Here is a 72,089-nt window from a genome sequence, read left to right on the forward strand (position 1 = left end):
GGGGTGGGGTGCTGGTGTGGTGGTCCTGTGGCGGGGCGTCCTGTCCACTAGCGCCGGCGGAGGTGGTGGGCAGTTCATCGTCCATGCTAGTGTCAGGGGCCCCTTGGAGTGCCACGGTGTCCCTCAGGGTCTGCTGTATGTCCTTCAGCACCCCTACGATGGTGCCCAAGGCGGAGCTGATGGTCCTGAGCTCCTCCCTGAACCCCAAATACTGGTCCTCCTGCAGGCGCTGGGTCTCCTGAAACTTGACCAGGACCGTCGCCATCGTCTCCTGGGAGTGGTGGTATGCTCCCATGATGGAGGATAGGGTCTCGTGGAGAGTGGGTTCCCTTGGCCTGTCCGCCCCCTGTCGCACAGCAGCCCTCCCAGTTCCCCTGTGTTCCTGTGCCTCCGTCCCCTGGACCGTGTGCCCACTACCACTGCCCTCAGGTCCCTGTTGTTGTTGGGGTGGTGGGTTACCCTGGGTTCCCTGTAGTGGTGGACACACCGCTGAATGACCTGTCCTGGGTATGGAGGTTTGGGCCCGCTGGGTGGGTGCTGTGCTGGTGTTACCAGAGGGTGGAAGGTCAGTGTTGGGCTGTGCCTGTGCAAGGGGAACCGACTGTCCCAATGCCCACGATGGTCCGGGCTGGTCATCAGGCTCCAGTAGGGCAGAGCTGCTATTGTCACTGTGGGCCTCTTCTGTGGGTGGAGTGGAGTTGTCTGGACCCTCTGGTGTGGTGACGGTCCTTCGTGATCCTGCAGGGGCATAAGAGCATGATTATTACATGTGTGTGTGTGATGGTGTGCAATGGGTGGGTGTTTGTGTACCCCAGTGCAAGCATTCCTGTGTGGGCGCTTGTGTGATGATGGTTAGGGGGTTGTTCTGGGTATGTGCAGTGGGCATGCTTAGGTGATGGGTGTCCATGCTTAGTTGTGTCATGCAGGGCTTGGTGTTGGGATGTGTAGTTTGTGTTATTAGTACATTAGTGAGGAATTGGGGTGATAGGGGAGGGTGTGAGGGTGGGGGTGTGTGATAGCATGCAGGTAGGGTGGGAGATATGATAGTTAAGATTTGACTTACCAGTGTCCCATCCTCCACCGACTCCTCCGAGGCCCTCAGGATGCATGATGGTCAAGACTTGCTCCTCCCATGTTGTTAGTTGTGGGGGAGGAGGTTGGGGTCCGCCGCCAGTCCGCTGAACCGCGATGTTGTGACTGGAGACCGTTGAACGCACCTTCCCCCGTATGTCGTTCCACCTCTTCCTGATGTCCTCCCGATTTCCTGGGTGCTGTCCCACAGCGTTGACCCTGTGCACTATACTTCGCCATAGCTCCATCTTCCTGGCAATGGATGTGTGCTGCACCTGTGAGCCAAATAGCTGTGGCTCTACCCGGACAATTTCCTCCACCATGACCCGTAGCTCCTCCTCGGAAAAGCGGGGGTGTCTTTGGCGTGCCATGGGGTGGTGTGTGTGATGTGTGGGGCAGTTTGAGTGTTGATGTGTGTGGTGATGTGTAGTGGTGTGTGGTGTTTTGTGCATGGATGTTGTGTGGGTTATGGTGTTGTGTGCCTCTGTATGGTGGGGTTGTCTTTGCTGTGCTGTCTCTCTGGCCTTCGTCTTAATTTATGGTCGTAGGGGTTTGTGGGTGATGTGGGTGTGTGTTTTATATTGGATTGGGTGTGTGGGAGTGTTGTTTGTATGTGTATCAGGTGTGTGTATTTTGAATTGTCCAATGTGGCGGTGTTTTGGAGATGTGTGTGTATTTTGAGCGCGGCGGTGTGTACCGCCAATGGAATACTGCGGTTGAAAGACCGCCGCGTGGATTCGTGGGTCATAATAGCATGGGCGTGTTTCTGTTGGCGTGGAGTCGGAGGATTTGTTTTTGCCAGTTTATCACTGACCTTTGGTGTGGCGGAGTTGTGTGGGTGTCTGAATTTCGGCGGATTCCGAGATGTGTGTCATAATAGCTGTGGCGGAATTCCGTGGGCTTGGCGGTGTATTGGCGGTCTTCTGCACGGCGGTAAGCGCCTTTTACCGCCAATGTTCTAATGACCCCCAAAGTGTCTTAAGTCTTTTAAAAGCAAAGTCTCTTTCAAGCACAAAGTACCTGGTTTGGGTGCAAATTCTCTGCAAAGAACCGCAGAGGAGGAGAAGTGTGGAAACAAAGGGGGTGTGCGTTGATTTCTCGGGCTGCGCACGGTGATGCGTCATTTAGTTTTCATACAGGGACAGCTGTGTGTCAATTTCCGGTGCTCGGTCGTGGATCCTCTTAGGGATGCAGTATTTTCTGATGCCCAAGGGATGATGCATGGATTTCCTGTACCTGCAGGATGAAGTCACAGGAGCTGAGTCAATTCGGTGGGTGTTGTGTTGAATTTTCTTCCATGAGGCAGGTGGTGCGTCGATTCCTCTCTAGAAGTTGGGCTGTGTCATTTCGGGTCAGATGTGTGTTGTTACGGTGGGCCGTGTGTTGAATTTCCAGTCGCTAAGCTGGCGCTGCGTCTATCTTCTCCATGCGAAGTCGGGCAGCATCGTTCCGGTTCGGCGTGCGGTGCAATTTTCACCTCAGTGCAGGCTGTGCGTCATTTCTGGCAGACTGTGCCTCGAATTTTGCGGCACAAGGAGTCCTTCTTGTAGAGATGAAGTAATTTTGGTCCTGAGACTTCAGGGGACAGGGAACAAGCTCTATCCAAGTCCTTGGAGAGCACTTCTTCACCACAGCCAGAGAGCAGCAAGACAGCAGGGCAACAGCAAAGCAGCAGTCCTTCACAGAAAGCATACAGGTGAGTCCTTTTGGCAGCCAGGCAGTTCTTCTTGGCAGGATGCAGGTTCTGGTTCCAGTTTCTTCTCCAGGAAGTGACTGAATTAGTAGGGGCAGAAGCCCTGTTTGAATACCCAAATATGCCTTTGAAGTGGGGGAGACTTCAAATAGTGGCTTAGAAGTGCACAAGGTCCCCTTTCAGGGGGGTTTGGCAGTCCTTTGTGTGAGGGCAGGCTACTGTCCTTTGACATGCAAGTGTCAGGCCCTCCACCCTCCCAGCTCAGGAAGACCCATTCAAAATGCAGATGTATGCAAGTGAGGCTGAGTATCCTGTGTTTGGGGTGTGTCTGAGTGAATGCACAAGGAGCTGTCAACTAAACCCAGCCAGATGTGGATTGTAAGGCACAGAAACATTTAAGTGCAGAGAAATGCTCACTTTCTAAAAGTGGCCTTTCCAAAATAGTAATATTAAATCCAACTTCACCAGTCAGCAGGATTTTGTATCACCAATCTGGCCATACTAAATATGACCTTCCTACTCCTTTCAGATCAGCAGCTACCACTCAAACAGTGTATGAGGGCAACCCCAATGTTAGCCTATGAAGGGAGCAGGCCTCACAGTAGTGTAAAAATATATTTAGGAGTTTTGCACTACCAGGACATGTACACTACACAGGTACATGTCCTGCCTTTTGCCTACACAGCACCCTTCCCTATGGGTTACCTAGGGCAAACCTTAGGGGTGTCATGTGTAAAAAAAGGGGATTTTTAGGCTTGGGAAGTACTCTTAAATGCCAAGTCGAATTGGCAGTGAAACTGCACACATAGGCCTTGCAATGGCAGGCTTGAGACAAGGTTAAGGGGCTACTTAAGTGGTTAGCACAATCAGTGCTGCAGCCCCAGTAGTAACATTTAATCTATAGGCCCTGGGGACATATAGTGCACTCTACTATGAACTTATAAGTAAATTAAATAGTCCTATTGGGTCCAAAGACCAGCAAAAACAACATCTAAAAAGTGGAGGGAGGCAGGAAAAAAGTTAGGGGTGACGACCCTAAGGCTGTCAGGTCTAACAATGGACATCCACCACACTTTTACATCTTTTATTTTTAGAAACAAACTTTCAAAGCAGGATTTTGTTTCAGAAAAAAAAAACTAATGATAACCACCCCGTAGCATCGTGTAGGGAAAGACATTTCAATGTCTGTCCTATTTAGGGTCGATGTTGTAGTGTCTTTTTTCCATGTCTATGACTACCAAGAAAAACCTGGTGGTGCGGGACAGAAAAGAATCAAAATAAAATGACTGCCATACCCTAACAGTTTTCTCCCAGAGTCTGGGATTACTGTTGCTTTTTGCTGTCCCTCATTGTCAGGTTTTTCTTGGAGGTGGCTGACAAAAAAAGACTTTTCACTGCCTACTCTAAATAGAACAAGTGGTCTAATGTCCTTCCTCCAATGGCTCGACTCCATCAGACTGTGGGAGGAAGTATTCGGTGGACAGAGGGGTCTGTTGATGGAATACTTAAGATCCACTTGCCTCTAAAAGAAGCAGGCGAGCTGAGGGATTGGTGCTATAGTAGGTACACTGTTGCATTTGTGACGGAGTATCCTGTCTGCCAAATTGTAAATCAGTCCTATGTTCCTTATTTGCAGAGCCTGACAGAGTCTTTCTCTCTTGCAGCTGGATTCAGTTCTCTGAAAAACACTTGGCACCCTCTCAAGTAGGCAACAATGCCTGACATCACTGTCCATTTACAAGGCATTCCACTCATCCTTCCCACCAGTGTAAACATAGGAGATTGTCGAGTCATCCTCCCCCACACATTTGCACAAGGAAAATGGACTTGCACCTTTTAGAGCAAGAACTTCATTATCCCTAAGTGCACCTTGTGCTTCACGTAGCGCTTAGTAATGACACAATCACTACCTCCCTCCACCAGATCTCACATGCTCACATGCTGGTGTTCTTTCCTTGTGTGGTACATTATGCACTCCAGCCAAACTGAGCCACTTTATGAATGTGGATCACTGAGTTGAGTCAAGGAGGTTTCTCCTTGTATGGAGCTGCATCATTACGTTTCAACCCAGCACCATCTTGGGGGAGGGGAAATCCTCTGTACCAGTAATATGACAGAATAAGGGAGGATTTTCCATTAATTTGGCACTTTGCCATTATGTTTAAACATGGTAACGTCCACAAGCCAACAGGAGTGAAGTACATCATTCTTTTAGTGGAGGGGGACAACTGCTGCTCAATGCAATCCTGTACTCATATCCACCAATATGTGTATGAAGCCAAAGCCCCTCTCTGTGGAACTCCTAAAAGCTCTTTTTTAGGTTGATCACATTACATTTGGTGACAGCTGCTAGACAACTAGATCTAAAAAAAACTGGCTTGTAGATGCACTTGGTCTGAAATTTATGTAACTAATTTTGATAGCACATTGGCTCATGCTGCACCTATTGAAAGTCTTTACAAATACAACTTGCACACTCACAAACACCACTCCCAGTAAACAGCCCTGCAATGGACACACATCACCCACATTGCAACACAATGGAAGGACAATGGGATCCACAATAGACACAGAGACAAATATACAAAGATCACTATGCAAACAATAACTGAACAACAGGGCCATCAGGAGCACTCACTGGGACACATATCAGTTTGCACATGCCCCTTAAACTGCAGTTGTACATGCAAAATGGCATGTTATGATTCATGAGAGTATATGTAAGCCAATAAACAATGGTGAGACACTCATGCATACGTCACAACATGAAATGTACCCCCCTTGTAAATGGCTTATTCCACACACAGGTTGCCATGCACATATATGTGAGGGAATACAGTCATCATCCTACCAACACAGGTAGACCATGCATGAATCAGCAGCTTACAAATGTTTTGCTAATGAAAAAGGGACCCATACTGACATGAAGGCACAAGGAATGTTGGCAACAGTGATAGCACATAAATGAGGCCAGTGGACATTCCCCACTTACGAAGGGAAAGTATTGATTGATAGCTGCACCCAAAGTACAATGTATGCTATGTCACATTACAGACTGTAGTGAGGCACCAGCACCCATTATACACTGAAGAAAAATAGTCTCTGGGTGTAAAATACTCATCTACCCAGACACATGACTGAAGAAAGTGAACTACCAGTTCCTTACTTTTGGCCTGTAACATTGAGGAGTAGTGGTCTGTTGCATAGAATTTATACACACTACAACAACAATCGGTACTTGATTGATCACTGTGAGCAGTCATATGTCATCCCTGGAGTGCAAGTTGTTTGTGAATTCTACACAGTTGAGTTGTAGGTCCCTGGGCCATTAGGCAGGTCACATCAGTATACAACACATAACATGTCTACACAGATAGTCACTCATCTACTGTGTGACAGATGGTTAAAACCCTGGTTGTCAGGGGAAGCTGTCAGAACCTAACACAATCACTTGGCAACTTGACAGGCAGGAATATGCCCCCTACCGCCTTGTGGCTGCTGTGCTGTCCTCAAACACCCATCACGGTCTGGGTAGGACACTGCCAGAAAGCAGGCCATTACGGGTCCCCACCCACGTTGGGAGGACAGCTCCAGTTGGACCTCTGTGATTTTCTGGGCGTCTCAGGTCCTCCCATATTTTCTTGCAGTGGGCCCTCCAATACCTGTAGGAACAACAGGGTCCGCACCTTCTTTGCAATGGCTCTCCATAATTCCTTTTTTTTATGGGTATTGACCTGCATGGATACCAAAGACAAATCAAGAGATTATAAACATGAGTTTCATCACAAATGGTTGAGTCACAAACGTTAGTAACACCAAGCTAGGACTCTTCTATTTGTCAATACTCCCCAAGTGTGAAACACACAAACCCATAACTACAGGGACATGACTACAGACATATGTGCTTGCATCTGCAGACTAACCCCCTACACTGCTCATGGCCTACAATGACTAAACAAGCTTACTGACATCAGGTAGCACATGCTCTAGCAACCAGTACTGTGATGTGAGCCACTAAGAAACACTTCACACCTATGTGACTTCTGACGGGTACATTTCTTATACATGAATGGACCAACACATTCACATTCTGTGAGAATGACTTACTTCTTGCAGTCCCTACAGGTAACTGCCAGAGTGCAAACTTCTACGTTACACATGAGTAACAATCAAGGGGCTGAACTGGTAGGTGCAGAAAGTGTCTTCCTTGTCATGTGTGGACATTTTACCTACCAATTTAAGGGGCTATTGTATTGCACATATTTGAGTTTGGTCTATATACATGTTTTGGACATATCTGTGGAAAACCAAAGGGGTCACATGTCACCATTGTGTTATTTGCAGCTGTGATGTGTACTGGTTGCCATGTCTATCCATTCAGAAATGCCTTGTCACATGAGATCAGCATGCATGATGTATGTTGCTGGGAACACACTGACTAATGTTAGAATTCATGTCTTGTCATACATAGGTACCCAGGGAGAGGGAGGATGTGACAACCTCTTGTCTACCATCCTCTGCCAGACCTTCAGACTATGGAGTAAGACCTCATAATAGTCTATTATTTTGCTGGATAAGCAAACAGTAGTGGACTTACATCGTCAGTTGGAGCTAGATTGGATTCCAGCTATTTAGTTATCCATCCAGCATACCACCCAGTCGTAGCCGTAGGGTCCTTCCAACATACAGTGGCCTTATCTGCTGGTAAGTCCCAACCGAAATTCAGTCTAGTGTTCAAGGATGTCCATTCAGCAATGTTGAGACGCCTTGAGAGTTATATACGGTTTACCCAACATGAGGATTAAGCCCATGTGAAGGCTGACTTTTATGGTTTTGTAGGTATCACACATTTGCTGGAGGCCATTGGTGACACACATGTTGGCTTTGTCCCTTCACAGACCAATAAACAAGTATATTGCAACAGAAGGAACTTCCATTTCATTAACATGCAAGTTGTTTGTTTGGCAGATCTTTACATTTCACATGTCTGTGCCCATTATCCGGGTTCAGCCCATGATTCCTTCAGAATGCCAAACAGCACCATACCACAGCTTATGCCACAACTGTATCCAGAGAGGGCCTGGCTGGTTGGTATGTCATATCTGTCCTGTTTGTGTATGTGCTATGTCTGGTGCTACAATCATGAAGTGAGTGACCCAATGTTGTACATGTGTTCCATTACTCCACATATCAAAACCTTCCTTGGTTGTTGATCCCAATAAGGAATCCAACTATGCCAGGGGAAGTCCGCTTCAATGAGGCCCATGGAAGAACAAGGTGGGCAGTAAAGTGGGCTTTTGAGCCCCTAAAGGCCAGATTTAGGGGTTTTTGAATGGACTGGTAGAGCTCTCCTCTACTCACCTGGAAAACTGTGTCAGATCACTGTGCTACATGCCCCACAACATCGCCCTGCAGCAGAATATCCTGGTCATCCCAGAGGAGGGGGAGCCTGCAGTGCCACCGAGTGAGAATCCTGAAATGCCAAGTGAGGATGACAGTGGTGAAGAGGAAGGAACTGACTTGTGAGAAGATCTCATCAACAAATACTTTTTAAGAGTGCTAGAATGTCATGTGATCTAATGACTGTGACTGTACAATGAACTGTAGTTGTGAGATTGTGTGGAGGTCAGTGTTTTAACAACAACTATGGAGCTGATACTCTGCAATATTCAGCAAAAGGCTACTTGAAGAGTTAGTCTTTGACATACCCCAGCTTGATGATGTTGCTATGTTTGTCTCAATTTCATTGCAATGTAATTACATTTACAATACCTTACTATGTGATTTGTATAATAGGTATGTTTTCAAGCCTATAGCCCTCATTATGACCCTGGAGGTCGGCCGTAATATGGTGGAAAATACTGCCAACAGGCTGACGGTACTTTCCACAATATTGTGACATTGGCGGTTTTGCTGAAGCCAAACCGCCAATTTACCACACCGACCCCCGCGGCGGTAATGGCCGCCGGGCTGGAGATGACAATCTCCAGCCCGACGGCTGTTACTGTACCGCCTGCGGGATAGTGACCCCGCCTACCGGCATGGTTTTCATGGCTTCCTTACCGCCACGAAAACCATGGCGGTAGGCACTATCAGTGACAGGGAATCCCTTCCCTGTCACTGATAGAGGTCTTCCCCACACCCATCCCACTCCCCAGATTCACCCCAGTCCCCCTTCCTCTCCAAACCCCCCTTCAGTCACACCCCTCCTTTCACAAACTTACCTGTGTTTAGGGGGTCCCCCGGCAGAAGATGGGACGGGGCGCTGCTACCAGCAGCAGCGTCCGCCAGCAGAACACCACCAGGCCATATTATTTCTCATAATACGCCTGGCGGCGGCCTACTGGCGAGGTGCTGCTGCTGGCAGCAGCACCACCTGATCGCCATCTGCCGGCATGGCCACAGCTGGATTTCCGCCATCCTTCTGGCGGAAATCCAGATGTGGTCATAATACTGCAGACGACTGGTAGCCATGGCAACGTTCTTTTGGCAGCTGTCACCATGGCGGTTAGCGGTTTTTACCGCAAATATCATAATGAGGGCCTATATTCCTTGTTTTGTCTTTGTACAGGTACCTTCACCATGACATCCTCATGTGGGAATTTTTAAGTTGTGACATTGGCAGGTATATGATGTTGTTCTGACATACGAAGTGGACATTGATTGTTCTAGGTAATGCAAGTCACAGATTTGAGGTGTATGATACCTGTCCCAAGGCAGCTTGCACAGTGTTTTTGTTTGGAAGGTCAGAAGTGCACATTGGACTTGTTTTGTGAGCTGTATTGGGCAAAATGCATCCTGTGTATCATCATGTGGCCATGAAATATGTAGTCATCGAAATAGAGCAAGTCAGTTACCCTTCACATTGGCTAAGCACTATTCTTGTATGACCTGTATGCAACTGTGTTTCATTATTGCAGGCTACAGTTCCTGTGCCACAACAGTGACATATGTTTGTGTTATACTGCCAGATACATGGTCATTGAATTATGATGGACCTGTGATCAGTGACACTTGTTTGTGTGTAACAGTTGTAATCCTGAGTAGGAAACTCTGTACCTGTAATATATCCCTCCTTGCACAAGTAAGTTATGTCTTCATCATATGTTTCACATGGTCTTACAACGCTACATAGCAAAATATTGAAATTAAGCATGCAAACAATGAGTTTGTGGTAGGTGAATTTATTAAAGTGCTGTTGCAGTAAATACAATGTTGTCATAAAATAAAAAGAAATAAGAAAGTGAAGGTGTCAGTCATGGTGAATGAAATCATTGAGGTAGATGCCACACCATTGGGAGTCTAAAGTCCAGAGTCCAAAGTTCAGAGTAGTCCTCCCTTTGGAACAGGTGGGTAGTTCAGGATCAGTCAACAGAGTGAACGTGTGGCACACAAAGGAGTTCATTTAGGAAGAGATCACTTGCTGGCAGTGGTGGGTGTCTTGCCATCCGCACTTCCTGGATTCTTTGCCAGATGTTCCTGCTTGCATGGTGGAGAGGATCTGCTGCTACAGAGGCAGGGGAGTCTGGGGTTAATCCTCTGGCAGGACCTCCCTTCCAGCATCTGACATCAATTAACAAGAGCCTGGTGTTGATATGCCAAAGGAAGGGGTAGAATGGTATCGTAGAGCCTTGCTCAGGGTAGTGTTAATGTACCTCATCACCCCAGTTAGGAAACCATGTTGGTATTGTGAGCTTTCCACTGTTCATGCATTTCCCGGAGCAAGTCCTTCTGTAGCTGCTTTATTTCCCAGAGTTTGGTTACTACCTGGTCTATCATGCCTTGGGACTCCAGATAGACCCCCAAGACATGGCTGATGGTGTCCTGGATAGGAGAAGCCTCTATGGTCTCACCCTGCTGGCTCATAGCCTCCCTCCAATGCACCCTACCCCCACAGGCCTCTGCCCTTGCCACAGGGTACCCTCTTCCACTGGGTGCTGGACCCTCATTGTCAGAAGTGTTGAGCTGCAACTCAAGATCCAGGACTAGGGGGCCCAAGATGGAAGACACTCTACTCGTGAATGTGTCCGCTGCTAACGCTATTCTGGTAATGCATCTTGAGGCCTTTGCAATCATTGTTTTGCACACTGGTAAGCTGTCCTTCCTGTCCTCAATAGTTTAATCTTCAGTTAGTCGGTCAAGATGGATCTAGGTGACCAGATACATCTCTGAGTTGAGCATTGTCTATACCTCGGTCACTCCCAGATGAGTAAACTTCAATTGAGAGTTAGCAGGCAAGGGTATTTGGACAAGTGAGCACTGTCCTTGTGTTCATAGTTACTGAAACAGTGCCTCCTGCGAGTTGCAGTCATGTAACTCTCCATACTAGACACACTTGATAAATGGTATCCTCTAGGTGAGTAAATTTCAATTGAGAATTCATAAATAGATAGATTTGGGCAAGATAATTTTGTTTTGTGTTTGAAGCTAGATACTCGGCCTATTGGACTTAGCTTTCCGGTCACTCCCTCTACTTCCCGCCACCATACAAATGTTATCTTCCCAGATGACTAGACCTCATTTGAGAGTTAAGACATAGGGGTATTTGGGCATGAGAACATTGGGCTTGTGTTTGGATTTGGAGAGAGAGAGAGCAATCAATCACACAGTTGATAAATGTCATTCCTACAGGTGAGTACACTTCACTTGTGAATTTAGAAAGAAGGGTGTTTAGAGAACTGAACACTGTACTGGTGTTTTGAGACAGTAAAACAGTGCCTTTTGGCTGTAGCAGTCATGTAACTCCCTGTTCTACACACCCTATACAATGTCAACCTCCCAGGTGAGTACACTTCAATTGAGAGTTAAGACACAGGGGTCTTTGGAAAAGAGAACACCGAGCTGGTGGTTGGAGTTACAGAAACAGTGCCTGCTGGGAGTTGCAGTCTTGTCACTTTCTATAGTGCACACACATGACTAATGTTCTCCCCTCAGATCAGTAAACATCATTTGAGAGTTCACCAACAGATGTATTGGGACATGTGACCACTGTGCTTGTGGTTAGAGTTACGGAAACAGTGGCTCCAGGGAGTTGCAGTTAGGTCACTCTCAGTACTCCCCAATCCTTGATAGATGATATCCCTCCAGGTGAGTAAACTTCATTTGGAAATGAGTTGCCAAAAAGGGACCTTTGGAGAAGAGAACGCTGGGTTGGTGTTTGGAGTCACAGAAACAAGGCCTGCTGGGAGTTGTAGTCATGTCACTCTCTCTAGTACAGGGGTTCCCAACCTTTTCATTTCTGTGGACCCGTTTTTTATTATTACTGGAACCCCGGGACCCCCACCGAATCATTATTGGAATCCAGGGACCTCCAACTGACCCATTACTAAAAGATGGGGACCTAATTTGTTAATAATATTAAATTTTCTTAGCAGTTGCGGACCCCCTGAGGAGGCATCTTGGACCTCCAGGGGTCCCCGGACCACATGTTGGGAACCACTGCTCTAGTACAAACACTATCCAAATGTTATCTCCCTAGGTGAGTGCACTTCAATTGAGGGTTAAGACACAGGGGTCTTTAGACAAGAGAGCACTGTGCCAGTCTTTAGAGTTACAGAAACAGGGCACCTTCGCCTTAGCAGTCAGGTCAGTCCCTATACTATGCACACTATACAAATATTATCCCCGAAGGTGAGTTACCAGACAGGAGTCTTTGGAGGAGAAGACACAGGATTAGTGGTTTGAGTGAGTGAAACAGTACCTCTTGGGAGTTGGAGTCAGGTTATTCCATCTACTTCACACACTTGACCAATGTTCTCCCCCCAGGTGAGTATACTTTATTTGTGAGTTGACAGATAGGGGTATGAGGGTAAGTGACCACTGTGCTGGTGTTTGGAGTTAGAGAAACAGGACCTGCTGGGAGTTGGGGTCATCAACCCAGAACGGGGCACTGAATAATCCCTTGAACAAGGGTAACCAAGTCATTCAAAAAAAAAAAAATCATGGAAAAACAATAACTCATATAAAGCAAGTCATGAATATAACATGAATCAATCATAGAAAGCAAAATTCACATTTCAGGGTAAACATTAAATAACACTCTCATTTGTAAAAATTGGTATATTCCAAAAATGAGATACACAAAGATACATAGATAGATGCTCCAAGTGACGGTGCAGTGAAAAGGTGATGTAAAGGTGAATAATTACACAAAATGACTTTATTCACAAATTTGTACAATATTATACAAAGTATACATACTATAAACCCATTCCTCCACAGATTACAGGATTTAAGACTTGAAACCTACAGTGTTCAAATGATCCAGTATTCTAGAAACTACAGTCCCGGAAGGGCAAAACATTTATTTGACGTTTCGACCCCCTACTCAGAATTAATCCACCGGGGTCATCATTAGGACAAACAAAGGTAGACATCTCCAAAAGAAGAAGAAAAAAGAAAGGGAAAAAAGAAGAACCAAAGAGGTCAAACCAAGCCCACTTTCAAACTATACCAGTCCTTTTTACAACATCTGATTAAACACTTCTCACCAATCCAGACAAGATCATGGACGCAAAGAGTTGTAGTCAAGTCAATCCCTATATTACACACACTATACAAATATTATCCCCTCAGGTGAGTACACTTCATGTGTGAGTTACCAGACAGGAGTTTTAGGAGGAGAGGACACCTGACTGGTGTTTTGAGTTAGTGAAACAGTGCTTCCAGGGAGTTGCAGTCATGTAACTCCCTGTACTACACATACTATACAAATATCATACTCACAGGTGAGAACACTTCAATTAAGAGTTAAGACACAGGCGTCTTTGGACTAGAAAACATTGGTCTGGTATTTGAAGTTAGAGATACAGGGCCCGCTGGGAGTGGAGTCATATCACTCCCTCTGGTTCCCAACACTTGACAAATTGTATACTCCCACATGAGTAAAGTGCATTGGAGGGACTTCAAACAAGCATACTTGGGCAAGTGAACCCTGTGTTGGTGTTTAGAATTACAGACACAAGGGCTACTGGGAGTTGCAGTTACATAACTCCTTGTACTACACATACTATATACATGTTAACCTCCCAGGCAAGTCCATTTCAATTGAGGGATCACAAAGAATGGTATTTGGACAAGAGAACACTGGGCTGATGGTTGGTTTTACAGACATGGGGCCTTCCTGGACTTAGTAGTCAGGTCACTCCCTCTACTTCCCACATTTGACAAATGGTATCCTCCCAGCTGAGTAAACTTAAATTGTGAGTTGCCAGACAGTGGTCTTTGGACAACTGTTCTGGTTTTTAGAGTGCTGAAACAGTGCCTCCTGTGGGTTGCAGTAAGGTCACTATCTCTGGAACACACACTTGACCAATGTTCTCCCCCAGGTGAGTACACTTCAATTGAGAGTTCACTAACAGATGAATTGTAGCATGTGACCACTGTGCAGGTGTTTGTAGTTACAGGACTAGTTCCTCCTGGAAGCACTAGGAGGCACACTTGACAAATGTTATCTCCCCAGGTGTGTACCCTTAAATTGATAGGTACCAAATATGGGTATTTGGAGAAGTGGTCACAGGTCTGGTGTTTGGAGTTATAGAACAGTGCCTGCTGGGAGTTGTAGTCATGTCAGTTCCTGTACTACACACACTATACAAATGTCATCCCCCCAAGTGAGTGCACTTCAAATGTGAGTTGCCAAATAGAGGTCTTTGGACAGTTGGATACTGGGCTGGTGAGTGAAGTGACAGTTAAAGAGGTAAAAGGTGAGCTGTGGGCATGCATGACATACCATTTTGGTGACACATTTTTGTGTTGTATCTTACAAGACTCCTTTCCCCCAGGTATTCCTGTCAAGCCCTCAGGATGGAGGCTGGCCAAAGCCTTCTCCACCCAGGGAAAGAGATGTAATGGAGCACTGGGAGGGCCACCTACAGCCTTTTTGGCCTGTAGCAGGTGCCTGGAGACCAGGGAACGAACCTTGCCCCTATGATCGTTCTCTTCCTAATGTCCTCCCTTGTGGACAGGGTGGTGCCTACAGCACTGGCTCTGTCAATGATCCTGTCCCACATTTCCATTTTCCTACTGAGATGAGTATGTTGGACTTGTGTTCCAAACAATTGTGGCTCTACTCTTATGATTTCGCCTAACATGATTCTTATCTCATCTTCTGAAACAAGGTTTTTAAACATGCCATGGTGGGAAAAATGGGTGACAGCGACTTACTAAAGATGGGAAGTGCAAATGGGTGTGACTGGACAAAGGTGTGTGCAAGGTGTTGTATGGGATGGTGAAACAAGTGGTGCCTAGTATCTGCACTGTGTGGAAAACATTTGCTCTGGCTCCTGTGTGTTGCTGTGTAAATGCAAAGGACTGTGGTCTATGAAGGGTGTGCTTTATAGTGTTCTTTTCATATTTGCCCAGTGTGGCAATGTGTGTCAGCTGTGCTGTTTTCAAATGCATTCAATGTGCAGTTGTGTATTACTCTGGTGACCGCTGACCGCCCTGGTTCAGACCGCCATTGGCTGACCACCACTGGGGTATGCCATGGCAACAGTGTGCTTGCAATAAAGTCAGTGGTTGGTAGCGGTGCTGTCGTCGCTGGAGGTCAGACTGCCTATTTCCAGGCCGCTGCCTGTGTGCCTTTTTTAGTTTAAGGTCAGCAGTCCTGCCTGTATGAATTATAATAGAGTGTCTAGAAGACCGCCAACATGGCAGTCTTTTTGGGACTGCCAACATGGCAGTCTGGCAGTCTAGCTGCCAAAACTCGTAATGAGGCCCCTAGTTGCTTTCCTTTAAACTAACGAAAATGCTTGTATTCTGCGTTATTTTTCCTCCTTCCCAGTGACATAACAAATCTTGAGAGGCCTCCCTGCAAAATACATGAAGGGAATCTCTCCTGACCAGGTCTGGAGCTCTCAAGCGAGGGGCCTGTGCATAGTGTACTGTGCTAAGGGGGGTGCTGGGGCTATTGTTACACTAGTGTTCCTTTCATGCTCATATTTCTCCCTGTCATGCTGAGTTGCACTGTACACCTTTCTAAGTGCAGTGGAAAGTTTGCTTTCTGTGCATTGTTTCCAAACATTTTCATACCCTGATGCTGCCTTCCAGTTCTGTAAGATCACTCCTTCATTCCTTTCTCATGACATTCTGTCACCACAAGCCCTTGCATGTCCCATATTGACAGGTGCAATGCTCTATTCACTGTCCTTTGTAATTCCACACTTATCCCACACAAAGTCCATTAATTACTGGAGAATTACTAGACCTCTTCCGGATTTCAGGACCAATGCCCATCCAATGTGCATCCTTGTGCATCCATTAAAAGCCAATACCCACACAAAAACCTAAATACCTAGCAGAAAAATGCACTGGATATGCCTGTAACCCCCTAGTGTCAAATAATTAATGGTGGAAGTACCAAAGAACACAGTAATTGATCTTACTATGTTTTCCCACTCTGAAACAGCCTCCTCCCACCTATGACTTGCACCATCAGTCAAAGTCTTCAGAAAAGAACCAATATCCTAATCTTCTCTTTACATCTGCCCCCATTTGACCCCCCTCTGAATATAATGTAAATTATGTAATCTCACTGATGTGTGATTCCTTGTAAATAGTGGCTAACTATGATTGTGGCCTAAACTGTAAATGCTGCTTATACTCCTTTAATAAGCACTGGGAGACCGATAGTGCTTAGTTTTCCGTAAGGCATTCTAATAATTGCTGATATATCAGTATTAAAGAAATACTGCTCCCCCCCAAAAAAAATAGCTGAATTGCTTACTGCCAGTCATTATCAGATTTTTATTGCCCTACCACTCATCATTTTGTGTTGCCGTTAGAGCAGCCTCGTAAATGCATGGTGGGCAATTAACAGTGGTTAATACACTCTACAGAAGGTGGTAACTCCTATTAACATTCTTGAGAAGAGGAAAATAATGCTTAAATGATTAGTATATTACAGTTCACTGAGTGGTTTGCTTACTTTACGTTTCTGAATACTCTGGATTTTCTGGAAGCTACTAAACTGAAACAGGCATCTTGACATTAATAAACGCCCATGAATGTACAGCGTGGAAGTGAAGCTTAAGAAATCAAAAGTAAATGAACCAATTGTCTAGTTTGTTTCTGACAGATCCTTAGGGATATATTTATAGAATTTTATGCCTTGTTTATGTCAAAAAAGTGACGCAAATCAACGCAAAATCTTTTTTTACCAATTTACTGTCCAGCGCAATATATGTTTTGCCCTGAAAGTACCCTAAAAGTAACACAAAGTAGTGTAAAAGCATCAAGGAGGCATTACATTGGTGGTATGTGTGTTCCCCATGCAACCATCCATGCCTTTTGATGCAAAACCCTATCTACAAATAACAGTAGACAGGGTTTTGCCCCAAAAGTTAATGCCATGTGAAAGCAGGCGTTAAAAGGAGAAATGCTTTCATTTCTCCCTCCTTTTCAAATTTTGCATGCCTGCTGCACTGCGCAACACACATACAATGTAGGAAAAGTTTTAAAGTGTGTCTTCACGTAGTATTTTGTACTAGAAGGGTACCTTTCCAGTACAAAACCTATGCCTGACTCGCACTCACACCCTTGCTCTATACAGCAGCTAAAATCAGCGAAGGCGCTAGCGAGAGAGGAGAGAGAGACATATTTCTGTAACTATGGCGCTTTCTTGCTCTCTCCTTCTCATTCAGTGCAGCATTTTTTTACTGCTTCACTGCGCTGCGTGAATATTTAGTGAATCTGGGCCTTAATCTATAGGTCAGTGTGATTATGTGCAACTTTCTCAGATTAAAGAATAACCTGCTTTCCTGACTCTGAGACATTTATTTTAGTTAGTATCACGATCAGGATGTGACTGACGGAATATAGGTCCCTCTTAAACATCAAGCTGTAAAGTGGGGCGCTTTATATCCAATAAATACCCTTCTGCAATATATCGGTCAGCCATGTGACCGCTTTAAAGTACTTTTTGAGGGGAGCAACAATATAGCATTAACATCAGCTACAAACTGAAAGTGACAACATTGTAGTGTCACTGATCAGTGACGTAACCGATCAGCCGACACCTCTAGTTAGGAGGGGTAACCCAAGCGAGTGAGACTTGGGTGATCCCCGGATGTTGGAGACGGGTCCCCCCCTCCAGAGTTGTAGAATTTGGTTTACCCCGCTGCCTCCGGCCCGGGGGTATAAAAATAAAAGGGCGTGGTCGGCGTGGCATTGCGGCAGCAGCACCACGGTCCGATAGCGAGACGCCGGACCATTGGTGCATGGAGCAGGGCCGCAGCCGACCACACGGCTGTAAAACCGAAACTGGTGTCCGCGTCATTCATTATTCAAGCGCGCCTTGCGCTACTGTGTCGGGAACGGCCGTACGCCGCCCGACACTACAAACATGTTCCTTCATTGTGGATACGCATGGGTAATTTATTTACGCAGCTCTTATTTATGCAAAACAATACATGGCATCTAGAAGAAACAAACATGCAGGCAGTCATGTTTTTGTAATTTAATAACTCGAAGGAGAAACAACAACTGAAAAGATGATGCTGTCTTTATCAAGTGCAAACGGAGGAGCCCGTAGTGATTGACGAGAAGTACGCAAATTCTGTTGCTCATCTTAAGAGAAAAAATACACACCTCTAAAATGCATTTTAATCATGTTTAGAGATAGCACAACTGTGCTTTTTCTTTTTTGTGTTAGTGAAGGCAAAGGGCTAGTGACAGAATGAGATGACTGCCTGCTGTGTCCTAAATGCAGCTGTATCAGATCATTATTAGACTATGCACTTAAAGAACTAGATCCTAAGTGCTCATCTTGGAATTTTACCCTACTACGAAATTCGTATATAGATCTCACCATTGCTGCCACCATAATTACTGGGCAGTAACCCTAACCTGGCCTTCTTTTTGTCCAAAAACTAGGATCTAAAATAATGTGCCAATTAAAAATCAAAAATAATTTTTTGCCTTCGATTTAGTTTGAGGGTTTTTAATTTATAGCCTATTGAATGTGTTGCATTGATAAATACAAGCTATTGCTCCAAGTGTTGGACACCAATGAGAAAGTGGATTATCAGTTAGGTTAGATGGTGGTCCACCACAAGTAATAATGTCTCTATCCTTATTGGGTTCAGTAAGGGTTTCAGTAATTTAAAGCTGAGCTCACCCACTGATAGCTATGGCAGAAGCAGACAGGCTTACTCTAAGTAAATGTGTAAAGCATTTAGATGTTCAAACAGAACCAGTCAAAAACAGCACAATAAAAATTCCATGTCAGTCTATAAAACTAATGAACAAAATTACACCAAAATAACAAAAAGCCTATTAGGGGAAAGGGAGATATGAATTTTTGAAGTTTAAATACAATTTTAGCACCATAAAATGCCAAGAGTCAGACGCGGGCACTGGCAGACAACGATGGAGCGCAGGTTGGAAAGGAGGCCCACTTAGGTTCTGGTTAGTTACCTTTGGATGTAGACATTTTCTTTAAAAAAAGGTGATTGTTGGTGAGTCTTCAGCAAGGCAAGCTTGAATCTGAGTCACGGTTTGACTGTGGTGGATTGTTGAAGAGAAGGGTCCTGGTACGGACATCGACAAAGGCAGGGAAGCTCCAAGTTTGCAATTTCCGGTGTCCATGCACAGCAAGGTCTCGACATTGATTGCTTTGACTCAATGGTCGGTGAAGCCTTTTGATTTCAGACTTAGAAACTTTTCAGGAAGTCTGATCTCCTTCAGCAGGACAAACTCAATGGAAGTTCCAGTCTCCTGTCGAGTCTTCAGTGAAAAAGTTGGTAAAAAGATTCTATGTCTCAGCTTTTGCAATTTTGGGAGGAAGGAGTAATCATTAACACCAGCCAAGGGTTCCAGGACCCCAGGAACAACACTTGAGGGTCAGGACTCACTCCAGCAAATGCCACCAGGAGGGTCCAGGGCAGGTCCAGTAGGAATTGGTCAAGTAGACTGTCTGAAGAAGGTGGTCTTCCTTCAGCTTTTGTAGTTTATGAGTAGGTCTGCTAATTGAGCCTTGGAGCTCTCTTCTGTCTCCTGGGTACAAACAAGAACAGGTCCAACCCTTAGGGTTCTCCTCACCAGTCACAAAAAGAAATGCAGTCCTTCTTCTGTCTTCCATAGGCCCAGCAGTGTTCAGAAGAAAGTACTAGGGTGCTACATTTATCAGAAGAGTAAACATGCCCATGGTTGGCCCAATCCACTTTTGTAGCATTTCCTGTGTGTAGTACTGTAAAATATACAGCAGTGAACTTCTCTAATTAAACCATGACAGACCCTTTCATCCATTGTGCAGTGCTCCTGTACCTACCCTAGAGGTGTGACCAGGGAAATTATCAAATCCTCCCCTGTGGTCACTCAAAATCAGTTCTGGAGGAAGTTCTTACTTCACTTGCTGTGATTCCTGGCTGACTAGCAGTGAATAGGAAGGCAGGCCTATGTGTGAGCTACATCTGCCAATGAGAGTGTTGATACCTGTCAGATGAAGGTCATTTACATTCCATTTGTCTCAGCTCCACTCTTAAACAAAGAACCATTTGGCTCCTGGATGACATTGAAACTGGCAGAGAGGAACATTTTGCTCTAGCAGGAAATTGACAAACCTGAAAGAGTGTCATTTTCTAAATAGTAATATAAAGTGAGACTTGACCATTATGTTTTTGAATTATTATTTTTAATGAGTCCTTGAATCATTTTTCTAGCTACTCCTAAACTGAAGTTTAGCATAATAAGGTGTTATACTGTAACCTAGTGTTTCCCTTTGGAAGAGCCAGCCTTGTGACAGGGAAAAATTACTTAGAAGATTTTTCATTGCCAGAACATGCAAGACATGACATATACGTTATACCTTTTAAATCCCATGAACTTTTGGCATTGAGGACCTTCCTTAGGCATGCATTATAAGTATCAGAAAGAAAGGTTTAGACCTGGCAAAAGGTTTATCTTGTCTGGTCAAATTGGCAGTCTTAAAACTGCACTCCTAGTCTGCAGGGACAGGCCTGGAGACAAAGTTTGGATTGTCACTTTAGTGGTAGCACACTATTTCCTGAAGTCCACTAGTGACTTTTAACTTAGAGGGCATAGGTACCATATACTAGGGACATATATGTTAAATATGCCAGTCAGTAAGATAGCCAATTTTGACATGTTTGAGGTGAACAGAGCACATGCTCTAGCTACTAGTTAGCAGAACCCCAGTGCACAGAGTCAAAAAAATAGCAGCATCAGTTAAAAAACCTGATTGGGATGACCATACAAAATGAGCAAAAAGAGGCATTCTTTTTGAACTCAAGCAACCAAAGAGATTCCCCAGTTACAGTTAGCAGAGCTAACTATAACTTGCACTCTTGCCCTGCACTGCTTATGACCTCACATATGGCATCACTCATGATATGTTCTATGACATCATTATTGGCAGCATTGATGGCATCTCAAATGACATCATTGATGACATCACTGACATCATACAAGCTTCTTTTGCACACATTACTCTATTAACAAGAATGACATTAGAGGTCAGAAAGTATGAACAAAAATAGATCAGAATAATATGAAGCATCATTAATGCCATCATATATACAAACCCTTTAGGAGAACCAAGCATGTGTTATGTGCAAGATTGACCCTAAACCATAAACGGGGAGCTGTGTTCATATTGACTATCAATAACAGAAAGAAACGTAACTCCAACAGCACACAGTGTTCAATCTGTATACAACTGTTCAGAGAAAACCAAGTTTCCTCCAAATACTCAACTTCTGTTACATAACAAATGTCCTACTATGAACAGCCTTTATCTGTATCAAACCATGCAATTCACCAAACCTTCATTGGTAAATTAAGTTGATGTGACTAGAAAAGTGGGTGCTATAAACTGTGTTACCTCTATGGAGAGAGTTTACTCTACATCACACAGTCTGCAGACAGCAAAACTCTCATGGGAAATACATTTAAAAGTATTAAAGTATCTGCTAAGAACAGTGTACACTCACTACCAGGCTGGAGATCTCCACTACATCCCTCCAGATCTTAGGCTGGAACAGCCACCCAGACCAGAGATGAGGAAAGGGGAGGGCAGCATAGCGGACTGGAGGGCCAGATATCGGCTTGTTGGTGGGAAAGGGCCCCCAAACCTCTTGTGTGCTGTGCAGACTGCAGTGGATTCCCCCCTCATCCCTTAAACACTCAGCGAATCGGCTTGCTCCAGAGAGGGGGACCACTGCCCCTGCTGGGGCGGTGAGTGGACACCCCAGTGAAATATTTAAAAGTAACTGAGTTCGTTTTTTGAGGAAACTACATTTATCATGATGCAGTGGGGCTGATTATTTGCTGGGATGTTAGGCAGGTGTGCTCCTAACTGTTTGTGACCCCAGTGAGGACCCCCCAGCAGGGGGAGGGGAGTCTCACACTGGCTCTCCATGTACTCCCCATCAGGACCCATGTTTTCCCCACCAAACTCTGCCCCCTGCTCAGGATACTATCTGCCCCCGGTGGCTAGGCCCAGTGGAGTGTCCTGACCCACAGAGAGCCTCTTCCTTCAACAAGCCCTGACTTGTCTTCCTCGCTTTGTACTTATCAATGCCCTGCTGCCTCTACTCTAGGGCAGCTTACATACCAGTCAACCTTACAGCAGAGCTACTTTCTACCAAATGCCTCACCCACAAACTATATCATCTCCTGAAGGCTAAGTTAACACTGCATCCCCTCCCTGCAGAACATTATTGGGGGGGCTCTCCCTCTGCCCCCTCAGCAGTCGCAATGGGCAGTGTTAGACCTGACAGCCTTAGGGTGGTCATCCCCCAACTGTTTGCCTACCTCCCTCCATTTTTATGACACTGCTTGTGCTGGTTTTAGGAATCTGCACATTTTACCAGTGCTAACCAGTGCTAAAGTGCATATGCTCTCTCCCTTAACCACACTCACCCACAAACTATGCTATTACCTGAAGGCTAAGTTACTACTGCATCCCCTCCCTGCAGAACATTATTGGGGGTCTCTCCCTCTGCCCCCGACAGTCACAATGGGCAGTGATAGACCCGAAAGCCTTAGGGTGGGCACCCCACCCCCTGACGTTTTGCCTGCCTCTCCACTTTTCTGACACTGTTTTTGCTGGTTTTAGAAATCTGCACATTTTACCAGTGCTAACCAGTGCTAAAGTGCATATGCTCTCCCTTAAACACCCTCACTACTGCATCCCATCCCTGCAGAACCTTGTTAGGCGGGGCTCTCCCTCTGCCCCCCCAACAGTCACAATGGGCAATGTTAAATCTGACAGCCTTAGGGTGGTCATCCCGCAGCTTTTTGCCTGCCTTGCTGCACCTTTCTGACACTGTTTTTGGTGGTTTTATAAATCTGCACATTTCAGCAGTGCTAACCAGTGTTAAGGTGCATATTATCTCTCTCTTAAACATGGTAGCATTGGTTCATCCCCAAATGGCATATTTGATTTACTTATAAGTCCCTAGTAAAGTGTACTACATGTACCCAAGGCTGGTAAATTAAATGTTACTAGTAGGCCTACAGCACTGATTGTGCCACCCACCCAAGAAGCCCCTTAACCATGTCTGAGAACTGCCATTGCAAGGCCTGTGTGTGCAGATTCACTGGCATTTTGACTTGGCATTTAAAAGTACTTGCCAAGCCTTAGACTCCCCTTTTTCTACATATAGGTTACCCCTAAGGAGGGCCCTAGGTAACCCATAGGGCAGGGTGCAATGTAGGTAAAAGGCAGGATATGTACCTATGTGTTTCATATGTCCTGGTAGTGAAAACCTTCTAAACCTGTTTTCCACTAATGTGAGGCCTGCTCCTCTCATAGACTAGCATTAGGGCTTCCCTCATCTACTTTTTGAGTGGTAGATTCTGATCTGAAAGGGGTAACCAGGTCATGTTTAGTATGGCCAGAATGGTAATAGAAAATTCTGCTTATTGGTGAGGTTGGATTTTATATTACTATTTTAGAAATGCCACTTTTAGAAAGTGAGCATTTCTCTGCACTTAAAAAACATCTGTGCCTTGCAGCCTGTCTCCAATCAATGTCAGGGCTGTGCTGGGTGACAGATTCCTTGTGCATTTCATCCAGACAACCTCAAACACAGGACTCTCAGTAACACCTGCACTCATCTGCGTATTGAATGGGTCTTCCTGGGCTGACCAATGGTCTGATTTAAGGTTGGTTGATGAGCAATACTCCACAAAATATAGACACCAGTGTCAAGAGCGTTTAGACATATATGAGACTGCTGTACATCATTCCCAAATCCAGAGTCCGATTAGGTTGGTTGATTTTGGTTTTCCCAGTGGAAAGGCTCACCAGACCACTGTCCCCTCTCCCCCCCTGCTGTTTGCTCTCACACTAAAGGTCCTGGCCACCTGCCTTTGGTCGGGAGAGGAGGCCTGGGGGATCCCTCTAGATAGCATGACCCATACAGTTTCCCTCTATTTAGACAACCTACTCCCTTTATTCAAGACAGCCACATGGACCATTCCTCCATATACACCACACTACATTAATTTTCACACAAATCCTGTGCGTTCCCCTGGAGGAGTCCTTTGACCCCTTATCAAGGTTCGGCTGGGTGGGAGGCAACTGGAGTGAAGAGGCTACACCGTTCAGTATCTGGAGGTGCAATTATACCATTCCCCCATAGATCTCTTTGAAGGTAAACTCCATATGACCTTTATGGCCCTGAAATCCTACGTACAATTTTGAAAAACACTCCCGCTGCCCACAAGGGGCAAAATAGCTAACTCAAAAATGATCATGCTTCTCCACCTTCTTTATTATTTTGCCAACCTTCCTGTTGTCCCCCACTTGCAGTTTTTTTCATGATCTGGACACACTGCTCAGGGAGCTTATCTGGAGCAACAAACACCAACGAATAACCCTACAGCTGCTTGTAGAAAGGGGTGATCTAGTTGCACCCTCATTTGAGGATTACTTTCCAGGCAGCCATCTTCAATGGGTCTGGTTGTAGCTGTTTCAGTGCAATCTGGCTCAAGTGCACGTGGACATGGGCTCCTTCACTCTCTCTCACAGAACTCCAAGGCTTTTTCTACCCAGGGTGGCCCCCCCAGGATGACAACGCTTGATGGCCATTGCATACAACCATATTCAGAAGGTGCTAGCCCTTACTCTCCGAGAGGTCCCAGACAGCCTGGCCTTCCCCCTGCGGGATCTCCAGCACCCCCTAACTCTCACTCATCCAGAGAACTTACGTCCTGGTACAATTGATCTTTCACTACTGTGGACGATCTATTCTTCAGTGGCCAACTCGTCACTATTGTCATAGTATGAACTTTGCTCTCTCCAGGGGAAAATACCTGCAGTTTCACCAGATGCGATACACTCTCTACACCCAATGGCACACACTCAGTCATAGAGACCCTGCTGCCATGGGAATGAGACATCATCTCATCACATGACTTTACAAACCATAAGAGAGAATACTGCAAACCGACTTACATCACCTAGGGGCAAAAAAGCCACAGATTTTGAGTGTGCACTTCATGACTTTGAATGGGATAAGGCTTTTGCATTTCTACATCAAGTCTCTTGCAATGCCCAATTTCAGAGTATACAATTCACCGTACTCCATAGGGCATACCTCATGTTGAAACTTCAACTGCTTCATGTCCACGGCTCACCTTGGCTGTCCGTGTTGCCATGAATTTTCAACTGACCTACAGCACATGGTATTGTCTTGTTCTACCCTTTTCCCATACTGGCAGGCAATCCATGAGACACTTTTCGAGGTGATGGAGCTCCTGGACTTAGGCACCCAGGCGGCCTGCACCCTGGACATATCCAAACATGGGAAGCAAGTAGTCCCACAGTGCTATCACCCTTAACAGGTGTATGCTCCAGCCCTCTGAGCTGGAGGCTTGACATGGATCAGTGCAGTAGTTGAGAGGGCTCAGGGTGAGGCCTTATGCTTTGAGTAGTTCCGGCATATCGGCAGGTGCCCTATCTCCCCTGCATGGGTCGCCCTCCTTGACCATTTCCTTTGACTCACCCGAGATGACACTCTGCCTCCATTAATCCGGTGACACAGCCATTCAGAATATGACCCCCTCTTCTCTATCTAGACTTCAATGACACACCCCTCCTGGGGTCCCTCTCCTCCCCAGCCCTGCCACTGTCAACATGGCTAAGCCCTATCAGATCCCCATGCCCAAGCACCATCTACACCCCGCATCGAGCAGCAATCTCGTCTCCGACCCTCTACCCAGGCCTCTCCTGACTTTTTTACCACTACTGTTTAGCCACCCATGTGACCAGGGGGCATTCCTGGCTCCCCTGCTGCACACAGAGGACCACATCCTGGACCCTAATCCTCCTGCATGCTACAGCTTTCACATGGGCACTCAAGCCATGTCCTGTGGCCACACCCCTGCCATGCATGACCATAGGCTGTGCGCAACGTGGGGTTGGCTGCATGTGAGAAGTTGGCATCAGATTGGTAGTATGGTAATTAAATATTACTTTAGATTAAAACAAAACCTGAGAAATTCACTGAAAAACCAAAGGTTACAGAGATGTTAAATTTAGAAAATACAAACACAAAACATTAGAAATTCACTAAAAATCCCAAAGGCTACAAGGATGTTATAGTTAGGTTCAGATTTTACACACAAAACCAAAGAAATTCAGCATTTATAGATTTTCAAATACTTAGCTCATGCCGTATGGAAACTATAGCTTGCACCCTTGCAATGCACTGATAATTACCCCACATATTACATCAGTCATAACATCTTTTATCGCATAATTAAAAATTTCACTGCAACATTTGTAATGTAATTATTGGTGAGAAAACTGTGGGTGGCAGGGGCGTGAGTTATAGTTGTCCTAGAGCGTGGGGGTTCCAAACATGTTTTCAACATGCAATCTCCCATGGGGATTTTAGACACAACTACAGCCCGAACCTCTGAATGGGATTACATTGAATTTGGCAGAAAGCAAGGCCTTGGGCCAGAAAACTTACTTTTGTAATTCAGTGTAAATCTGTTCAGTAGTGTTGGTGTTACTGAAGTAAAAAGATTTATGTATATCTAGAGACATGGATCCACAATGGCAGATTCACAGATCCATGCAGCAACAGCAATGCTGTGACTTTCTCTGGCCGCAGCCTTAAAGGAAAATTGTGGCCACTATTTTGTGCATTGGGACTTGGTTCCCATGGGGGAACATAATTCTTAAAAGTGATTGAAGGTTCAGAGTAGAGGTACCCTGATTCTCTGGAAATGATGGAGGTGTCTGGAAGGGACCTCTCATGTGCAGGAAAATGTCCCAAAACATTTGTTTTCGCACACGGGGATCCATGGATCCTCTACAGTATTTAGCACAGACCCAACAGCGTGCTCTGAAGCAGATCTGCTGATTTAGACCTCAATAAAAAAACACATAAACCCACACACCTACTCACATACTCACACACCCACTCTACCACCAACAAACCCACTCACACACCCATTCAGCCACTCACACACCCACTCACAGACCAACAAAACGACTCACACAGCCAATCACAGACCCACACAGCCACTTACACACCCACACACACACTCACTCACACACCCACTTACACACCCAAGCAACCACTCACACAGCCACTCACACACCCAGTCACTCACACACCCACTCACAGACCTGCAAAACTACTCCCATACCTAATTATAGTCCCATACAACCACTCACACGGTCACTCATACACTTAAACACCCTCTTACACACCCACACATGACATCTTCTTCAATATCATTGATGATATCATTTGTAAAAAAAATTATTGATGAGAATACTGTGCATGGCTGGGGCTTGAGTTATAGTTAGCTTAGGACACGAGTTATAGCTACTTGACATAACTGTCCATGCTGAATTTCTGCTGAATTTCTATGTTTTGAGGGTCTAAAATATGAACCTAACTAGAACGTAAACACATGCATGTCTATCTATCTATCTATCTATATCGATATCTATATCTATATCTATATATATATATATATATATATATATATATATATATATATATATATAATATATATGTATATATAACCTATGTATAAATCACCTTAAACTCACATGTGATGTAAATGTATAAATCACCTTAAACTCACATGTGATGTAAATACAGCCTCTTTCAAGGGAATAAATATAAAATTAAAAACATTTAAACCTTACTTACCTGTCCCTGACACCTCAATGCACGATTGCAACATAAATTGAGTACAATTACTGAAACCTGGAAAATGTAACTTTTCAGTGGACGATGAACTTGAGTTCTGCGAAGAAAAGAAGCCTCCTCTGCTTGTGCAGTGCCATTACCATAATCTTTTGCAATGAATATACATTTGTCCTAATGTAGGAGCTGCCAGGCTCCTAGATTGAATATCCGTGTGCCTCCGTCCTTTCTCTTGAAAGCAATCAATTGCTTGTTCGCTCTTTCTTGTACGATGCCTGCTTAATTCCCAAACCGTGCTCTTCTCCGAACATAAATTCTATCCCTTGATTTGATTTCATCTACTGTGTTTTATTTTTTAGTAACAAAATTGCATATGATTTAATTTACCTAATTTCATACATTGGCCTCAAACTGATTTTGTTTTATTAATTTAATCTAATAGATTAAAACTGATTTCATGTAAAAGACCGGTGCTCGGTGCTGGTGAATAATTAATTAAATCGAGTACACAGACTAATTCCAGAGTGCCTTATTAGTTTTAACTTAAATGATTTGTGTGGCTGGTCCTTTCATGCTTGTTTGGATTTTGTCCCTTTCTTTTTCATGTGATTTATCCTTCACTTTGGGCATCTGTTTATAATGCTACATCTACCTGTATACCACAGAGTGTCAAAGTCTTTAATCACATGACTGTATAAACATTGTCATTTAGGTAATGCATGCCATGTATTTGTCCATCTTTCATTGATGTTATCCCCTTTTCATTGAAAAGTATTAAAACCATGATCTTAATCTATAGTTTTATTAGGCCAGTGTTTAATTTAGCATAAACCCCTAGTACTGGGCTTTGCTTATCACATACTATTTCTCTCCTTCCCATGCATTTTCTGATTGCTTAATTTTTGTTTGCTGGAGACCTGGTTCTCCAGCAAACAAATCAGGGGCTGATTTAAGGATGGTTGACGAGCAATACTCCACAAAATATGAATAGCAGAGGGCATTGCCTCCAACATCCTGAGAGACCCCAGCTCCCTATACCTTTAATTGTGCCTTTTTCTCTAATTTTACGTTTTTCAGTATTCACAAAACTGCATCTCAATAGTAAGTTTATGAGTGCAGAGACTCTGCAATCGGGACAGAGAACTCCGCACACATAAAAGATTGGCCTTACTATGAAAATGCAATGTTGTGACCTAAACAAACAGGTAAGCTTACCTTTGTTACTCAGACTATGGGGGTCATTCTGACCCCGACGGTCTGAGACCGCCGGGGCCAGGGTCGGCGGGAGCACCGCCGACAGACCGGCGGTGCCCCGCAGGGCATTCTGACTGCGGCGGTTCGGCCGCGGTCAGATGCGGGAAACCGGCGGTCTCCCGCCGGTTTCCCGCCGCCCTGCAGAATCCCCCATGGCGGCGGAGCGCGCTCCGCCGCCATGGGGATTCTGACACCCCCTACCGCCATCCTGTTCCTGGCGGGTCTCCCGCCAGGAACAGGATGGTGGTAGGGGGTGCCGCGGGGCCCCGTAAGAGGGCCCCACAAAGTATTTCAGTGTCTGCCATGCAGACACTGAAATACGCGACGGGTGCCACTGCACCCGTCGCACGCCTGCAACTCCGCCGGCTCCATTCGGAGCCGGCATCCTCGTTGCAGGGGCATTTCCGCTGGGCCGGCGGGCGCTCTTTTGGAGAGCGCCCGCCGGTCCAGCGGAAATGTAAGAATGGCCACCGCGGTCTTTTGACCGCGGTGCGGTCATTTGTCGGCAGGACTTTGGCGGGCGGCCTCCGCCGCCCGCCATAGTCAGAATCAGGGCCTATGTGTATCGTTAAGAACTTTATGTTCAATATTATGAACTGGTATCACATGTGCCTATTGTGTGTAAAATGCCTCATATGAAATTTTAAACAAACATTCAAGTGTGATTTGCATAAAATGTCATTTTTGTGACATTAAAGCACATCAAAGCACATCGTGCTTGCAGGGAAATTATGTGTATTTATACCAGTCCTCGTTTTCCTTCTCATTTTTTTAAAATTGCATAGCAATATTTTCTGATGCGTTGCCTATTGCAGAGTTGGCTGGTACTTTCTAATCTAATTAAAGCTGTAGGAATGGGAAATTATGAATCGTACAATAAGGGCAGATGTGTATTTAAGTAGTGGACGGGCTTCTCAACTTTTACAAGTTATTTTTATTGCCTTTATTCCAAGGATCTCTTCACTTTTTAATGAGATGACCAATTTTCCTTTGGAAAAACGAACTACTCAGATTTTGAGAAGATCACATTGTTTACATTAAATTGCATTTGAAGATCTATTGACATCCTTGATGATAATAAGTAGATGCGGAGCTTGTTGGTGATGAATTAATATAGCACAATGCAAACGGCCCACCAATCAAACCCTTAGGAAGCATTGACAATATTTATAATGTAAATTAATTAAAACGTAGTAAAGAAGAGGTACTGGAAATAATAAGTGGATATAGGATGTGTCAAAAACATGTGAAATATTGCCTTTTTTTAGCATGAAAGATGGCCATAGTGTTTGAGATCTTCTTATGAGATGGCTTAAGGTATGCCAGTTACACATGTTGTTGACCTTTGGTGCACCAGTCTGTTCATTATTGAATGTCCTGCCAGGGAATCCAGCTGTAGGTGAAGGTGACCTGGCTGTGGTGTTAGACTCAGTCAAAAGATATCTCTGACTTTATTTAAAAATTAGATCTACTCTTTGAAGTGTGGATATAGGCTCCAAAGCTCGGTTACCTGTGAAATAAACCTTAACAAGTAGGCCAGTGTAAGTGCTTCTCATGTCATCCTTGTTGTCAAGAGAAGATCTCGAGCAGAGAAAATTGCACCCTCCTGTTCCTGTAACTAAATCCAGAGATATTAGAGTGCAAAATGACCTTTCTTGGCAATGAAAATAACTGAATGTTTATGACTTTCTCACTTAGTCGGTGAGGCTGAATAGTATTATTATGGTATGGGATATTCTTTTACACAAGTGGAGGCTTCAGAAATGTCTTATTATGGAGTAAAATCTGGGGATCAGCTATAATCATACCACTGTATGCAAAGAAGTGACAAGTTGTGGGTCACTTCGGGAGGGAGGGGCTGCTGTCTATCGTGCTTCATCTTTGGGCCAGGGGATGGGCTTTTTATGTTGTCTACTTTATCAATTATTTACTTTTTACTTTTGATAATTTGTGTTCCTGCTCTTTCTTACTATAGGACTTTGCCCAGCCGATATTTTCAATTGTTTAATAAGGATTAGATTTAGACATAAAAATTGCCTTTCGCTTTTGCTTTACCAGCCTAATTGAATGTGATGGCTGATCAGTGGTGCAAAATCTTCAGTAAATGCAGTAAAACCATAAAACGCAACTATATTCTTAATTAGAACATTGAAATGTTGGGAGCTCCATTGGAGACAATGGAGTGTTCTGGGCTTTTACTGGGTAGTAAAATGCAGGTTATATTGACAAATAAAGTCCCTCTCCCTTGTTAACATCTTAGCTGCTGGGCCTCCCCCCCTCGTGCTAAGCCCTTTTTTGGTTATTTGGGGTAGTTCACGCTTAGGCCTTCATAACTTTTTGTCCACATAAGCTATCCACGCCAAATTTGCGTCCTTTTTTTCCATATGGATTCTAATGGTACCCAGAGTTTGTGGTTTCTCCTGGAGGAGACCAAGAAATTAGCCAAAATACAGTGAAAATTTCGTTTTTCTTTTTAAATGGCAAAAATGGGCTGCCGAAGAAGGCTTGTGGTTTTTTCCCTGAAAATGGCATCAACAAAGGGTTTCTGGTGCTAAAATCACCATCTTCCCACCTTTCAGGAACGTGCAGACTTGAATCAGAAAACCACATTTTTCAACACAATTTTGGCATTTTACTGGGACATACCCAATTTTTACTATTTTTGGTGCTTTCAGCCTCCTTCCAGTTAGTGTCAGGAATGGGTGTGAAACCAATGCTGGATCCCGGACAGCTAAATATTTCGGAAAACTAGACAAAATTCTGAATTCAGCAAGGGGTCATTTGTGTAGATCCTACAAGGTTTTCCTACAGAAAATGACAGCTGAAATAAAAAAATATTGAAAGTGAGCTGAAAAAAACTGCAATTTTTCTCCACGTTTTACTCTGTAACTTTTTCCTACAATGTCAGATTTTTTAAAGCAATATACTGTTACGTGTGCTAGACTCTTCCGGTTGCGAGGATATATAGGGCTTGTAGGTTCAGTAAGATCCCTACGTTCACAGAGCCAATAAATGAGGTGCATCTTGCAATGGGTTTTCATTCTACACCGGGTATACAGCAATTCATTTGCTGAAATACAAAGAGTGAAAAATAGGTATCAAGCAAACCTTTGTATTTCCAAAATGGGCATAAGATAAGGTGTTGAGAAGCGGTGGTTATTTGCACATCTCTGAATTTCCGGCGTGCCCATACTAGCATGTGAATTACAGGCCATTTCTCAAATAGACGTCTTTTTTACACACTGTCTTACATTTGGAAGGAAAAAATGTAGAGAAAGACAAGGGGCAATAACACTTGTTTTGCTATTCTGTGTTCCCCCAAGTCTCCCGATACAAATGGTACCTCACTTGTGTGGGTAGGCCTAATTCTCGCGACAGGAAATGCAACATGGACACATCACATTTTCCCAAAGAAAACTGACGTGTTTTTTGCAAAGTGCCTACCTGTAGATTTTGGCCTCTAGCTCAGCCGGCACCTAGGGAAACCTAGCAAACCTTGGCCTTTTTGAAAACTAGACACCTAGGAGAATCCAAGATGGGGTGACTTGTGGGGCTTTGATCAGGTTCTGTTACCCAGAATCCTTTGCAAACCTCAAACTTTGGCAAAAAAACACATTTTCCTCACATTTTGGCGACAGAAAGTTCTGGAATCTGAGGGGAGCCACAAATTTCCTTCCACCCAGCGGTTCCCCAAGTCTCCCGATAAAATTGGTACCTCACCTTGTGTGGGTAGGCCTAGCGCCCGCGACAGGAAATGCCTCAAAACACAACGTGGACACATCCCATTTTTTGACAGAAAACACAGGTGTTTTTTGCAAAGTGCCTACCTGTAGATTTTGGCCTCTAGCTCAGCCGGCACCTAGAGAAACCTACCAAACCTGTGCATTCATGAAAACTAGAGACCTAGGGGAATCAAAGGTGGGGTGACTTGTGGGCCTTTGACCAGGTTCTGTTACCCAGAATCCTTTTCAAACCTCAAACTTTGGATAAAAAAACACATTTTCCTCACATTTTGGTGACAGAAAGTTCTGGAATCTGAGAGGAGCCACAAATTTCCTTCCACCCAGCGTTCCCCCAAGTCTCCCAATAAAAATGGTACCTCACTTGTGTGGGTAGGCCTGGTGCCGCGAGAGGAATAGATCACACAACGGTCAATGTTGGTCCTTACATGAGGCAGCTGTTGACCCTGGGGTGATCCTTTCCTGATGCAGGCACTATGTATAGGCACTCAAGTGGGGTAGTGTTTTTATCAGGACAGGTGAGGAATCACTGGGTGGTAGGAATTTTGTGGATCCCAGCATATTACTGTAGTTTGTGTGACAGAAATGTGAGAAAAATAGAGTTTTTATTAAACATTTCAGCTTTGCAGGGCATTCTGGGTAAGAAAACTTTGGGGAATCCACACAAGTCACACCTCTGTGGACTCCCCAGAATGTATAGTTTCCAGAAATGTTTGGGTTTAGTATGTTTCTCTATATGGCCGCCGAACCCAGGACCAAAAACACAGGTGCCTGCCTTACAAAACCAATTTGTTTTGTGATAGATAATTTTGATGTCTCCACAATACGATTTGGGTGGTGAAATTTGGGGCTGAACTAAATTGGGGAGCTCCCAAGAGAGCACTCTCTCTCTCTGCTTGCCGCCACATTCACCTGCTCTCTGGTTTGGGCTAACCCACTATTACCTCGTTGCACAGACTGTGCTTGCGAAAGGACAGCAGGACTGTCCTCATCACCTCCCTCATAATTTACTGGAAGAGGAGTTATCAAATGGGACTCCTCCGACTGAAAAATCACTCACAGAGTCTGTGCCATTGTCCTATCCCCCAGATGCTGTCTCTGATGTCTCTGATCCTATGTCAGAGCTGTCCTCTATAACCCGAGTGACGGCAGCAGTTATCCATCAAGATGCCATCTCTGCTATTGGCTAAACTGTTGCTCTAAAACACTAGCCTACGTGGACAGTCACAAAATCGATGGTGTGTGTGAGATACGTGCAACAGTGGAGGCCACCTTACCTGCACTTCTTCCCTCAATCAGCATGTTCTTTCAAGACACTCAAAAAACACCTTGTCCCATACCATTCGTCACAGTCTTTAGCACCTCCTGCGCCCAGTCCAACAATCATTATTGGTGCTCCTACTCCCTCCTCCTCAGATTCCCTCATTACCAACCAGCAAAAGTGCCCTTCATCCCTCCATAGCCGCCCCCCACCCTGCACATACATTTCATTTGTATTATAGCGCAGGTAATGGCTGACTTTACTAATGTACTCAGCTATTGACATAAAATACAGATTTGCTCTTTGCAGTAGGCATATAAACCTTCTGCGCGTCTTTATGGCACTAAAACTGCCACTAGACAAAAGTCTGATCCTTTTGTAGCAGACACATAATTACAATACTTACTTGACTTTTTTTATTGCTGCCTAAAAGCTACAGGTGAAATGCGTCAGTTGAAGTATGTGCATTGCTTTGAAGACGCAAGCTGCAACTGCAAGACAACTGGTGGCAAATATATATATATATATATCACTTTTATATGTGGGTCTGGTTTTCCTGGGGGCTGATCGCAGCCCCCAGGGAAACCACACATGTATTGACAAAAGTGATATATATATATATATATATATATATATATATATAGATCTATCTCTATACAGATATATCTATCTACATAGATATCTATAGATAGAGATATATATATATACAGTATATATATATATATATAGATCTATCAATAGATCTATCCATGTAGATATATCTACATATGTATATATATATTTATATATATATATATATATATATATATATATATATATATAGATCTATATTTTTTTTAGTAGTTGTATGGTTTCCTTGGGGGCCAAAATGGCCCCCAGGGACACCCTACAACTACTACAAAACTTTTTGCCCCCATAGGGGGTCGCCCTGCACAGGGGCGACCCCCTGCCCATTTCTTTTTTATAAAATTTAGTCCTGGGGGGGGGCTCGATCGAAAGAGATCACGCCCCCCCAGGGGGCACCTACCTTCTTTAAAAAAAGCATGCCCCCCCAAATGAAATCCGTGGTGTCTAGTGGTGTTTCCTGGCCCCTGATCGCAGCTGTGCTGTGATCGAGGGTCAGGAAACACTTTCAGGAAGGCCTCGTAAGAAAGGGGAGAGTCTCCCCTTTCTTATGAGGCCTTCCCGAACGTGGGGAAGGCCGTTTGGGGCCGTTTTGCTTCCTGCTCCGATGGGGAAATCAACAAAGTGACGTCAGCGCGCCGTCACAAAGGGGCGGGTGGGGGTAGACACAGAAAAGCTTCTGTGTCTCCCGGGAACAAAGATTTTTTACAAATCCTCGGGTGCAACGCACCCGAGGATTTATTAACTCCCTCCCTGGTGTCGCCACTGGTCGTGACCCGCACCAGGGAGGTAGTGCGGCCGTCGCCCGCACCCAAGGGGTTAAAGTCCCTCACCTTCTGCTAGGTCCTTTAACACTGGAGCAGAACATTAAAGGCTGGTATGGACTGCTACAGCAGTCTCTAAGGCTATAATGAACTACTCTACAAGCTGTGCAGCAATTACCCATTCACATGAAGAATTATGGAGGAACAAGTGTATACAAAAGGCTTGTTGTCCAATTATATTACAAAAATAATAAAATGTGCCAGTACATCCATACACTCATATGGCAATTTATTCAGCCAAATCAGTTAGAGGGATACATTGATGAAACATTTGTCAAGATTATTCTTATTCTTATTCTTATTCTTATTCTTATTATTATTACTGCTACTACTACTATTACTACTACAATCTTTATGGTGTTACCTTGTACATAACAAAAGCATTGAATACATTGGTATTTATAATTTATGAACACATGAGTAAAAGAAGGACTTAAATGCCAAAATATTTAATACTGCATTGGATATAAGAAACATACTACCAGTACTGAATTATATTTTAGAGAACAAAGTAACCACAAGACATATATTTGCTTTATGCTCTGCACATGGGTTGCAGAGTTAATGATGTTTATGGTGCCCAAATCATGTCTCCAGAAACTGTTGAAGAAATCAAAAGGAAGAACTGGAACAACCTTTTGATCTGAAGTGTACAGTGCAGAGTTCTGGGCCGTACAGTAACAGCAGAAGAAATATACACTGCGCAGGTCTCCTTGGATGGTGCTCCAAGGTTGACCAAGAAGACTACACAGGCTGTAGAGGGTGATGCACAGTGCTCTATGTGAGAGAAGAGACCTTGGAAACGCGACCCACAGATTTCTACTGAAACATTGCACTGCAGCACACAAAGGGCCCGATTATGAATTTGGCGGACAGGAGCACACATCCTCTAAACCCCTGATGGGGTGCTTACCACCATGCTTCATACCTCCCTGCTGGCCCAATTAAGACTTTCTTGCTGGGCTGACCATAGGAAACCGGTTTCTGCCGGTCAGCCAAGCGGAAAAGTGGTGGCAGCATTGTCTCCAGCTCGTAACGGACCTGGCGGCAATGCTGCCTCCCACAAGGGGCACCAGCATCCTCATAGTGCACACTGTCTGCACTATTGGTGCTGAGCAGGGGGACCCCTGCACTGCCCATGCCACTGCCATGGGCAGTCCAGGGGACCCCTGCCACAACCTGCACCTGTTCTCCGCTAGTCTTTTCATGGCAGTGAAACCACCATGAAAAGGCTGGTGGAGAACCAGGTTGTAATTAGCAGGGCAACACAGAGTTTAGCGCTGCCTTGGCTGATTCCAACCTGCATCACCATCAGCTCATTGGAATCTCTGATCTTGGCGAAGATGTCAGTAGGTTGGCAGGGCTGCCGACCAAGCTCGTAATGTTGCAGTTGGACAGTCCCACAGCCACAGCGATTGCCGCCCCACTCGTAATTAGGCCACAAGTCTTTTACATGGAATTTTGGTGGGGATTCTTGAAAAACTGTGGCATATTGTGACTTGGCTTGAGATGGGGCTATATGGGATTGCAATGCAGAGTCTATCCCTGGGTGGCAGTAATAAATGTAAGTGTTTTTTGAAAATTATAAATTGATGCTTTGGCATCAAGCATATATTTACTGAAAATCAAAATGCAATTTTTAGAAAAAGAAAGGTTTTTTCATGGAAATATGAAGCTTTTGTTTAAAGAAATGTTATTGTATTTTACAAAAAGCAAAATGTGTATTTAATTTGACAATTTGTCTATTGTCATACTGTAACATACTGATGTTTTTGAGGATAACAATATTACAGTCCCAGATACAAGGTTACAGCAGATATGTGATAGATAACATTACTGCTGTCTGAAATCCCCTAGTTGTCAGACAAGTGTACATTTTTTCTGTCCAAAGTTCTAAATCTCCTTAACCTGAGCTGCAACAGCACTGTAGGAGCCTGCAAAATCTGTTTAGCTGAGCCACACTAACTGAGATTACAAGAAGCACGTAACTATTTTAGCACTGTGTCCATTTAAGAGGTTCTCAGTAATACTGTATGATTTAAAATCAACTTAAAATGGAGGTAGGATTGAAAAATGAAAGGAGCTGTAGAAATGTTGATAGATGCTATTGGAAAAAAAATTGAAATTGTATTTCTGGATTGACAAAATCATCTGTGTACTTTTGGATACGTTTTAGGGAAATTTACATCATTTTTTAAAACTTTCTAAAAGGGTGAAATCCGCCAACGCCACTTTCTTGAGGAAGTCAGACATTATTGCTTTGTTGAATGCAGTTTGCTGCAGGGAGTATGCCCTACCACTTTCAAAGATCACCTCTGATCAAGAGCTGCTTCATTTCACAGGAAGTAAACAGTTGAGATTCATACTATACATGTAAGTACTTTTGCCCATTCAACTTTTAACTTTCCCTTTTATTAAAATCCTAGGGACCTATTCACAAACTTCATGTTGTGGTATGTAAAGTAGTACTACAGTACTACTCTTCAAATACAATAAAATGTTGTTCACAAACCTATATGAAGAAATGTATGACTCTCCAGCCATGGTAAAGAGGATCTTGTGCCACATCAGTCTACAATAAGTCTAAATGTGGAGGTACAATGAAAAGTGACTTGAAAATGGGAAATATTTACTAGTAAATCTGAGTGGTTTAGAGAGGAGTAATGAAGGGTTTAGGGAGGGGCAAGAAGAAGATTAGTACTGCAACACACTCCCAAAGAAAATAATAAAGACAGAGACATGATATAACTCTTAATAAGAAATAATGTCAAAATAATCATTACATTATTTGGGCTTTTAATAATACACATATATATTATATGCATGCAGAAATATCCCAAGAACTCCTTGCTGACTGGAGAGTTTCCCAAACAGGTGCAAGAACTTGTTAACAATAACATTGAGGATAAAATAATATTCAGACATGCACTCAAATGGCAAAAGTGTGTTTAGTGGTCAGAAATATGGTAACACCCACACAAACACACACTATTAGAAATAGGGTCTTTGGTTGGCAGTCAGGTTACCCCCAGTCCAAGCAAGGACCCTCACTCTAGTCAGGACAAAGGAGAAACATACCTGGTTAACCCTCACCCACCCCCTTGGTAGCTTGGCACGAGCAGGAAGGCTCATCCCAGAAGCAATGTGTAAAGTATTTTTACCAACACAAACTCAGTAATACAGTGAAAACACTACAAAACGGACAGCACACCAATTTAGAAAAATAGGCAATATTTATCTAAATCAAACAAGACCCAAATGACAAAAATCCAACATACACAAGTGAAGATATGAATTTTCAAAGAATAAGAGTTTTATTCCATAAAAAATAATGGAAGCATTGATTTTACACAAAGTACTTGGTTTGCATAAAAAATAAAGCCACACAGGTGAGCGTGCATTAGAAAAGTCAGCAATGCTTCGATTCCTTACTCTCAAGTGAGGCCGTGCATCATTTTTTCTCTGGTCAGGTTGGCAATGCATAATTTTCCTCCCTTGCAAGAGAGTGATGCGTCGATTTCCGGACGGGGCACTTCAGATCCACACAGGTTCACAATGACTTTGATGCACAGCGATGATGCATGAGAAATCCGATTGCAGGGTGTTAAAAAACCACACAGCAACCACAAGCGGGTGTTAAATCATTTCTCCAACCGCAATGCATTGATCTCCAAGCCACGATGCAGGTGGAGCGACGATTTTAGCCGCAAAGCGGGTGGCGAGTCTTTTATCACCCACATTGCAGATGGTGCATCGAAAATTTCCCCCATGGTGTTCTGTGCGTGGGTTTCAGTCCTTGTTCTGTCACCTTCACCTTTCAAGGGCCCAGGGACTAGATAGGGCACCACTTGGCAGGGCAGGAGTCTCAGCAGAGAGTCCAGGTGCTGGCAAAGGAAGTCTTTTATGGCCCTGAGTCTTCAAAACAGGAGGCAAACTCAGTTAAAGCCCTTAGAGACTTTTCTCAAGCAGGAATGCACAACAAAGTCCAATCTTTGTCCAGTTTCACAGGCAGGATCAGCCACTGCAGTATAGTCCAACAAAGCACAGTCACAAGCAGGGGCAGCACTTCAACTCTTCTCTTTGGCAAAGGTTCCTCTTCGTTCCAGAAGTGAGATCTAAAGTCTGGGGTTTTGGGTCCACTACTTACACCCCTTTTGGCCTTTTAAGTAGGCAAACTTCAAAGAAAAGTCTCTGTTCACAAGATCCTGCCTTGCCCAGGCTAGGCCCCAGACACACACCAGTGGGTTTGAGACTGCATTGTATGAGGGTAAGCACAGTCCATTCAGGTGTAAGTGACCACTACTCCCTCCACTCCAACCCAGATGTCTCATCAGGATATGCAGGCTACACCCCAGCTCCGTTTGTATCACTGTCTAGAGGAGATTCACAAACAGCCCAACTGCCAGTCTGACCCATAAAGGTAATCCACAAACAGGCAGAGTAACAGAATGGTTAAAGCAAGAAAATGCCTACTTTCTAGAAGTGGCATTTTCAAACTAACAATCTAAAAACCAACTTTACTAACAGATGTATTTTTAAATCGTGAGTTCAGAGACCCTATCTTTCTATCTGCTCTCAAAGGGAAACTGCACTTTAAGGATATTTAAAGGCAGCCCCCAAATTAACCTACGAGAGTGTTATGTCTTGCAAAATTGAAAACCGAATTTGTCAGTATTTCACTGTTAGGACATGTAAAACACATCAGTTCATTGGTCCTCCCTTTACCATACACTGTACCCTGTCCATGGGGCTACCTAGGGCCTGCCTTAGAGGTATATTACATGTATAAAAAGGGACGGTTAGGCCTGGCAAGTGGGTACAGTTGCCAGGTCAAATTGGCAGTGCAAAACTGTACACACAGACACTGCAGTGGCAGGTTTGAGCCATGTTTACAGGGCTACTAATGTTGGTGGCACAACCAGTGCTGCAGGCCCACTAGTATCAGTTGATTTACAGTCCCTGAGCACCTCTAGTGCACTTTACTATGGACTTACTAGTACATCAAATATTCCAATTGAGGCAAAAAGAATTACACATACACTTTACATAGGAGCACTTGCACTTTAGCACTGGCCAGTGGTGGTAAAGTGCTCAGAGTTCCAAAAACAGCAAAAACAGAGTCCAGCACACAGTCAAAACATAGGAAGCAGAGGTAAAAAAGACAGTGGAGACCACGCTAAGGATGCCAAGTCTAACACACACACACACGTCTATGTATATGTACATACATATGTGTGTGTGTGTTATCAAAATGTCATTCTTACTTATTGAGGCTCAATATCAGAAAGAAAAAAATATTAGATGGTATCAATGCTCTAGGCATAATTGTACAATGGTAAATCTCGGCATTATAAGTCTTGCAGAACTAATACAAATGTGTTATATTGGCAACAGAGAGATCATAATTTTATAAGCTTTTTTATTAAAAAAGTTCACAAGTTATCAATCATCTCATTGATATTGACAAGTAAATGTGACAGACTCTAAGCCAATGGGTAAAGGTGGGATGTAAGGTTTTCCTAAAACTTAGAAAAGTATCTTTGAGTTTGAAAGAGACCGATAGAGAGTTCCATATGGATGAGCATTGAACATGGACTAGCTTTTTAGGGTACTAACTTAGCAAATATCTTTTGTTTCTAGGGTAGAATGATCTCACATGGAAATGATGAAGCTCGATTTTTTGACATCATATGCATTTCTGAAAGGGAATCAGCGTTTCATGAATTCCAGATTTCTGTTGGTGGAGGCTTATACTTTGTTTAAGATGTTTGGCATGCAGGTCTCTTTTAATAGAAAGTTTGATTCCAGAGAAGCCTGGCAAAAGGTGGCGTTGATGGGTTTAGTTATTTAAATCAGGGAATCGAGATAAAGCGAATCATGTCAGTGAGTTGGTTGCATAGACCACAGAGTTAAACTTAGCGTATCCATTCCTTCTATTTGGATTGATATTCTGCCCGTTTATATCGTACCTGAGATTATGGCAATGATTACTAGGAATTTTGACGAGATATCACTTGAAATAGCCCTTTGTCAAACAAACAACAGCACGAAATAACAAATGGGCCTTAATTCTGTAGAGTTCATAGAGGAACTAAAAAAAACACAGGGAAAAAAATAGTAGGAGAAACCCATATTTTGAAGAAATCATAACTAAATGCAGCCAGCAAAGGGAAAAGTGTCTCTACTAAGCAAAACATTATTTACATGAGCCACAGTTCTGCACATCAGATGTTTCTAGCTCGCTCATGTTCACTTTGATTCTTTTCTATTGATTCTGATTGGTTTGGGCACACTTAGTGGCTATTTCTTTGCTATTGAGAAAACAATAATAATATCTAGAGTTTCATTTTAGCAATTCATGCCACACGTCTGACATTTCAAAGCATATAAATAACTTGTTAATATTACTTAATTTATTGTATTCGAATACAATAAATATACTTAAATTATTGCATTCGATTTATTGACCTCAGAGGATAGATGTCTGATTCTGGCACGTCAGGATGCAAGCTTATGGTCACCGAAACACCACTCATTGTCCCGGAAGACTTCCTATACACTGCATGGATATTACATATAAAACATGCAGACACATTAATGAATGTATGCATGCATCAACAGTATGTGCTTCTGAAAGTATGTAGCAAATGTTAAATCATTAAAGCAAGGCGCTATAGTTCTACACCTGTGATGCAGCTAAGGTTTCGGCATTTAGTAAAATGATGTGCCTGTATTGATTAAGGAGCCCCATTCATGTGGGGAATTTTACATGTAGAGATGTATGCACACAGAGACTTCTATCCATGCTTGGGTGGAACTCTCCCCCTGGATGGTATTTAACAACTCCCGGTGGAAAGTAGTAGAGTATTGAGTGACACTTCCTAAAATGAGAGGATTATGACCGTATAGTCACTACAAGTAAACTTCAAAACAGGATTTCAGCTTCCCTGCAGTGGATGCGGAGATCTCTGCTAATGTTATGGAATATACCAAATTAAACATACTAGTGAAACAACATTCAGATGACCTACTTCACAGACCTTATGTAGCAAGGTGAAGGTATTATATGGTATGACTAGGCAGTCTTACCATCGAATACCAACATAATGTCCAGTAGTGGACCTCAGATTTATTCTCGACAAATCATACCTCAGTCCTGGTAGTGTGGCAAAGAGCAGTCAGGCTACTTAGAGCATTTCACATTACCAACATGGACGATGAGTAAATGACACATCTCAACAGAAATCCTACACCAATTTAGAAAAATAGATGAGATTTAAATCGTAATTTAGACACCAAAACTAGCTTTGTAGCTCTTGTCCAACTGGAGTTGCGAGTATTTTAAGGGGCATATTTATACTCTGTTTGCGCCGGAATTGCATCGTTTTTTTTTACGCAATTCCGACGCAAAACTAACTCCATATTTATACTTTGGCGTTAGACGCGTCTAGCGCCAAAGTCCATGGAGTTTGCGTCATTTTTTTAGCGTGGACACCTACTTTGCGTTGATGAGATGCAAGGTAGGCGTTCCCGTCTAAAAAATTGACTCCGAGGCATGTGCGCCGTATTTACACTCCCGGGCAAAATTCACGCCCGGGAGTGGGCGGGTCAAAAGAAATGACGTACGGCCGCTTTTGCGCCGTTTTTTAGCGCCTGGACAAGGCAGGCGTTAAGGGACCTGTGGGCTCGGAAGGAGCCCAGAGGTGCCCTCCCATGCCCACAGGGACCCCCTGTCACCCTTGCCCACCCCAGGAGGACACCCAAGGCTGGAGGGACCCATCCCAGGGACATTAAGGTAAGTTCCGGTAAGTATTTTTGTATATTTTTTTTGTGGCATAGGGGGGCCTGATTTGTGCCCCCCTACATGCCACTATGCCCAATGACCATGCCCAGGGGACAGAAGTCCCCTGGGCATGGCCATTGGACAAGGGGGCATGACTCCTGTCTTTGCTAAGACAGGAGTCATTTCTATGGGGGTTGGGAGTCTAATAAAATGGCGCAAATCGGGTTGAGGCGAAAAATTTGCCTCAGCCTGACTTGCCCCATTTTTTGGCGCCCAAGCTCCATATCCCCCTACGCCGGCGCTGCCTGATGTACGTCGTTTTTTCCCACGCACACCAGGCAGCGCCGGCGGCTAACAGCCGCTAACGTCATTGATTAAATACGGCGCCCGCATGGCGCTTCAGAATGGCGTTAGCCGGCGCAAATTTTTTTGACGCAAAACTGCGTTAGCGCAGTTTTGCGTCAAAAAGTATAAATATGGCCCTAAGTCTTTAAAAAATACAGTACTTTGCAGATTTAAAGGAGTTACATTGAATTCAAGGGGGGGAAATAGCAGTGTGCACTCGGGCACTTGTAGGGTGAGTTCTGCTGAACCCATGGGAACTTAAGGTTCTCTGATGACCTAGACCAAGATTCAACAGTCAGACTTTTGTTGCCTTCCCCAGGGAGTTCTGTTGCAGAGATGACTTGGCTGTCCTTGGTGCTGAACGGTCCGCAGAGACTGGTGCATTTTTGCACTCAACTGCAAAACTGTACTTGGGGGTGGACTCACACTCTATCCTTTGGATGTAAAGGTCTTTGGGTAGCCTAGACCAAGGATTGATGCTTGGATCTTCACCACCTCGTCCGGTGGCTCGGGTCCAGAGGTGGCTCCTAGCTGTCAATCATCAAGCTGGTCGTGCCAAAGATGCTTTTCTGCTCCAGTCAAAGTCACGTCCTTCAGGCTGCAGTCCCACAGGAAAGGGGTCGCTGACGACATCAGCCTCAATGCTGGGGGGTGTCCTAGAGTCAGGGAACGTTGTGTGGCCATCGGTTTCCTGGGTGGCGACAGATAAGCCTTGGTAGCTGCAAGGGTGTTCTATGGGCTTTCTGGCAAGTGGAGGTCATTTGGCAGGGAGTAGAGAATTGAAACTGGGCCCAGGCCTCACTCCCACTCTTAAGAAGACACACAGAGCCCATCGGGTTGCAGTTCTTCGATCTCAGCCCACCTTTACTCCTGTAGTTTACAGAGTTTCGGGGTCCACTGGGCTTCCTCTTTCTGGGACCAACAAGTCTTCACCTTGGGCACACGTTGGACACATGGTTCCAGTACTTGTCTCCTTAGTTCACTCTGTGTCCTGTTATTTGCGCTGGGGCTGGAGTCCAGGCCCTGTTGTTGGTACAGATGTTTGTTTGTGCTTCTTTCTTCTTTTCCAGGTAAGATCTAAGTTCTGGTGCCAGGGGAGACCCTTATATCCTGGTTTAGGGGGCATTTAAGGGTGTGAGGGACAATGGCCAATGGGCTACTTGTCCCTGTGTCTAGTCTGCCTCTGCAGTGATGACTTCCTCTGGGAATACATAACTTTCTACCCAGAACCCACTATTCTTAGGGTCTGCCAAGATGGCAGAACTCTCCCTCTGCTGTGCAGATCTCCTAGCCCTGGCTCAAGGTGTGGCTAGACCTATGAGTGTGCATGCCTCCTGCATAGCTAATTTCCGACCTGTCTTGATGTGCAGGGCAGGAAGGGCTTTGTCCTCCACTAGGGGGACAGCTACTTACACATAGAAGGTGGGTGAAGCCTTTGCGGTGATTCACCCTGATGTCTTTCTCACTAGCTGGTCTGGGTGTAAGGAGGTGGTACCTCCTTCCTGCTCAAGCCCTTTGTTTTTTCATCCTGCCAAGGTGCTAGAACACTGGCAGGAGGTCAGACACTTGTCTGTGCTGGCAGCGGCTCGGTTGAGCCTGCCAAAACAGTACAGGACCTCTTAGGGTGCCACCTGGGCATCTGCTTTTTAATCCTAAGCATTGGCATTGTGTTCAGGGTTAAAAAGCACAGTGTTTGATACCAAACATGATGGGATTTGGTTGAGCAGTGGTCAGATGCAAGCCTATGTTATCCAACGGGCCGCTGATTACTCGGGCTGGCAGTGAATTTTAGATGCCAGCAAGGGAGGATATGTGCTCCTGCACATATGTTCTTATTCATGGAACAGTGCAACCTGCCCCATGGGCTAGAGGGCTTGCTTTAGGGGTGACCATGCTGTCCATGGGCAGTTATAGGGACTCTGCCTGCACCTGGTGTGGGCAGAGTCTAACTCGAGCAGCAGGCTGCTCGTGAAGGCTGACATGGCAGATCTGCATTCTCTTTTTTCCTTGGTATACTCAGGGTGGCTCAATCAGCGCTGCAGCCCCCAGGGTCTTCCTTTACCACCTTTGCCCTGGGAACCCTTGGTGCCATTTACTAGGGACTTACAGGGGTAGTACAGTCCTTGCCAATTGGCCTATACAATTCTACATACAATTTAAGGGAAAGAGCATTGGTTCTTGGGATTGGTTAGCAGGCCTCAGTAACCTAAGAGGTCAGAAATGACAGCATCTAGCAGTTCAAATGGGGGAAAAAAGTGAGGGCATCTGCAAAGAAGCCCAGTTTGCTACACCTCACAATCATTATATCTGTAAGCCCCTATAAACAACCCAGACTCTAAGCTCTGAACTCCTCTTCTTAGACAGAAACACATTGTGAAGGCCAGAGATTTGCTACACTACAGTCTGCAGGATATAGTCCACTCCACCCAAGAGGAGTAGACAGACCTTATAGTGATCTTTGTTCTAGACCACTGCAGGGAAAATATGGTTTATTTTCCATACACACTCAGTTAACAGGAGAAGTTAGCCATGTAGCAGCTCACACATTCATAGAAGTAAGGGTGGATGTACGCATCATTATGGACCTAAACAAATGGAAAACGATTTGAGAGCAGGTGGCTTAAGAGGAGCTTTATATGACACTGATGAGATCCTTCTCATCCATTCAGTGTACATTTCCGTTCTGCCATGCACACTGGCCTGCTCCAGACCAGGCTGGTTCCATAAAATCCATGAGGCCAGATAGAAACTGAAACCCTCATATGTTTTCATGGCATTGCTACTCTCCATTCATCTAACACTGTCCTCCTCCTCACCGGTTGGCACACATCTTGGGCATGTGATTCACATTCAGCTTTACCTCCTATCTTTAGAGTGTAAAATTATTTTACCAACGTTCATACAATTTAGCTTTCTTTTAAATGGCCCCCATTTCAAGTGCATTGGTAACAGTATTTGGAGTTGGAGTAGAGCAACAAACAAGCCATACCCACACAGGTTAGCCACTCCACTATCATTATCAGAAACAAATTCTTGAAAATGGTATGTTTGTTGTAACTGAATTCTGCCATTAATGTACCTTCTTTTTATATATTGAGACAATGTACTCAACACATACTTATGTTGTAATTTAGTATTCCTCAAATATTTGCATCCATATCATGACATCTTTTACTTGAAAGGACCTGTTTTGTGAGCTCTTCAGACCTGCAACCATCTCCTCTTTTGCTCCAAACAGTATGCAGATATGTGGGCTGGCCACAGACACTCGACAACTGGAAGAGCCTAGTTAGACTACAGCCTGCACATTTGTGATTGGTCAGGTAAATAATGTTTAATTCAATAAAATAACCAGGATCCTCAACAAGGCATGCCTCAAAAACAGGACCAGTCGTTGTAGTTATATCTCTGATGCTTTGTCCTTTAGTAAAAATCATCCTTCCATTTGCTACGTCAAAGTCAAGTAAATCTCTGTGTGTCTTGTCACTTCTGCTATCCAGCAATGTTCTTATTGAAACCAGTCTTTGATTGAAATATTATTTTTCGCAGTATCAAACTCTCTCATGTGATATCCAGGCCTGCATAAAAATTACACCTTTATTCCTGCATGTGTTAGCCTGATAAGACAATTTATTTACTACCTAGGATTAACAAAGTTTCATGCACTCATATTACACAAACTGGTTAATAGCCATGTTGTTTACTAAGGTTAAAGATCACCATCCATGGTCACAAAATATTTTTTTCTTGTTTGATTATCAGTCAATTCATCATCCCACAGTATTAGAGTTTTAGCAGACAAATAGATATCACAACATGACATTTTTATTTCAACACTGATGGATGAATTTATCGCTTCTGTTAATTAGGGCATGTTGCCAATGTATCTTGAATTTGAATTGTGAGATGCCAGATTATTGCCTAATTTCATTCACCTCTGTTTCCCATCTCAGTCAAGAATGCTGGTGTAATATTTATTAAATACGCTTTTATAATGTTAGGTTTTAGACAGTGCAAGCATAAAATATGACACCATTTATTAAAGTGGTGCTCTAAGATGCTTTTGTGCAAAACGAACATCCATTTTTAATGAGAGACATAATAACACAGGATGTAAAAGCCATGAAGATAACATTCCATCCCTTACTTGAATGTATCATCTTAAATATGGTGCACACATGATGGCATTAGGGGGGCACTAAGGGGAGCAAGAAAAGTGGCGTTGTACTAGGTTCAGTACCACTTTTCATAAATCTGCCCCGATGGATCTTAAAAAATGTATCATCTTTTAAGATTTGTGTGGGGCAAAAGCTGTGCTGTATTGAGCTGCATCACACATTATTTAATATATGTAATGTAGGTGCTCCCTCGCAAAATCCTGGGCAAATGTAATGTAGCTGTATCAATGGGTGTAGTACTACGTTGAGCATTATGGACCCGATTCACAAAGGTAAATTTAGACCAAATGTTTAAGTTCAGACCAAAAGTCTAAGTTTAGGCCTAAAGTCTAACTTTACTCGAGTAAAGCCTAAACTTAGACTTTTTGTCTAAACTTAGACTTTTGGTCTAAGTTTACCTTTGAGAATCGGACTATACTGTGTTAGACCTGACAGTCTTAGGGTGGTCTTCCCCAAAACATTTGCCTGCTTGCCTCACATTCTTGCCGATTTTTGTTTTGTTGGTCTTAGAACTCTGCGCACTTTACCACTGCTGCCCAGTGAAAAAGTACATGTGCTCACTTCGTAAAACATGGTTTAACTGGTAAATACCAAATTAGCATACTTGATTTACGTATAAGTTCCTAATAAAGGGCACTTCATGTGCACAGGGCCTCTAAATTAAATGCTATTAGTGGGCCTGCAGCACTGCTTGTGACACCCAGTTAAGTAGTACTTTAAAACATGTGCAAGGCCTACATTGCAACCTAAATGCATGCCCTGGTAGTGAAAAACTCTCACATTTGATTTTCACTACTGCAATGCCTAACCCTCTCATGGGATAACATTGGGATTCCTTATTGTATTTCATACGTTGTAATTCCTGATTGAGAAGTGTAGGGCTTTGCATGATTTAGAACAGAAACTTTCTGGCTCCCAGCAGACTCCTTATCAGTGTGACATAATCATTAGAATGGAATGTAATGAAAACCTGGGTTAGAATGTTGGAGTTCACAAGTACATGCAGAGTAATAAAGAAACGCTATAATTGGTGACGAGATAAGGGATAAGCAACCCAAATACGAAAGTACTCTCCTGGAGAGTTTGCAATGGTCTGAACAAACTGCTCATGAATGCCACGTGTGCCTTCGTCAAAGTGCTGAGTTGACTGTTAACATATGTGGAGTCAAAGCGCAACTCCAAATGGTGTGAGGCATGTGAATGGAAAGAAAGCTTCACTAAGAAGTCTTGATATCATTGGTGAAGAAGCTACAACCAAGATCATACAAAAAGGTAATGCTGTGCCATGCAAAATGAAATTATACATTGTATGGAGCGTTAACTCTGAAAGTGGTTTCAACCAGGTTTATAAAGCACACTTAAGGACTATTATCAGATAGCAAATAGTGCTACAATGCAGAGATCGCCCAGGTGTAAAAAATACAAATAGAAGTGTAAAAAGAATGAAGTAAATTACTTAGGGAGAATGCTAAAGCTAGTCATTGTACCACAGCAGTCAAAAAAATGGCTCAAGGAGTGGTGCTTTGGATTGTGCTTACAGATCTGTCCATACCTGAAACAATTGCTCATCAAGCTGCTGAGTGGGGCTCAGAACAACTTCATAGGTCTTCTAAATGTTAAGCACTAAAGGCAACAATTAGGTTTGTGAAGTTTGAAGATGGCAGCTATGAAAGAAGATGACATTCCAACTAATATTAAGGACGATCCTGAGGCTCACACGTCCAACGATTTTTAAAAGGTTTTGCAGAAACCTGATCATCTTACTGTGTCAGGAAGAATGCTACTCTCAATGTTCTTAAGGTCTCCACTTTTCTAGACTGTTGCTGCCTTCTTGAAGACACCATCACCTTTCGATAGTGCCAAAAAGCAAAATGTTGGCGATAGAGGGACCACATGAATAGAGACATTTGAAGATTTCATTGGTGTACTTGAAGAGACTGCTAACAGAAAGATTATCAAATATCTCAAATATCTTGCTGGTGATGGTGTGAAAGAAGTAATAAAGAAAATGCAGAGAACTGACGAAGAAGTCACATATCATCAGATTAAAAATGCGTTGAATCTCAAGTTCAATCTAGTACCAAATTTCGACTATGAACGAATTATGAATTTGTGGAAAGAATCTACACACTCATCAGACACTGTTAGTTCAATTAATTCAATGATAAAGAAGCAATGTGGCTTAGAGTTATTGATGGATGCTTGTCTATTTCATTCAGGTGACGAATGCTGACAGAAACTCTTAATTTGGAACATGCTTTGATGGTTGTCTGAGCTAAGGAATGTGCAGAGACACAAGCTGCTGACATAGAGGCCAGAGTTGCCTAGAACAAGTCAGTCATGAGTGTGAAAAGTAATAAAAAAAAAGACTGAAGGACACAAAGTGATCTCTACTCGCAAAAAGAAGTTGTGTTTCAGATGTGGATTTTCTTTGCCACATGAAGTAAAGTGTCCCGTCATAGGACAGATATGCAAAGATTGTGGTAAAGAGAACTATTTTGTGATGATGTGTAAAGTGAAGGAAAAAGTGTGGGGCATATTTATACTCTGTTTGCGCCGAAATTGCGTTGTTTTTTTTTACGCAATTTCGACGCAAAACTAACTCCATATTTATACTTTGGCGTTAGACGCGTCTAGCGCCAAAGTCCATGGAGTTAGCGTCATTTTTTAGCGTGGACACCTACTTTGCGTTAATTATATGCAAGGTAGGCGTTCCCGTCTAAAAAATCGACTCCGAGGCATGTGCGTCGGATTTATACTCCGGGGCAAAAATCACGCCCGGGAGTGGGCGGGTCAAAAAAAATGACGTACGGCTGCTTTTGCGCCGTTTTTTAGCGCCTGCAAAAGGCAGGCGTTAAGGGACCTGTGGGCTCTGAAGGAGCCCAGAGGTGCCCCCCCATTCCCCCAGGGACACCCCCTGTCACCCATGCCCACCCCAGGAGGACACCCAAGGCTGGAGGGACCCATCCCAGGGACATTAAGGTAAGTTCAGGTAAGTGTTTTTTTAAAAAAAAAATTGTGGCATAGGGGGGCCTGATTTGTGCCCCCCTACATGCCACTATGCCCAATGACCATGCCCAGGGGACAGAAGTCCCCTGGGCATGGCCATTGGGCAAGGGGGCATGACTCCTGTCTTTGCTAATACAGGAGTCATTTCTATGGGGGTTGGGAGTGAAAAAAAATGGCGCAAATCGGGTTGAGGCGAAAAAATCGCCTCAACCTGACTTGCCCCATTTCTTGACGCCCAAGCTCCATATCCCCCTACGCCGGCGCTGCCTGGTGTACGTCGTTTTTTTTAACGCACACCAGACGGCGCCGGCGGCTAACGCCGGCTAACGTCATTCAATAAATACGGCGCCCGCATGGCGCTTCAGAATGGCGTTAGCCGGCGCTAATTTTTTTGACGCAAAACTGCGTTGGCGCAGTTTTGCGTCAAAAAGTATAAATATGGGCCTAAGTGCGTCATGGGCAAAGCAAAAATGGCTATCAGAACATTCCAGAAGCAATGCTCGATGCATGCCCACAAGGCTAAGTGGCGACATCAGCTGAGGCAAATAGATATTAAACAAAGTCATCATCCAGCATTTCTTCTGTCTTAATAATAAGGGAAGGTGAAGAAAGTGATTGTGCCATGTCAATGTGTGTACCTCAGAAAATGTGTATATTTCGGACTGGTTGCATGTGAAGAAAAAAGTCAGTCAAAGAAAAGTTGATATGTCAAAGCAACAAAATCGTACAAACACTGTCCAAATGTTGCATTGAAAACAAATATATGTACAGTACCTTTCAATACCTGCAATGGTGCACTGATAAATATGATGCCTGAAGAGAAGTACAATGAACTGTCTCCATTACTGCAGCTTCCACCGTCAAAGACCAAAGTGTATACTTGGGCTGCATCAACACCCATGAAGAGTAAAGGTTCATTTGTAAACAACAGTGAAACATAAGTAAACAAAGGTACAAGCACCGGTCCATGTGCTTCATGGAACAGCGGCCTATTTGCTCAGTTTCAACATGGCTGATGACATGGGGCTGATTTCTGTGAATTACAACATGAATGCTCATCATCAAATAGTAAGTCAATTCCCTTCATTGTTTCATGGTTTAGGAAAGTTAGAGAGTATGAAAGTACGTAGAAATGAGAATGTCCTTCCTATTGCACAGAGATATAGAGGAGTTGCTTTTCATTTACGAGAAGCTGTTGAGAAAAAGAACTTGAATCATTTCATAAGCCTGTTATTATTGAACGTTCTACTGGTCCAACACCATAGGTTTCTCCCATAGTAGTAGTTCCCAAAAAGGACTGTGAAGGAGCTGTGCGCATATACGTTGACATACACCAGGCATCCAAAGCAATTGAATGAGAATAACATATAAACCCAGACATCGCTGAAATGATAACACAATGATAACACAATTGAAGGGCGCCAAAGTCTTCTCCAGACTTAATTTGAATAAAGGTTATCATCAGTTGGAATTTGAAGAAAGTTAAAGGTGTGTACCAACATTTTCTACACATGTTGGTTTGTTTAGATATAAGATACTTTGGTCATAATTTAGAGTTTGGCAGGTGTATTATTCTGTTTGCTGTGTTCTGATATCCATAGGATATAATGTAATTGTAATACAGAAGATGGAATATCCATCATGTTTCTGACAGAGTAACCCCATTCAGAAAACTCTAAACTAGGCCCTTAGTTTTGTTGTGTCACAGCTGAAGAACGTTTCTAAAATGTAATTTGAAGTGTCATACAACCTGTTGTGAATGCTTTCAATTATAGCAAGGCATATTAAATATCAGAGCTACACAGAAGGTGCACAGTATAACTCTCACACAAGTATGTCAATTACTCAGTGATGCTGATTTGACTTTGAAAGCCAGGTGTGAGTTCCAGAAGACAAAACTTAAATTCTTTGGTCATATCTTTTCCAATGAGGGAATGACAGCTTGATCCTGCAAAAGACCAAGCTTTGACAAATGCTGAACCCCGAGAAGATGTTTCAATGGTACTTTTTTTCTTGAAATTACCAGTTAATGTTTAATATACATACAAAACGTTGTCACTATTAGTGTTTCATTATGAGAGTTGACAAAGAAAAAGGTTTTGTTTCAATGGTCAAAGGAATGTAAGAAATGTTTTGAGAGAATCAAATATGCCATTGAAAATGCTACAGAAATGGTGTACTTTAATCCAAGGCTTCATACACAGATTGTCATCAACACTGTCGGGTTAGGCATTATACTTGCACAGCATAGTGGACACCAAATGCTAGATGGCATGTTGTGGCCTATGCTAATAGAATTTTATCTCAAACAGCATATGCTTACTTGCAGTCTGAGAATGAAAGAGTGGCAGTAGTATGGTCTTGCAAACATTTTCATGTCTTCTTGTATGGACTGCTGTTTATGCTAGTGACTGACCATCAAGTTTTGCTGACCATGTTTGGCAATCCAAAAGCCAAGAAGCCTCCTTGAATTGAATGATGGGGATTGAGATTGCAAGAGTACTGTTATACAACTGTGCAGCATCCAGAAAAGGATCAGAATCCTGATGACTACTTTTTGAGAGTGCCCATACAGTTTTACGGTACTCCACCCAAGCTGGCTGAGGCCTACATCAAATTCATTGTCAAGTCAAGTATACCAGTTTCAGTATCATTAGCTCAGATTGTCATTGCCATGAGTCATGATAGTGACCTACTGAAGTTAAAAGACATAATTGCACATTAGCCACTGAACAAACACATCCGACCTCTCAGTATTAATAGTGAATATCAAAAATACAAAAATGTCAAAGATGAGTTGTCCATAACTCAGGAAAGTTTTATATTACGACAATCAAGGATTCTTATTCCAAAGAGTCAGGAAGGTTTTATATTACAAGGATCAAGGATCAAGGATCAAGGATTCTGATTCCAGAGAGTCCACGACAAATAGTGATTGAAGAGGCTCACAAAGGACATTGGGGTATTGTTGCCACAAAGAGATCTCTCTGAGACTGAGTTTGGTTTCCATGCTTAGATGAAAGAGTTGAAAGAGATCTCAAGGCCTGCCACATATGCAAATTGTCTCTCAACTAAAATCACCCAACATACTCTAAACATGTCAGAACTCCCTAAACATGTTTGGTAGACAATAACCACTGACTTCTTTGGTTCACTTGATAATGGACATCATTTAATGGTGACTATAGATGAATACTCAAGGTTTCCTTTGATTGAAGCTCTCCCATCCACGACTCATGAATGAGTTTCTGAAAAACGTGATGGCATCTTTATAACATTGGGCATTCTAGCCATTCTAAAGTCTGACAATGGTGCTCCCTACAACAGAAGTTCTGGAGTATTTAAACATAAATCATAAAAAACATCACACCTTTATGGCCATAGGCCAAAGAACCTGTTGAGCATTTTATGAGTCCACTAAAGAAACCAGTGCAGCGTACAACTCTTGAGAAGCTCAATGTGAAAGAAGTATTGAATTCTACTCTACAGGCCTATCACTCATTACCTCACTCGACCACAGGTGAAAGTCCTGTGACTTTGATGTTTAGGAGAGCAATGACAACCAAGTTACACCAATGGACCACCATAAGTAAAAAAAAAAGAAAATTTGATTCTTACAAAGGACTTGGTTAACAGACAGAAAATAAAGGTTTATGCAGACAAGAGGCAACATGCAAAAGACATCTCATTCAGAAAAAGAGATATGATGATCACGTGACAGATATACAAAAAAATCTGTTGCTCCTTATTGTGCTGAACCTTTTCAAGTGGTGTCTACCAAAGGACACACGGTGACTGCCCAGGGTCCTGGGAAGTCTACTACAGGAGATTCTTCTCAGTGTAGGCCTGTGTTTCATCCGTCTTTAACTTGAGATGGTGAATGAAAAACTGATTGGGAAAATTCAGTGACTTTTGCTGATTCCTTACCATCTTTAATAATTTCTGCTTGGAGTAACCAGATCATGTTGGATGATCAAAGCGCCAAGAAGATTGAAGAGGTATAATTGTATATGTTTCTATATGTATAAGTGTATGACTGATAATTTTCTAAAACAAATTGTAATTTTTCATTTAACAGAGGTGGAGATGTAGTATCTTGTTTGATTTTAAACTGAACCTTTCTGGTTACATCAGACTCTGTATCAATGTGATGTAATTATTAGAATGGAATTAAAGCTGGGTTTAGAATGTTAGATTTCACAAATACACACAGAGGAGAAAAGGCCTGTGATTTACAGCTTTGTGTGTAGCCTAGTCATTGGTGGGTACCCAGGCTGCGAAAGATACTTCAAGAGGGAGTAGATCTGTCATTTTTAGTATCTATTGCATTCTACTTACAAATCCTTCTTAATGTGAGTCAGATTCACTATTACAATTGCGAAAATGCCACTTTTAGAAATGTGCATTTACCTGCTCTAAGCCCCATATGCCTGCAGTCTGTCTCCAATACACATCTGGGGTAGGGTGGCAGCTGGAATTGTGCATTCTAGACTGCCAAAAAGGAAGGGAGTTTAGGTGTGACTGATGGGCCATCAAAATCCTGATGGGCCATACTAGGTAGAATGAGAGGGAAGGGCTGACACACCTAGTAGGCAATTCCCACACAAAGGGTTGCATACCCACCTGTAGTGAGTCTAGCGTCAGGGCAGGAATGGAGAACCCCTGTACATTTCAACGTCCTTCTTTGAGTTCTCCCTCAAAGGCCCCACTGGGTTTAAGAACTGTACATCTGACCTTACCAATGCAGTATACATCCCAGTAGGCCTGACTTTTCAGATTTGACTTTGCCTAGCATGACCAGATAGCTCCAGTTTTTAAGCATTAGAATTTATTCTTTAAGACATCTTATTTTAAGTTCCGCTAATAGGATTTTTATCATTTGGTCTTATTTTGTTCATTAAATTAAGCTCTATTTTTCTATCCAGGTGTGACATCTTGTGTGTTGTTTTCAAATGTTTTATTGTTTGAAGTGTTGTACACATTCTTTACACATCTCCTCTTAAGTTAAGACTGACTGCTCTGTGCCTAGCTACCAGCACATGTTAATTATTAGTGTGTATCTGACCTACCCTGACTAGAATTGTGGCTCCTGCGTAGACAGGGTAAATATCTCTGCCAACCAGAAACCTGATTTCTAACAGTGTGGAAGTGCAACACAAAGCTAGAAAAGCACCAGCATTGCAGTGCATCATCAGATCAGACATAGAAAATGAGGTAGTGGCTGTGATATAAAAAAATCAACATTACGAAACATTTTGACAAGCTCAACTATGACCTGGAGGTCATCATACCGCAACTAGGACTAGCTACAATACCACCACCACGTAGACAGCGAAGGAGGAAGGAGCATATTTTCTGCCAACGCATATCCCTAATTCATCTCAGGGAGGAGGAGGTCATACAGTTTTACAGGCTGTAAAATATGTGCAAGGGTGTATCAAGATGGGACCATATGTTAAATTTCCTGGTTTCAAAATGTTGTTGGCACAATCTTCACAACCAAAGTATCTGTTTTACACATTATAGTATATCTGTTGTCTTCTGAATTTCGTAGGACCACAAATGTGAAGGGACCATTAAATAGCAATGACTGTCATGCACTGAAAGTTTTGGATAAAAGAATGTAACAAATATGTACTCCAAGTACATAGGTCACACTAAAAGAGCAAATGCCAGGTAGACACCAGTCATTTCAACATTCAAAGTAATATAATACACATTTACAATAAGGCACATAGACAACCTTCATCAAAGTATAGATTATTGCATAGATGGTGCAAGTTGCCTCCATTTGCTGCATTTCACTTAATAAACATAATTGTCACACATTGCTTACGAAGGCCAATACAGACGTCATACACTAGGAACAAACCTAGGACACAGAGTGATGAAGGAAAGGTATCACAATATAATTACTACAAACTAATCTACATACTTATGGCCAAGAAATGGTTAAAATCAAGGCCTATAAGTATGGATTCAGCAACATTGAAATTTCACAAACATACATTTTCTGACAGACGCTTTACTGTATAGGTCTGCTGGACCAAGTCAGTCTTTCAAAGACAATTAGGTCTCATACAGAAAAGGGCCATCTTTCTATTCCTATGTGTGAATCTAGGTTCATTCAGACAACTTGTCAGTGTGAAATCAATACCTGAAGGATAAATAATCCAAGGCAGAATTACCAATACTTTGTCTATTTTTAAAAGAATGACTGAATAGCCAATTCTGTGTTTTTGTTTGGATCATGTATGATGTGATCCTAATGGAAGTAAGTCACTCAAACATGTAGCCAATGAAGTCCCAATATGTGATTACCTCACAGATTCAGAATTTGATGGTTGAAAAATACATTGTGCTAAGTGTTGTGACCTGTCATACTCTCTGAGCTGGTTGAATCACAAGGAGTGTAATTTCATTGCACAGCAAATGACAAACTATGTTCCCCACAGCTGTTGACTAACATTAAAGAAACAACCTCTAAAATATGTGTAAAGTGTATGTGCAATGGTTTATCAAGGTGGGAATATATGTTGTATATCATGATTTCAAAATGTTGTAGGCAACATCTTTACAACCCAAATATCTTTTTCACACATGGCAGTATTTCGGTTGTCTGATTAATTTCTTAGGACCACAAATGTGAAGGGACCATCAAATAGCAGTGAGCACCATGTACTTAAAGTGTTGTATCACAAATGTGAAGGGGCCATCGAATAGCAATGACTGTCATTTACTGAAAGTATTGGATAAAATATTGTAACAAATATTAACTCCAGGGCATAGGTCACATTAAAAGAGCAAATAGCTGATACACACCCATCATTTCAACATTCAAAGTGATATAATACACATTTATAATAAGGCACATTGACATCCTTCATGAAAGTAATAGATTATTACATACATGCATGCTGCAACTTGCCTCCATTTGCTGCATTTCACTTAATCAACATAATTGCCACACATCGTTTACAAAGGCCAATACAGAAGTCCTACTCTAGGAACAAAGCTAGGTCACATGGTGATGAAGGAAAGAGATCACAGTCTAATTACCACAAATACATCTACATACTTATGTTCAAGAAATGGTGTAAAAATCAAGGGCTATAAGTATGGATTCAACAACATTGAAATTTCATAAACATACAGTGATTTACTGTACAGGTCTGTTGGACCAAGTCAGTCTTTCAAACTTAATTAGGTCTCATACAGAAAAGGGCCATCTTTCTGTACCCATGTGTAAATCTAAGTTCATCCAGACAACTTGTCATTGTGAAAACATTACCTGAAGGATGATTTTTACAAATGAAATATCCATGTCAGATGTCAAACAATTGAAATTGTTAATAAGCAACTGGACATGCAAATTCATAACTAACTATGTGGTCCTTGGCATACTATGTAGGCAGCCAAGCACATCATAGTTTAAAATATGTCAAATTGATTTGTAATTGTCAAATGCACTGTCACTATTCAAACCAATAGATCTCAATATGGCTGCAAGAGACTCTGATCTAAAGTTGGAGGCATTGTATACAAATGGAACCCCAATTTACATTTGCAGATACATATAGACAAGTTTGCTTATCTTGCCAGTCTTAACATGTTAACATGTTAACTCCCATGTTGATGTGCTGTATCACTTACATGCTCTACAAGTATTAGCAATATTCAAACATTTAGCAACAAGCGTGTAAAGCAATGCTCAACAATAACTAAAACATGTGTCAATTAAAATGAAATGTATTTCATAATGCTTGCATGCTAGTGATACGTAGGTAGTAAAGTTGAAGGCACAAAGAAATTGATTTATGATATTGTCTAATTTCAGGTGCCCCGGCATATTGTTTTCAGCCATGGCTGATGACTCATTCACTAATCCACAGACAGGGGGGCAAAAGATGTGCAATGTAGCTCTGTCCAAAACCAATGTGATGCAATGTATTTTTGGGGTACTAAAGCTATGCTTCAGGTGTCTCGACAAGTCAGGTGTCAAACTTCTCTATTCACCTGCTATGGTGTGCAAAATACCATTAGTTTGTGCAATTTGTCACAATAAATATGTAAGGATCAACGCCTCATGGGACTATGAGGGGGCAACCCCACATGAGCATAAAGAGACTGAAGATTCTGAGGGAGAGATTGTCCGCATGATGGCACGTTGGCTGAGACGGGACGAAATTGTGGATTTTTATCTGCACAGTAAAATGGAAATTACATTAATAATGACAGAAACTTTGTCAACGTCTCATTAAATATTTGTTTTGAACTCATCCATTCTGTGGTGTACTTCTGAATGTCAATGTACGTACTCACATCTTGCTAACTACATGTAGGCCTCAACATGTATAATTTGTATTTTCTAGCTGCTGTTAAACATAGGGGCATAGCTCGAACTCAGAACAGATCAGCACAGCAAGTCAACTGTCTTGCTGTGATTTGATGCATCAACGTGTGTTAAATTTGGCACTCAGTGTATGATAGATAATAAAACTCTCAATAGTCAATCCTTGAGGCAAACCATAACATGTATGTGTGTTTCATATACAGACTGACAGCATACAGAGTGAAAGCACTTTGCTGGGACATATGTTGCAACAGACACCAACACCAATCATGGGAGTCATCTGTCATGGCCAAAGGCCTAGTCTCAGGTGTAGATGTCAAAATGTAACTTTTAAAAAATGCATTCATGCATGTTTCCAGGGCTAATTGATGTAAATACTACATTTGCCAACCTTAACACCATACACAATAACCATGCTTGCACAGCAATGCCAGGAAGCTCAAAGGCCAGCAAAAAAAAAAAAAGAACACGTTGCTGAAGTTTCAATACATGACATTTTTCAGAAAAGTAAGACAAGGGAGATGTTTGCCAAACATCACATCATGTTAGGAGGAATAGAGATGGTTACTGTGTGAAGTGTGTATGTCAAAAAGCAAGCAGCAATTGATGTGGAAATTCACAATTTCAATAAGTATGGTGCAATGGTGGTATTGGCTTGGAAATTACACCTACATTGTGTGAGTTGTGTATTTCTGGCCTGAGTACCCTACTCTGTTTTGTGTGGATCTCTAATGGTGGTACAGTTCCATAGGGAAACATAGAATATGTATGTGTTCCCTGACTTAGACCTGTGTTATGGATGACAGTCTGGGTTGGACCAGTAGGGCCAGCCAAAGGCCTATCTTCATAGATGTTGTACACTACTGAGCAAACGTGGGGGAGGCAGCATGCTGTGTAGTGATCAGTAGTAGTGAACATGAATATTCAACCCTGGGTCACTGCAATGAGGTCTACTGGCTCACTCACCTCTTTCAAATTTCTGCTGCTTTGTGTTAAACTCACACCTTTCAACATCATGTTAACCTGGATGTGTGTGTGTGTGATTAAGTCATGTGCACAATGCATGTCCCTGTGCAAGGCATACATAATACATAGGTTGAAATGTAGCAAGGTGTGCACATGGTCGATGTGTGTGTGATCGTAGTGTGTGTGTTCCAAGTGACACACTGTAGTACATTACAAAGTGATTGTAGTACAGAACAAGGTGTGCACAGAAAGGGCATATTTATAAGGCTGTTTGTGTCAGGTTTGCACCACACAATGTGGTACATGTATTATGCTATCCCCAAATGCAATTTATGAAGCCAGGCAAACCACTTTGTGTGGTCCTGAGTGCTCCGTAAATCTGGAAAAGCAACACAGAGCAAATTGCTGCATTGCCTTACTCTTCCCTGAGAAGGCATTCCATGGACGCTGCACGGGTGTTCCCACACAACTCCCATGGATTGTGTTGCATTCCCAGATACACCAGGATGAGTAAACCTGGGAATGAGCCCAAATGCTACACCTTCCCAGGGGAGGAGTAATGAGGGAAAATATTATTATTGTTATTTCTCCTCCTTACTTCCTCTTTACATGTGTGCTGCAGTACACATAGAGGAGTAGGACTCAGGGATCTACTTTGTGCAAGAAGATGCCCCTTCAAGGGTTCCTGTGCTGCTGCTAGGCTGTGTTGCCACTAGGCTGCCAAAACATTGCAAGCGCAGGGACAAAGGCATACATGCATCCTATCAAACAAATATGGTGCATTTCTGCCCTTTCCTTTACAGTGCAGCAGAGCAAGATGCCTTACTGTCCTGCTGTAGGAGGCTGGCTCTCTAAATAGAGCAGGAAAATGATGTGCACTGTGCAGAGAGTATGAACAACCCCACGTTGGTTCACAAAGGTATAAAATAGATCACCTAATGCTCTAATTTGTGTGGTAGCTTGTTTGAGCAGTTAGGCTAATCTTTGAGAAGTGCTAAGCATTTGCTGTACTCACGCATAACAAAATATGGGCAGACACTCAAAAGAAAAACTTGAGACCAATTTATAAAAATGCTTCAGATTTTTATAACATTTTTAAGACCAAGATTATCAACATTGGGTAAGTACTTTTAAAGTTATGATTTTTCTAATTTTAGCAAAAAATAGTCTTTGTGCGAAATTATGTACCATAGGAATTACTGGGAGAAAACTTTAAAAATGCATATAAAATCAAGCAATGCTTTTACAAATATCACCTTCTGGTTTTAAGTCGAGGCCATCAAGATGTCCTGTGCGCCCCCTGTAGAAGTTCAGGCAGTTCCCGGTTCAAGCGGGAGCAGAGGCTGAAAGTCTTGTAGCTGGTGCAGGACAGGCGAGGGTGACTACTTGGAAATGCACTACACAGGCAGACAAAAAGATGAGTCCTTTGAGTCCCCTGGGAGTGTAGAGGTCACAAGGGGTTGGGGATTACTAGAGGATAGTTGGTTCTCTGATGCAGGTCTGATGCAAGGGCCAAGGAGGCCGGGTGCAGAGTAGATAGGTCAGTCAAGAGCTCGGCGGGTGAATCTTGGGTGTTCTGAAGTCCCTCAACTAGTGCTTGCTTCTGGTCCTACGAGAGTCCGGAGCGGACTTTATTTCTTGGTGTCTGATTTTGGGATTCCAGTACCACTGGCTTTTACACGTTTCAGTGACTTGAGGTTGCAGTGCCACTAAACTTGGCACACTTTCAGGTTGTGTCCTGTGGGTCCATCAGAAAAAGTTGGTCCAGATTTTGTGTCTGGTTCCTTGGTCAGCGGCTGGTCAGTGAACTTGACTTCACTGGATCTTGCTTGCTAGTTGTAGGGACCGATGCCTTAACTCTTGAGGGAGGTTCTTGGCAATCTTTAGAAGGTCGGAGGTCCTCTAGGGTTTCTTAGAGTCAGTCTGATGTCCAGTTGATACCTACAGTGGCAATTGTTGTGCACTGGGTGCAGCAGGCAGGGTTTGGCACCTTTGTCTTCTTGCTGCAGAACTTCTGTTCTAGAGCCTTGGGTCTTGTTTGTCACTGGGCTTCTTGTGTCCGTCAAATCTGACCTGCAGCTCTAGGGCTGCCCACCTAATACTGCATTTAGGGGAGCACATGGTAGTGGCCAATGGGCCATCTACCTTAGGGTGGCCACACTGACAATGACCACTTCCTGAGGAGAGATGTCACATCCCTAACCCTGATTGGCTATTTTCCAACCATGCAAGATGGAGGAGAATGAAATGGAGAGGTCACCTCGCTAGGACTAGTTAGCTTTGCAGGGGTCACCTCTAAAGTGGCCCCTGGGAACATTTTGCAATAAATCTAATACTGATACCAGTTTGGATTTGTTGTTCTGAGTTGTTGACATGAAACAACCCAGGGTTTAGAATAGCCTTCTTGTAGCTGTGAAACTCATACTGACCAGTGTCTAGCACATGCATTTAAAAATAGCCTCTCCAGACACTTACTACATCTCACATTAGGACACAGTAGGGGCATATTGCTGATGCACCCATGCCCGCACATGCATTATAGTGCACCCTGCCTTAGGCTGTAAGGCTTTCCAGTGGGGGGCTTATCTGTATTGCAATCAGTGTGTAGTAGATGGGTCACACAGGCCGTGTGCTGTGTCAGGCTTGCATTTTAGGATTGCACCAGGACACTCAGTCTGCAATGGTGGGGCTCTGTGCACTTGGATGCATGGTCCCTGAGAGTCACACAATCAGTACTGCTGCCCTCAGGGGCCTACCCTTAGTGCCCCGTGCCCTGGTTACCAAAGTACTATTTATTAGGGACTTATAGTGGCCACTAAAGGTGCTGCCAATTGTGCCAGTGCATAACACCAGTTTCGGGAAAGAGATATGTCCATGGGAAGCTGTTTAGCAGGGGCCCATGGCACTTACAACTTTGAAACCACATCATATACCAATCAAAAGGTATGGGCTAACCATGTCACACCTTCACTACCTCACTTGGACATACATATGGCCCATAGACCCTGCCATCTGTCAGTTTGCCCTGCCAACTGGTGATACCCCAGTCCTAGACCAATCAAAGTGGTCCTAAGGGGTTTACTCCAGAAGCCAGTCTTCTACTGTAGATCCTGCCCATCAGCCCTGTTGTGTGTCTAGGAATCTGTGCATCGGCCCTGTTGCATGTGTCAAAACCTGTGCTTCAGCCCTGTTGCATGGTTCAGAACCCATTTATCTGCCCTATTGCTCCTTTCAGACCCCACAAATTTCAGAAATAGCATGGGACTTATTGCAGGAGTAGAAGTGTGACTGCACAGTGCATCCATCACACAATACACATTTCCATAGCAAAACGTCAGAAAAACTGATGCAAATGTTGAAAATGTGCACCCAAGAAATAATGCAATTGGTGTGGCAAGCTGCATACTAAGTAGTGTGAAAGTTAGTTTTACTTTCTGTTAAAATCTGTTGGTTGCAGTTGGTTGTTGCTGCTGTAGAGAGAGTGTTTGTTGGTGAGTTATTGGTCTTTGTGGTTTAGTCGTTGTCTGGTTTGCCCCTATCTTCTGTTAAGTGTGTATTTTTTGTGTATATCTGTGGTTAATTGTATTGGTATTTGTCTTTGTACTGTAAGGTGTTTGTAAATTTGGGGATTTTTGTATATAACATCTATTTATTAGTTTATGGGGTGTTCTTTTGGGGTTTAGTCTGCGATGAAGGAATAGGGTCATGTCAAGGAATGGTACAGTAAAGAATTATACAGAGGGAAATGTTTGGGGCTTAATTTGGCTCATCATGCACTACTTGTCCCACCTGGTAGCCTCTCAGGATAAGTTCAGGTAAGGCTACCCCCAAAGGGCAGAAAATACTGATGGGAGCAGGTATGTTGGTACGTGTCAGGTGTTTGAAAGCAATCACAATGTTTCCCAGCTGAAGCATTGGTGGGCTGATGTCGTAGCACATGAGGCCGACCTGGACCTACTGGGTTTGGAGACTGGAGGCCCTTTAGGCATCTATTTATGTTGCATCTGTATGTAGTAATGTTGCTATATCAGTTATGCAAAACTTAAACATCAAAGGGGCTGATTTGTTAATGTGATAGGTTGAGTTTGCATCATGCAACATGCTTCAAGAGCAAAGCAAAACTTAAACTGCAATTTATCAAGCAACACAAGGCTATTTTGTGTGCCTCGGAGTGGCTTCATATATCCAGTGTAACGCAACACAGAGCTAATTGCTGTGTTGATATACACTTCACCATGGGGCTGTTCTATGGTTTGTGCATGGTTGTTCACATTGAACACACATGGATTTTGAAGCATTCCCAGACTCAACAGATATGATAGACCAAGAAAGCTCCAAAAATGTAACACCTCCTCAGATGATGGGTAAGGAGGAGATACATGTTCAATTTCCTTTTATTTTAACCTCTCTATGTGTGCTGTATTCTGCAGCACATGTAGACAGATGCAAATGCCTCAAGCAATTGTTTTTGTGAAGGAAGGTGCCACTTCCAGTGCAAACCATTACAATCCTGTTTGCAAGGCACGCACCCTCGCACCATGTTGCAAGTTTGCATGCTTTGCTGTTAGTCAGCACTTTGTACACCTGCGCTACAAAAAGTCTTATATGGTCTTTATGATGTTATATAAGCTGTATACCTGTCCTTTCCCATGCAGAACAACTTTGGTTGGCTTAGGGTCAATGGTTTCACACTTGTGTCATGGTGTGAGGGGACCTGAGATGAAGCTGGCCAGCAGTACTTAAAACATCACTTGCCTAAAGCAAGCTTCAGGCATGTGATGTTAAATATCTCTGACCTTCAACCTCCAGCCAGCTCAGCTCTGTAAGGTAACTAACTGCATCCCAAATTCACATAATGTATACATATGTCTGTAAGGGGTAGAGATTTTGGAAATACACTAGGATGTCACAGTATTTATTGTAGATTTAGCAGTGTGTGTAGTTGCATTATTTACAGTCCAATGTCTAAATCTTTGTCCTGTAGGTGGCTATGTTCCATTCAACCGGAGGGAAGTGAACAACTTCCAGGATCCAAATGCAACCAGTAAGTGTAATCGGGACATGGTTGCAGCCCTGTGATGTCTGTGTGTGACCCCTGGTAGTTGTACCATTATGATGTGTCTGGGGAGGTATTCATCACCTGCAAATTAAGAATTGGCAAATAGGCATGCTATTTTCAATGCAGTGGCAAAATAAGCAGGCCCATAGGCTGTATGCAATTTTGCATCTGTTGGGATGTTTGCATATCTATAGTTTTGATGCAGTTGGCATATAAACCATCATTTGGCACTTAATTATCAGATGTTCAACACAAACAAATTTGGTTGTACCACAAATGTTACAAACAGAGGGCCTGATTTAAGAGGCCCTAGTGCCACCTTAGCACCGCCATAGCATCTTTTTTTTACGCTAAGGCAGTGCTAAAGTAGCTTTTTACACGCAGCATATTTACAAAGTGGCGCAAAGCATGCATTTCACCTCTTTGTAAACCCTTGCGCCACATTATGCCTGTGTCAGGCATAATGTATGCAAGGGAGCATCCCCATGTTAGTGGGGACAAAAAAACAGTGCAGAGAAACCAAAAGATTTATTTGCATCATTTATTTCGGCACTTTTAATGCCTGCTCCAAGCAGGCATTAAAAGGAGTCACACCATTGATTACAGTGGGTCTCAATGGGCTTTGCAGGATTTCAGTCAACAGTTTTTGATGCTAATCCTGACAAGTTCAGAACTAACATAAAAAATGTTGACACTAGCTCCCCTAACTACCGCCATGGTGCATCAAATCTGAGATACAACTCACACATGGTGTCATTAGGGGGGTGTTAAGGGGTGCAACAAAAGTAGCGATACACTTGGTGCAGTGCAACTTTTTTTAAATTAGGGCCAATATTTCAACAGATTTTGTAGCAAAGTGTAATGACCTTAGCATGTTCTGTTGCCTATGTCCATATTTGAGTATGAAACTGGTACTAAAAAGGTGCAAACAAAACCCAGACAGTGCGCTCAAGTCTAAACATGAAGGTATCTCACACCTATTCCTGTTTGTCAATTCAAAAGTCAAATTATTCAAACATGGATGACAGTTTCAGCAGATTATCCATCACATTCCAACCATTCTAGCAATGTAGATGCTGTGAATGTGGCAGTAACATCCCAAAGTTTATCCACATCATGATTTTGACCCACGTAAGGGTACTAGTGACATCTCAACATGTGTTTCTGTAACAATGTTAGTACATTTGATAAGTATGTGTTAGAGTTGGGATCTTTTGTTGGCAGTCAGGTTACCCCCTGTCCAAGCAAAGACCCTTAGTCTGGTCATGGTAAGTCAAACACTATCCAAATTATCCTGTGCCCACCCTCTGGTAGCTTGACTCTGAGCAGTCAGCCTTAACTTAGAAGGCAATGTGTAAAGTCTTTGTGCAAAACATCATGCAATAACACAGTATAAACACCACAAAATACAGCACACAGGTTTAGAAAAATATAGAATATTTATCTGGTTAAATGCAGGTCAAAATGATCAAGATTTGATAAGTACACATTGAAATATCACTTTAGAAAATTATAAAAAAAGAGTCTTATGTTCTTAAAAGCAATAAGTGTCTCTTACAAACACTAAGTACCTGGTTAGCATCTAAATTATCCACAAGGGACCACAGAGGAGGAGATGTGTGGAAAATGGGGAGGTGTGCATCAGTTTCTCCGGCCCACACAGATGATGCGTCAATATTTTTCACGCAGCCAGGACCTTGCGTCGATTTCCAGCGCATGAACTTGGATCCTCTTTGAGTTGCTGGGTATTTGGACACCCCGCGGATGATGCAGAGAAATCCTGGGCGTGCAGGATCAAGTCACAAGAGCTGCGCCAATCCGGTGGGCGATGCAGGGAAATTTCTATCACACAGCAGGTGCTGCATCGATTTTTCACGCAAGAAGTCGGGATGTGTTGTTCTGGCTTGGCTATGCATTGATCCAGTGGGTCATGCATCAAAGTTCTGGTCACAATGCTGGCGCTGCGTCAATCTCCTCTCGGGGAGCCGGGCTGCATCATTCTGGTTTGGCGTGCAGTGATTTTCTCACCACGATGCAGACTGTGCATCGTTTCTGGCAGGCTGTGCGTCAAAATTTCGCCGCACAAGGAGTCCTTTGCAGAGATGAAGACTTTTTGATCCTGAGACTTCAGAAACAGGAGGCAAGCTAAATCCAAGCCCTTGGAGAGCACTTCTCAGCAGAGCCAGAGGGCCGCAAGGCAACAGGGCAACAGCAAGTCAGCAAAGCAGTCAGGTGAGTCCTTTGGGCAGCCTGTCAGCTTCTCTTGGCAGATCGGGGTTCTGGTTCAGAGTTTCTTCACCAGTGGTAGCTTGTCCAGAAGTGTCTGCGTTGGTAGGGTCAGAGGCCCTGTTTAAATACCCAAATGTGCCTTTGAAGTGGGAGAGACTTTAGACTGGCTAGCACCAACACAGACACCCTTGCATCATAGTACAAGGGGCCCTGCATTGGACTCAACAATGTTCTTGCACAAATGAGTACTCCTGCATGCATACACACACTACTGAAGTGCATTTTCAGACCGGGGAGAATGAGTGTACAGAAAAGTAAGTATGTAAAGGTTATCATGGTTTTGGTACATCTGTGTATCAGATACATTGTGTCAGATTTCAATTTATTTTCCTGAGACTAAATTGGTGAAGTGTTCAACATAAATGTTTTCCAGGACGGAGCCACTCACCCTCCATGTATGGTGTTGCTACCTGACACAGAGTAAGTCAAGTCAGCAGTGTTTGCTGCCTTGTATAACTCTAGATGAGTTATGCAGTGCAGAAGTAAACTAGCTGTTTGTGCTTGCCTTATTACAGCTCACGTATGTTTGTGACTAACCTTGCCCCCCTTACATGCTAGAACAACACCAAAAATGTACATATGTGGACCATGTCTACAATTTCCTATTGACACATCATCATGATTGAGAATCACTGTTATTAGTAGTATGCTTCTTATCATATTGTGACTACCTTCACATATTGTACACCTACATTTACCTCATTTGCGTCACTTTCGTGTGTTGTATTGGAAGATGTCTTTGTACTCGTAATGACTTGTCCATATCTCTATTTCAGTATTTGGTGTAGGTCTGGAATTACACTTGTGATAGCAGGACAATGTTAACCATCTTTTGGAACATCATATGCATTTTAAACTTGATGTAATATGTGTGTACTTGTACTTCCTAGATAGCATGACAGCAGGTATGGCAAGGTCTTTGGAGGGCATACAGGAACCCTATAGGCACATATGCAATATTGACAAGATCTATAAAAAGATGGGTCACATAAACCAAGGTAAATGGAAGTTAGAAGAGTGGAATCAGGTGACAACCCAAGACAACAACAGCACAACCACAATCTGGTGGTGTCAGACAGTAGCCTCATGTCAGTACACAGGCTGCAAAGGGACCCTCAAGTGTATCGCACGTGCCACAGACACATCCAAGGATTCCCAGCCATGTATGATCATCAGCATTCAATTATCTACTGGTCAGACAGATGCAGAGCTTGAACAGGAGGATGGCTGGAATCGTAAGGGAGCAGGTCAGCATTCAAGAGATTTTGTTAACAAGCCAGGAGGCCCTGGCACATATTGTAAGCCAAATATGACTCTCTCCCTCTTACCATTCATGTAGCGTTAGTTAGGTTTTAGTATGGCTGTATGGTTAGTGTAGTTAAGTGCTATTTAAGCAATATTTTTGTAGATAGTAGTTTTTAAGACTGTTCTTCTAATCTTATGCTTTTAAGTTGGTGGCAGTTAAAGGTTTTGTATTTATAAATATATATAAAACAGAAAATATATATATATATTTTATTTAGGATTACATGTATAGTTAGTATATGTTTAGGGTGTAGTTGCTGTTTGTATTGTACTATGCATATATTAAGGAGGGTGGAGGGGTTAAGATTGAACTTGTCACATGTGTATATTGTTTAAGTTAAGTTTAGATTAGTTAAGTTAGAATAGGATAGTGTTAATGTCAGTTAGTGTAGGATAGATAGGCTTAGGTAGTTTTTATAGCTAACTCTTGTTTAACATTAACATGTTTTCATTTTTCTCTAGTTGGTTACTATTTAATTTGATTTATGTAGGGAACCATTTCCATCCTTGAGACACAATAAGTGTGGCTCAGCAATTGATCTGACACACAGCACTACACACTTTTTCACCTATTGAAGAACCCTTTGAAAAAGTGAGTGAGTATGTAAATGTTGAATCAGACTTTTTGCCATTGAATGCTTCTCACTGCCTGTATTGTGACATAAACTGCTGCATAGCATGAACAGTATACCTCCTCACACCATTGTGTAAGCAATGCATTGTAGCATGGAACGTACTTGGTCATGAAGTTGCACATGCCTGGACATCATCCATCTCCAATCAGTTTCACTGAATGCTTTGGGTTCCACATCATGCACCTCTTATATCAAAAGACAAACCTAAATTATTTATTACCATATGTCTCACATTTCCATCTCCTCTGAGGAGCAGTACCATTTTAGCAGACTCACTTGTGGTCAAATTGTCAGATATGTGAATGCACAATGGATGCATTGAGAGGCCTCTCTGTAGCAGACTAACTGTAGATGTATATTTGATCCAGGGTTTAATTACTTAACACGTTTGAGAATACACCAGGGAGGCAAGGTGCACTTGCATGCCTAGGGCAGCCTCATTTACAGTATTACATTGTTTTTGTGCATCCGTCTTTGGAACAAGTACAATGCAAAGACATATCGATAATGGGCATAGCAATCTGGCTAGTATAAGCACAACAATCAAGACTTTGCTGTTATTTAGTATTATTTTTAGACCAGTGAAGTTTATGAGTTAGTAAACAATGTAGTACTTTTGACATTGCTACATTGTTGTTGACATTAGTTACACTGTTTAACCTCACATACCTCCCATATTCCATGCATATATGGATATATTGTATGTAGTTTGGGGGGATGTTCTCACTATGTATATATACAGAAAATACATCTTGTTTATACAGTCTGATATGACATTGCTAAAGTAAACATTACTAAACAGGACATTTCAATGGGCAGAACTGGTGTACATGCACATACCAATGTACATGCAGATACGTTTAGCTCAGTCTTCTTTACATTCACAAAAGTCAAAGTGGTGTTATAATCCACCATGTTTGTAGATCTTTGGAGCACAACTATACAAAACTCAATATGGTTATAAAAAAACAACAGATTTATTATCTTGTAGAGGTTCCTAAACCCACATTGCATCATATAAGTAGGTGTGGCCTCATATAGTAGCATATACACATAGTTAAAATAGACAATTATTGGGTCTAGTTACAATTATTTTACCATGGAATAAAATAATGACATTTGTGTCATGACTGCAATGAAGAGAACAATCCATTATGGGGTGTTGCTTTGGATTTAAGGGCCCAAGTGGACAAAAACACTGCTGAGCAAAGAGTGCTGTCCTGGGTTCACAAGACGGTGGCGTGATATTAAATACAGTACAGAGTTGAAAATAGGCTGGGGGAAGTCACAAATGTTCACTGGGACATTCTCCTTTGAAAACTGGGGAAATTAATATTTTCCTCCTGTGATGCATGTTTGACCTCCCGTGGATGTTGTAGAATTTGAATGGGATGCACAAACACATCAGAGGCAGAAGAAGTGACTCCCATGTTCTCAACGTCATTTGTGAATGCCAGAAAGGTAGCATAATAGTCCCTGGCAAGGGTTCAGTGGTTACCAACAAAGCAATAGCATTGCTGTTGAAGGCAGTCATTGTTGCTAGGAAGGAGTTGAGTTCAAATTGGCCTCCAGGGACTGGATGGAGGTATTTAATGCCCCGCCCCCCAGCTGCCAAACAACTTCACTGGTATCAGATGTAGAACGCTGGAGTTGCTGTTCTTTCTCCATCATGACACCAGCAATGTCAACTAGGGACTAATCAGTCCCATGGAGCCACGTGTAAATGTCTGTGATGGCCTTTGGCAAACACTTATTAGGTCCAAGCCACCTACTGACTCCCTCAACTATGACCACTATGGTCTCCATCCGTGTTCAGACTTCATAAGCCATTCACTTCTGGACTCCTACCACTCACTGTTGAAAAGCATCTCGGGGGTCCTCAGAGTTCTAAATGCCATTGGTTGATGACCCAAGTTATTTTTGTCAGTTCATCTGGAGACTCAAAAATATTGCCTACCCTTATCATTTCTGGAGGAGGATTGTCAAATGTGTCCAGGAGCTGTTGGAAGGTGTCAACATCCATTGGGGAATGTGGGTATCCTCAACAGGTTGGGCATCATGGGCAGGCTGATCTCCAGGAGGTGGTGTTACTCTCTATGGAAAGATATATTGATATGTTTAGAGGATTTCATTAATGATTATAACAGAAGTGATATCTGTAACATTCATACAATATTTTTTACATGTTGTACTATAGTTGCTTTTCACATGGCAAGACATATACATTCTTCACACAACCTCAGAATTCACTAGGGGTCCTATTTGTGTACATTTCACACAGCCCAACACAGTTCACCAGCTTGCTGCCCTGATCTACCTGAATGGGTGAGTGCAAGTATAAGGCACATTTTACATGTTTATGCTGTCTGCCGGTACAGTAGCAAAATTGTCTTCTTGGCACTACTGCAGAGACCATTTCTCAGTGTAACAGGAGTACCTACATTTTCTCTAGTCATCTGTTTGAAGGGCAGCACTGACAAAGACATGTCCATTGTTATTTCAACTCACACTATCTTGTATTCTGCTATTCACATTGCACTATGCTCCAAGCTGCCTTG

This window comes from Pleurodeles waltl, chromosome 1_1 (genome assembly GCF_031143425.1).
Source record: "Pleurodeles waltl isolate 20211129_DDA chromosome 1_1, aPleWal1.hap1.20221129, whole genome shotgun sequence".
In the NCBI taxonomy this organism is placed as follows: domain Eukaryota; kingdom Metazoa; phylum Chordata; class Amphibia; order Caudata; family Salamandridae; genus Pleurodeles; species Pleurodeles waltl.